The following is a 72,089-nucleotide window of genomic DNA, read 5'->3' on the forward strand; positions in this document are numbered from 1 at the left end:
ATAGATTCTTTCTAGTATTAAATAATGACAATACAATTATTCTTAGATCACTCTGGTCATTTTCATATAGATATACTTACTATAGCATGATTTCTGGAAAAAAAAAGTCTTGAAACATTTCCACAAGTAGTAGCTATCATGTATTGAGTGTCATTATGACATAGCCCAAGGAATTAATTACTTTCAATGCCTCTACTTGAGAAAAATATGACACAGATAGATTGAATAATTTAACTAACAATTCAACTAAAATTCCATAGCTCATAATATTTTATTGTAATTTTTATATAATTAAGTAGTCCTGATTCAGACAGTGAATAAATTAATGTAAACAGAGTAAAACCAGTTTGTTTAGTTAGTGGGAAGAATAAGGAACAGTGGAGCAATCTGCATATATCCACTTCTTGGTATTTAGTTGAATCCTTAGCTAGTTTCCTGAAATGTTGCTTCTAAAGGAAAACTATACATCTAGAAAGCTATCTTTGTATTAGACCTATGCAAACTAAGTTAAAACTACTGTGATATTTTGCGTTTCTTTAGTATGTCCTTATCTCTGCAATATATTTATCTTTAGAGCAGCTCAATTCTGCATTTCGCTGTATCCTGGTGTCTCCACAGGTGATAAGTAACATTCTTAAACTTAGACACTGAAAAATGCCTTCTCTTTGCAAGCAACAAGCATTGTTGGACATTAGGTTTGTTTAAAGAGGAAAGATTATGGCAACCCATATAATAGTGAAGATACCTTCAGTTTTTAGAAACACAATTTCAAACTAGAGATAAATAAAGAAAAGCCATACTGACAATGTGCCAGTTACTGTTCTGTCTACAGACTTAGTCAGAAAAATAAGCTAAAAAATAAAACCAAGTCATTTAAAACTAATAAAACAACGTGACCACATGATTATTATGTGTGGGAAGCAAATCTTCCTATACTCAGCTTGACAAACCCACCAACAAAAAAAGACATAACAAAATACCAAACTATGAGATAAGAAATGAAACATCCTACATACATTTATATTATCACAATTATAAAGTTAATATCTATAAAGTTAATACTAACAGTATTATGGCATTATACAGTTATTTAAATATTTATATCATATGACATATAAACAGAATATTTTAAATGTTACATATATATGTATATATGACATTAGTTAAGGATAAATTTTCTAAAATTGATTTCTATTTAGTTCAGGGCTAGACAAATTATGAAAGAAAATCTGTTGTTTTATATGATGTGATATCAGAGATACTAGAAAAACTCAATGTTTCCACAAATCCTTACACATTCGCTAAATGATGCAAGCAAATTCAGCAGAGGTGCTATATATTTTCTTTCTTAAGAATTTGAAAGCCCTTAAATGTAGAAAACTGATGTCAACAAAATATGTCACTAGTAGTGATTGGCTGTCATTAATATGAGTGATTGTGACTTGGAAGACATGCTGTATCCCTCCTTGGAATTTAAAGTTTAGTATGCTGGGGAACTGGAGAAGTGCTGGAAATCTGATTTTACTAAAAGTGCCCAAATCAAAGCCTTGTCTCCATCACAGTTTTGGCAAAGGTTGTTCCTGATAAAATGGAATAAATTGATAATTTAGTTGTTATGTCAGTTGATAGACTCAAATAATTTCAAATGCAGAATGTAGACCAAAACTTGTGACATCCTTTAATAATCATATGGTAAATAGTGAATTTTTATTTAACTTACGGATTAATGGCTGGCCATGAGCCAAGCAAAAGACAAGTGAGTCATAGGCAATCACAGGATGACTTAAATCATGATTATTAAGAAAATCAGAATGCATTACTAATTGTAAAAATACATTAACTGTGTGACATGTAAAATCAAACCATGATGGTTTGGGCAATATTTTAGTGCAAAATATTTGATTAGAATTATCTTAGTCATATATTTGCCTTGTTTCCTAGGCAACCATCAGGTTTCATATGGATATAATAGCATTTCCCAAAGTGAGTTCTGTGCAGCCTCGGTGGAAAGTGCTAGGAAAGAACAGACTGGCAGGAATTGTGGTATGCCCCTGAAAACCTGTGGCTCCCTGCCAGGAAATAGGCTCCTTAGGTCATACATGCTTAGCAAACAATATTTTTCCTCCCTGGTTTTAAGAGTCTCTGAAGGCTTGCGCCACTAAAATCTATTTAAATTTGTTGAACCTAGTGCTTTCCAAACTTAATTTGACTTTGATAATTCTTTTTAAAGTAACACATTTTAATTTCCGTGAAATATACTTTGGGAAATGCTGTAATCGAGTTAACCCTACAATAGATAAACCAAATTAGTGCATAATACTAATATTTTTTTAAGAGCTTCATTTTTTAACTGTATCTTTATGTGAAGAGGCAGTCAATAGCTGACTTTCCTAGATCTTCAACAAAATGAATTATGCTTGGTTTACAGCCATCACCAATACCTACAACAAGTGGTTTCTATAGCACATCCTAGAGCTTGCGCTCAAACACCATCTAAATCCTTCTACATTAGCTGACACTTTCTGTACTCACTATGTTTGGAGATTGTTCTTCTCCCTTGGGTGTCACTTACTGCCTAGCTACTGTGTGCCTATATCGCAAAATTTTCCCTGACAGGGTCGCACAGACCCTGCAAGGCAGGGTATTATTTTACTTTTGCAAAAATAAGGAAGCTAGCTTACAGTAACTTAACTTGCTCATGATCACTGAGAGGCAGACTTGAATGAACTGGATCCTGTTTTGGGGGTCACAGTGATACGCTGTTCAACGGCCCTATTCACGCTGCAGTCCAGGCTCAAGGAACCCCGGAGTAGAGACTCAATTCAGTTCTGAACTCATGTTCTTCAGGCTTTACATCTAGGCTGTGAACTTCTCAAGGGCAGGGACACTATACAGTGGTACTCAGTGCGATGCCGCCACTGTCTATAATAGCGCTTTGCAGTTCTTAGGAGGTGCTTGATAAAAGTTGAATTAAATTGACTACTTTGATTCTTCTGTATTTAGTGGAAGATTACTGTGTTGTTTTATTGGAAGGTGGACTCAGATTCAACACCACCAACTTATAAATGTCTCTTAAGTTAGGAATTAACTCATCTATATCACACCAATTTATTTTCTTACACTCGACTGTCATTAACAGAAGTTGATATTTGAATAAGCCTTTTGTAGGCTGAGGTGGTAGACTAATAAATCTGGAAATATTTCAGAAAATAGAGTCTGGTGTTTATAGAATAGGCTTTGTATCTAGATGCTTAAGCAGTGAGAAGTTCACAATTTTATTTTATTTTATTTTATTTTTATTTTTTTTTTTTGAGACTGAGTCTGGCTCTGTCGCCCAGGCTGGAGTGCGGTGGCCGGATCTCGGCTCACTGCAAGCTCCGCCTCCCGGGTTCACGCCATTCTCCTGCCTCAGCCTCCCGAGTAGCTGGGACCACAGGCGCCCGCCACTTCGCCCGGCTAGTTTTTTGTATTTTTTAGTAGAGACGGGGTTTCACCGTGTCAGCCAGGATGGTCTCGATCTCCTGACCTCGTGATCCGCCCGTCTCGGCCTCCCAAAGTGCTGGGATTACAGGCTTGAGCCACCGCGCCCGGCCGAAGTTCACAATTTTAAAAAATGATTAGGATCTTATATCAGAGATAAGAGACTTAAAATTTTAGTTGCGGTGCATAGCTAGTCCCCTTTTTCTCCGGGAATGTTTGTCTAATAGGGTTAACTGTCTCTTTGTACAGAATGCCTGATGAATTTATTAAGTAATCTAAAACGATTATGCTATTAGTGAGAAACCAATATGCTCATGGAGATAGAATGAAATCCATACAGTAGTTAGTTAATAATACAAAAGTATTTAATCATTCTTTTCTTTGCCCTGAAGACTTAAAAATAAGATTATTCGAATGGTGAATTAACTTGTTGAAGAGGCTATTCTAAAGGGATAGAGTGAGACTAATTTCTGACTATGTTTTGCTAGTGATGGGATGGGAACAAACGTTACAAGAAAGAACAAAATGAATGTAGAAAATATTTCAGTTTGGAGATGTGCATGAATTTAGTTTCCTAGGTTTGCCATAACAAAGCATTCCAAACTGGTGGCTTAAAAAACAGAAATTCGTCTCATGGTTCTCGAGCCTAGAAGTTCAAAATCAAGGTGTTGGCAGGACCGTGCTCTCTCTGAAACTCGAAGGGAGAATCATTCTTTGTTTCTTCTTAACTCTGATGGCAGAGAGCAAGCCTTGTTGCTCTTGGCTTGCAGCTGTGGCGCTCCAGTTTCTGCCTCTGTGGTCACATGGGCTTTGTCTGCATCCCCATGTGATATTCACAAATTTCCTAAAAGCATTTGATGTCCCTTTTTTTGTTTTGTTTTGTTTTGTTTTTGTTTTTGTAGTATAGAATGAAACTCTTAAGCAACTTGTTTCCAAAAGATTATTCCTTGAAAGTAGAGTTAAGACATAAATGTTTTGCTATGAAACTACTAGAAGAAAACATAGGGGCAATGTTTCAATGTTTCAGGACGTTGGTCTAGGCAAATATTTCATGGTTAAAATTTCAAAAGCACGAGTCAATAAAGACAAAAATAGATAAATGGGACTGTATTCAATTAAAAAGCTTCTTCACATCAAAGGAAACAATAACTGAGTGAAGGGAAAACCTACAGAATGAGAGAAGATATCTATAAAATACTCATCTGAAAAAAGACAGATATCTAGAATATACAAGGAACTCAAACAATTCAATAGCAACAAACCCAAGTAAACCCATTAAAAAGGGAAGAAAACTATGGCTAGGTCATACTCACACCTTGTAGGATATTGTACGATGCAATTTAGATAACAATATCTTTTAAATTAGTAAGCCCATTTCTAAAACTGATTTGACACATCTCTCCAAAGATTCTTGTTAGAAAAAAATAGAGTGAAAAGGTTCAAAGAATCCAGTAAAATTATAAATGCTGGTATATGTGTGTGGTAACAAAAGGAAGTGAAGTTGGACCCACCTAAGAAAACTGTAATTGAATGAAAGGGTATTGGTGGACTTATGAGCACATTTAGGAATGGTAGGTAGAACGCAAGGATGAAACCCAGATGCCTGGGTATATAACACTTTCTGGAAAGCTGAAATATCCCAGTCATTGCCACTACTGTCTCAACAATCACCATATACCTTACAGCAAATATCCTTAGTTCATTCATGGCCTAGTTGAGGTCACACACACATGCCACAGCAAAAGAAGGCTCTAGACCCCATGCCTTCTGTAGTGGAAAGGGGTTCCAGAAACAGCTTTTATGTCAAGACTACACACAGGGCAGTGATCATCCCCCCCAAAAAAATGTAAGGTGCTATTAGGAGGAGAAATGATGTGAGACATCCACTGTATACTAACAGGAGTGATGCCAGAAAGGATTAATAATTTACCTTTGTCTTGCTGTTTGCAGTACCTCCTGGTCTCTGTCAGAAAAGATTTGTAACTTTCTAAATGAAGTGTTGCAACTTCCTATTTTTTCTGAAATCTGTTTACTAAATGTTATGCAAGACATGAAATTTTTGCCTACTTTATTCCACCATTGTTTGTTTCATGAAACAAACAAACAAAAAAATATCTAAACCTAACCCAAGTAGAGAATGCTTAACTTTAAGGAAACACCAGGCAACAGGCAGTATCATGGGATGTCACAGGATATGAACAATGGAAAGGCCTCTTGGAAACTGAATGAGGTGCTACTGGGAACTAGCAGTGCTCTCTCCATCTCTCAGGGCTCAACCCACATGGTTTTCAGTTTCTTTGATTCTCTCTATCTCCTCTTTTATTCTGGCTGCTGCTTGGTCAGTCCTGAATCAAAGAGCCCTTGGAGGTTTTCTGCTTACCATGGGTTAGTTAACAAACTTTCTCTCTTATAGAACATGAACGATGTGTTACTGGATAGCTTATTGGCAAATTACCTGTCCTTGTTTAAGGTGTCATTGTCAAGATAGGCAAGGAAGTCAGGCAAGGCTTCATCCATAGACCATGTGATATGGATCGAATATGGCAGCTGCACAGTCCTGTCTCACCTCAGATTGTTAAATGATTAATATTATCACTTATTAAAACAAATTAGAGTCAGCTACTCTATGGGGGTGTGTGTATGTACCTGTGTGGGAGTTTATATTCACAAATATCTATACATTTGATTGGAAAACCCACAGAGAGATCAAGGGCTCTCTATATCCTGCTAAGTTCTAAAGTATTCCCCCATAATGCGCCCCCACCTACTCACTACCCTATCCTCCAGTGTCATAACTGCAATAGAGACCCACTTCCATCTGCTCGAGGTTATTTATTAGTTCAATAATAAACAACATTGTTGTTTGGAGAAAAAGAACCAGTGTTCCCCTGCCATTTCTTTCAAGCTTTCCCTTTCCTTTTTCTGTCTTATTAGATCTAGTTATCCATAGAACTCTTCCTATAATAAAGCAAACAGTTACTGCTAATTATATTCCAGGACTTGTAAGGAGCACTAAAAATATAAAGACACATATGCCATTATATCTACTTGCAGATTATTTATAGTCTTTAGAGGGGAACAGAGAAGTAAATTAAAAACTAAAGTGTGGTGACATACATGCTATAAGAAAGAGAAACAAGGATGCAATGGGAAACCGTGAAATCAGATTTCTTTCTGACTTGCCGCAATTGACTAGCCCAGCACATTAGATCCACCCTCCCCTTTTCCAACTCCTGAAGCTTACTTCAATCATAACCTGTCTCACCTCCTCTCAGTCCCAAGACTCAGATCCATTTTCACATCTATGGACTATTTAGTTTTGATGAGAGTAAATAGCTTCTTCATACTATAACTATTTTACCTCATATCTTCAAATGTATTAACACTCCTTTATCCTGTAGTTATATAGTTGATGATATTTCTTACATAACATTGTATTTCTGGTACACCTTCTTGGTTTTAACAAGTATTGCTACATTCATCATATGTGCTTGAGTTTTATTCATCTCTCTGTTGATGATTCCAGAAATGCAGGCTGATGTATCACACAAGTCGCTCCTCTAACTCTAGTTCTCATAATAGACAACAGTTAAATATTGTTGTCACTCCTTAAAGCACTTTCTTAGGACAATACCAACTAATATAAGGCACACAAGTGCATCAATCATTACTCCTGTTGTTCACATATGCAATCTGTCATCACCAGCTTCTTTGCCTCTGCTTACAAAAATACTATTTCTCAACACTAAAGAAACACAAATTCAACATTTTTTTCATAAATTCTCTTGCTCCCACAAGGATATCCCTGTCTTTAAGGGCTAACTTCTCAGATTACACTCACTACCTCTACTTCTTTACACTTACACCTTATGTCTTGAAACTTCACTTCGAATAGTTACCTTTCCCCCTTCTGTATTCTTCTTCATATTGTAGCAGGGTTCCACTAACCACCAGCTCCTTCTTAAAACCTGCTTTTACATTCATCCTTGGGGCTGGGGGTGGAGGGGTGGAAGAAAAAGTCAGATGTGGGTTCACATTTTAGCTTTGCTACTTCCTGAGGGTCCTTTGTCACAGTGGCAGACCATAAAATCGAGTTAATAATGCTTACTCTTTAATATAATTTATAAAATTAAAGGAAAAATCAATTGTGCAAATCTGTCTCTCTTTTTTTGCCCTTTCAGTTTATTTTATTTTTATATTTTTACATTAAAAATATTTATTTGAAACATAATACCTTACAATCCGAGTGCTATCAATCAAACTTCAATAAGAGCAGTTTTAACATCAACTAACAGTAGCTAAACTAACAATAGATCAATCAAAAGTGTTTTAAAGGCAGCAGCAGCAGCTGATGTTCTGTAGCGTCTCTGGACATTCAGGATCTGGCTACAAGGAAAGCAGAACCAAACTGGCAGCTGCTCTGTACCCAAGCCCTCATACTCACACTGTGACCTGCCTCCCTCCTGGTGGCCCTAGTGGCCCATGGACCCCCTGCTACTTCTGGGCCCCTTGGGCTGTGGGCCGAGCCCCAGAATCCAAAGGGCCACTCGAGAAAGGCTAGAACTTGGAAGTCAGTCATCTGATTTCTGCCTGTTGTGGTCATTTTCTTTCTGGAGCGCCTGGAGCACTCTCTTGGTGGATGTCGTGGCCATTCAGCCTTCCTGGGCCATTTTCTCATGGAAGATCTTCCTATGAAAATTGGAAGTGTCTTTCTTTAATTCCTGGGCCAGATCTTCTTGTAGTGGTTGTGCGCCATTTTCTTGTAGTGGTTGCGGGTCTAATACACACATTTCAGGTCTTTGTGCACCTTGCGTAGTCTCTGGTTGAAGCGCAGGCAGTGGGCCTCCTCCTCCGTGGACTCCTGCTGGGGCCCCATCGTGGGTTCTTGGCGCAGTGCAGGCAGAGTGGGAAGCCTGAGCTGCAGCTTCAGGAGCTCCTCTCCAGCTGTGTCCTTGCACCCTGCAGAGAGCCCGGCTGGTCCAGTCAGACTTAGAACTTGTGCTGTGAGTTTTTTACTCCTTTGGATTTCTTTTCACAACTGCGTGTCTGCTTCTTCAATCACCCCCTCAGGACATTCGAAGGACACATCTAAGTCACCATCGTCATCCACACTCTTTGGACGGACTTGTGGCCAGGACGCTGGGGAACCACCATGTCCTGCTTCCCTGTTCCCCTCCACTGCCAAGTTACCATCCTCACATGATCTCTCCTGTCCCCGAGCAGATGCAGGGTGCTGGGTGGGGTGCGGCCCGGGGAAGTCAGTCACCTCACTTCAACATTTGTGGTCTGTTTAATGCCTGGCTTGGCCTGCTCCTATCTTTCCTTCTTTTTTCTGGCAAAGGTTGCTTTCATCTCACAATTTCTTGGTGGGGCAGCTCTGCAGGTTGCTGACAGTCCATGCTGTCCTTCAGATCCTCCACAGTTTGCCCCTGAAGATCTCCCTCGTGCTGTGAAACATGTGGGACCTGCTTTGTTTAGTCACTCAGGAAAGTTCAGGAGATGCGTTGTCGAGCTTTTTTCAGAGGCACAGGTAGGTCCTCATGGGAAGAGCTGCTCATTTCCTTGAGAACCGTTGAGTAGAGGATTTGGAACAATCAAGGACTGGACTGTGGCATAGGCAATATGAGGCCACCACCACCCTGGGGTGCTGACCAAATCTTGGCTCTGGCCTTGGTGATCTCACCCTGGGCCGACTCCCTTTGGGCTGGCTCTTCCCGTCTTCTCACCGCGTGTCATCTCCTGAATATAAAGGCCACCACAACAGTGCAAGACCATATCAACCAGGATATCCACAGTTTGCAGGCATTAGTCCCAGGATTCTGTACATCACTAGCACTGTCACCCATGTGTGGACCAGCAGCAGCTCAGAAGGCATTTCATGGTGGGCAGCAGGCCCTGCATGGTTCCCGAGGACTCTGCAGCTCTGCCTCTGCTTTCCAGTGGCCTGTGGGCCAGAACTGACCACTGGGAACTCTGCAGTGAGTGTTCCATCTCCAACACAAGCAATGGCCCATCAACAAGGTAGACCATCCATCTGTTGAGGGTAGGGAAGGTATCCTTTGTTCTAGAAAACTGTGTCCCTGATTTCGCTGTGCAAATAGAAAGTGACATTACTTATGCAATGTTTTGGGGAAGTGCAAAGAGCTCATGGCAGCCCCTAGCTCAGGCCATTCCAGATTCCACCAGGCCCTACAGCAGAGCTAGAGAGTCAAAGCAGGGCCACGCCATGATCCTGAGTCCACATGTGATCCTCTCAGGGCAACATGGTGGCCCAGCCCAGGTGAGGCTTATTACCCTGATTTGATGTTTCCTTCTGCTTCAGGGAAGCCTGGTTCTACTTGCAAAAAGTCTGTCTACCTTACTAGGTTGAGCTTCGTGAAGAATGGACTCTGTTTTCTTCGTCTGCATATCCCATGTAGCTAGCTAATGCTCACTGTACACCAGGGACTCGGTCATTGTTTATCTTATTTTTTTGTTGACTCTACTCTGACTTAGGACATGCCATTTTCCCTCTTTTCCCTCATTTTCCCTCCATATTCAGATCTGTACATAAGAGGACGAGGGTAAAGGCCCATCTAACTTTAAAGCCCCTTCAATACAGAGAGAACTTTGAAACCAGAACCAGAAGCTGAGGAATGGTGAATGGAACGTTTTCCTTGGCATGATGGAGGGACCTGCAGGTTTGGCTATTAGGGTAGCGTCTGGCCACTTCAATGCCTCTGCAGAATTTGACTCGAGCTTTCAAATCAGACTCAAACGTGATCTTCAGTGTCGGTGGTTTTATGGTTTGTTTCCTTTTTTTTAATTGACACAATAGCTTCTGGAAATCTTTTTCATGGAGAGTATGAGGGCTTCTTTGACCAAACTGGGTGGGTGCAGATTTCATCTGCTCGTCAGCCACTGTCTGGGCCACAGCGTGTCTTCAGCGTCCTGCTCCTACACAGAGGTTTAATCACGGCAGAAGGCGAAGGGGTAGCAGACACATCTTCCATGACCAGAGCAGGAGGAAATGTGTAGATCTTTCTGCACGCATTAGATAATTAATCATTTTAGTTCCCTTTCTGCATTCTTTCTTTTAGCAAATTGTGTGCCTTATGTGATACTGGCTTAGAACAATACCAAATAAGCTATAGGAGTATGTAAGTTCTTAGAAAGAAACTAGTGGAAGGTGATGGTTTTCAAAAGAGGGTTACATTTTCAAAGGGAAAATATTGTGGACCTAAACTAAGTATTTTACCTTTAATTTAATGTATGCTACAATATATTTATACCAGTGAATAAAATCATGATTGTTTGCTTAAACGATTTTATTAAAGGTAAACGGAGAATAAGATGACTGCTATCATGCTTTAAAAACAAGATTGTGTTCTCTTCATAAACATTTTCTTCCCTTTTATTTCAGATTATTTCTTCCCTTTATTTCAGACCATAATTGGTTCTACCCTTGAACTCTCCTATCCTCCTCTAATTGCTACCGGCATATTTTCCAAGGAACTTCTTAAAAGTCTATTTTCAAGACACCTTTCTATATGCCTCCAATCAGAACGAGATTCCTTTTCCTGTGTGCCCTTATAGCATTCTGCGTATATTTATCATATGATGTTGCTTTTGTCATTGCTGTTGTTTGTAACTTGCTTGGTTGTCGTTGCTGTTTGTCTGGACCTATCTTATTGATAGAATTCTATATTTTAGCATTAGAAGGGACACTTGAGTTTGTGGTCAACTCTGAAATGAGTCCAAAGTTCATCTTTACCTCTCAATTACTGAATAGACTTAGCAAGTTATAAAACCTCCTACCCATTAGATTCTGCCACTATAAAATGGAATTAATGTCAATTTTATATAATGGTTATAAAGATTAAAAATAATACCTCTAACTAACAGAGTGCCTGCTGTATAATAGGCCATCAGTAGTTATTACTTGTAAGATTCTTTATTTTAGACAGTGTATCTGAACATCTCTTTATCCTGTGAAAGTTCTGTTACAGGGAGTGCCTTGAGTTTAATATGTAATTGAAGAAAGAAAGAGTTAGAAAGATTACTGGAGATCTAGGGCTATGGTGATCGCATGCATAGCTTGCAAAACTTAAAAAAATAAAGATAATACTTAAGAATTTACAGGAAGGTGGGGCGCAGTGGCTCACGCCTGTAATCACAGCACTTTGGGAGGCTGAGTTGGGTGGATCACCTGAGGTCAAGAGTTCGAGACCAGCCTGGCCAACATGGCAAAACCCCGTCTCTACTAAAAATACAAAAATTAGCTGGGCATGGTGGCACTTGCCTGTAATGCCAGCTACTCGGGAGGCTGAGGCAGGAGAATTGCTTGAACCTGGGAGGTGAAGGTTTCAGTGTGTCAAGATTGCGCTATTGCACTCCAGCCTGGATGACAGAGCAAGACTCCATGTCAAAGAAAAAAAAAAAAAAGAATTTATAGGAACACAGCTTAAAACACTGTAACTCAACTGTGGAAAGCTGGAAAATAATTAAAATGGATATAGTTCTTATATTGTAATAAAGAAAGGAAGTGTCCTCTTTGTGCAAAGATTTGGTCAGTGGTTTTAAATGCAAAGTTAGAAAAACTTATTTATTCACTTAATAACAGATGCTAGTTAATATATAAACTTCAGTTGCTTTGGTATAAGACTAATGATACTGCTTTCTTCTTTAAAATCATAATTATAAAGAATGAAATTACCTAATTTTAAGCAAAACTAAAAACAACTTTTTCTGCATACTAAGTAATAGAATGATCTACTGATCAAAAGCTCAATAGTTTTTTTCTTTTGCACTACCGAGAAAGAATCGTTAGTTCATAGAAATCCCCAGGAAAAGGTATTTGCAATAATAAGGTCTAAAAATTCTGTGTGCTTCAAAGTAGTTCCCCTGCATGCAAGGGGTAGACATTGTAAAAGTTGCTCAGAAAATCATTTAAGTCTTTTAAATCATGTTAACATTTTATGTTTAAATAAGTTAAACAGTCATGAATATGAAATTAGAAATTTAGAAAAAGAATGTCTAAGATGATCAGTTTTCTCCTCTTAAGATGACTATGTGTCATCTCTTTGTGAGGACAAGGCCACAGAAATGGCATTGTCCTATATAACAAGGTGCTACATCTGAAAATTCTTTTTTAAATCACATTAAACCTGCATTTATTTATATTTCTAAATATTTTTATTTCCATAGGTAATTGGGGAACAGGTGGTATTTGGTTACATAAGTTCTTTCCTGGTGATCTTTGAGATTTTGGTGCACCCATGATCCGAGCAGCATACACTGCACCCTATTTGTAACCTTTTATCCCTTGCACCCCCACCCTTTCCTCCTGAGTCCTCAATGTCCATTGTGTCATTCTTATTCCTTTGCATCCTCATAGCTTAGCTCCCACTTATGAGTGAGAACACACGATGTTTGGTTTTCCTTTCCTGAGTTACTTCACTTAGAATAATAATCTCCCAATCTCATCCAAGTCGCTGTGAATGCCATTAATTCATCCCTTTTTATGGCTGAGTAGTATTCCATCATATATATGTCTCAGTTTCTTTACCAACTCATTGATTGTTGGGCATTTGGATTTGTTCCATGGTTCTGCAATTGTGCATTGTGCTGCTATAAACATGTGGTGCAAGTATCTTTTTTATATAATGATTTCTTTTCCTATGAGTAGATACCCAGTAGTGGGATTGCTGGATCAAAAGGTAGTTCTACTTTTAGTTCGTTAAGGAGTCTCCACACTGTTTTCCATAGTGGTTGCAATAGTTTACATCCCCACCAGCAGTGTAGAAGTGTTCCCTGTTTGCTGCATCCATGCCAACATCTACTATTTTTTTTTATTTTTTGATTATGACCATTCTTGCAGGAGTAAAGTGATATTGCATTGTGGTTTCGATTTGCATTTCCCTGATCATTAGTGAATGTCAAGCATTTTTTCATATGTGTGTTGACCATTTGTATATCTTCTTTTGAGAATTGTCTATTCATGTCCTTAGCCCAGTTTTTGATGGGATCATTTGTTTCTTTCTTGCTGATTTGTTTGAGTTCATCTGGATATTGGTCCTTCGTCAGATGTATAGATTGTGAAGATTTTTGCTCACTCTGTGGGTTGTCTGTTTACTCTGACTACTGTTCCCTTTTACATACAAAAGTTCTTTAGTTTAAGTCCTAGCTATTTACCTTTGTTTTTATTGCATTTGCTTTTGGATTCTTGGTCATGAAATCCTTGCCTAAGCCAATGTCTAGAAAGGTTTTTCCAATGTTATTTTCTAGAATTTTCATAGTTTCAGGTCTTAGATTTAAGTCCTTAATCCATCTTGAGATGATTTTTGAATAAGGTTAGATGAGGATCCAGTTTCATTCTCCTACATATGACTAGCCAATTATCCCTGCACCATTTGTTGAAAAGGGTGTCCTTTCCCCACTTTATGTTTTTGTTTGCTTTGTCGAAGATCAGTTGGGTGTAAGCATTTGGGTTTATTACTAGGTTCTCTATTCTGTTCCATTGGTCTATGTGTCTATTTTTATACCAGTACCTTGCTGTTTTGCTGACTATGGCCTTATAGTATAGTTTGAAGTCGGGTAATGCAATACCTCCAGATTTGTTCTTTTTGCTTAGTCTTGCTTTGACTATGTGGGCTCTTTTTTGGTTCCATATGAATTTTAGAATTGTTTTTTCTAATTCTATGAAGAATGCTGGTGATATTTTGATGGGAATTGCTTGGAATTTGTAGATTGCTTTTGACAGTGTGGTCATTTTCACAATATTCATTCTACCCATCCATGAGCATGGAATGTGTTTCCATTTGTGTTGTCTGTGAAATATTTCAGCAGTGTTTTGTAGTTTTCCTTGTAGAGGTCTTTCACCTCCATGGTTAGGTATATTCCTAAGTATTTGATTTTAATTTTTTTGCAGCTATTGTAAAGGGTTGAGTTCTTGATTTGATTCTCAGCTTGGTCGCTGTTGGTACATAGAAAAACTACTGATTTGTGTACACTAATTTTGTATCCAGAAACTTTGCTGAATTCTTTTATCATTTCTAGGAGCTTTCTGGAGGAGTCTTTAGGGTTTTCTAGGTAAACAATCATATCATCAGCAAACAGTGACTGTTTGACTTCCTCTTTACTGATTTGCATGCCCTTTATTTCTTTCTCTTGTCCGATTGCTCTGGCTAGGACTTCCAGTACTATGTTGAAGAGGAGTGGTGAGATTAGGCATCCTCGTCTTGTTCCGTTCTCAGAGGGAATGCTTTCAACTTTTCTTCATTAAGTATTATGTTGGCTGTGGGTTTGTCATAGATGGCTTTTATTACATTGAGTTATGTCCCTTGTATGCCAATTTTGCTGAGAGCTTTAATCATAAAAAGATACTATATTTTGTTGAATGCTTTTACTGCATCTATTGAGATGATCATGTGATTTTTATTCTTGATTCTGTTTATGTGGTGTATCACATTTGTTGACTTGCATATGTTAAACCATCCCTGCATTCCTGGTATGAAACCCACTTGATCATGGTGGATTATCTTTTTCATATGTTGTTGGATTCAGTTAGCTAATATTTTGTTAAGGATTTTAGCATCTATGTTTATCAGTGATATTGGTCTGTAGCTTTCTGTTTTGGTTATGTCCTTTCTTGGTTTTGGTATTAGGGTGACAGTGGCTTCACAGAATGATTTTGGGGGATTCCCCCTTTATCTTGTGGAGTAGTGTCAAGAGGATTGGTGACAATTCTTTCAATGTCTGATAGAATTCTGCTGTGAATCCATCTGGTCCTGGAATTTTTTTTATTGGTAATTTTTAAATTACTTCAATCTCACTGCTTGTTATTGGTCTGCTTAGGGTATCTAATTCTTCCTGACTTAAGCTAGGAGGGTTATATCTTTTTTGGAATTTATTCATCTCTTCTAGGTTTTTTAATTTATGTGCACAAAGGTGTTCATAGTCGCCTTGAATGATATTTTGTATTTTTGTGGTGTCAGTTGTAATATCTCCCATTTTCTTTCTTATTGAGTTCATCTGGATTTTTCTTTCTCTCTCTTTTTTTTTGGTTAATCTTACTCATGGTCTATCAATTTATTTATCTTTTCAAAGAACCAGCTTTTTTTTCATTTACCTTTTGTATTTTTTTCGTTGTTGTCATTTCAATTTTATTTAGTTCTGCTTTGATATTGGTTGTTTCCTTTCTTCTGCTGGTTTTGGGTTTGGTTTGTTCTTGTTTCTCTAGTTCCTTGAGGTATATGACCTTAGGTTGTCTGTCTGTGCCCTTTCAGACTTTTTGATATAGGCATTTAGGACTATGAACTTTCCTGTTAGCACTGCCTTTGCTATATCCTGGTTTTGATAGGTTTTGTCACTACTGTCATTCAGTTCAAATAATTTTTTAATTTTCATCTTGATTTTATTTTTGACATAATGATCATTAAGGAGAAGGTTATTTAATTTCCATGTATTTGCATGGTTTGAAGGTTCTTTTTGGAATTTATTTTCAGTTTTATTCTGCTGTGGTCTGAGCGAGTGCTTGATATAATTTCAGTTTTCTTAAATTTATTGAGGCTTGTTTTGTGGTCTATTATATGGTCTGTCTTGGAAAAACTTCCATGTGCTGTTGAATAGAATGTATATTCTGCCGTTGTTGGATGGAATGTTCTGTATATATTTGTTAAGTCCATTTGTTCCAGGGTATAGTTTAAATCCATTATTGCTTTGTTGACTTTCTGTCTTAATGGCCTGTCTACAGCTATCAGTGGAGTATTGAAGTCCCCAACTATTACTGTGTTGTAGTCTATCACATTTCTTAGGTCTATTAGTAATGGTTTTATAAATTTGGGAGCTCCAGTATTAGGTGCATATATATTTAGGATTGTGATATTTTCCTGTTGGGCACAGCCTTTTATCATTATATAATATCCCTCTTTGTCTTTCTTAACTTCTGTGGCTTTAAAGTTTCTTTTGTCTGATATAGGAATAACGACTCCTGCTCGCTTTTGGTGCCCATTTGCATGAAATGTTTTTCTCCATCCCTTTACCTTAAGTTTATGTGAGTCCTTATGTGTAAGGTGAGTCTCTTGAAGGCAGCAGATAGTTGGTTGGTGAATTCTTATCCATTCTGCCATTCTGTAGTTTTAAGTGGAGCATTTAGGCCATTTACATTCGATGTTAGTATTGAGATGAGAGGTACCCTTGCATTCATCATGCTATTTGTGGCCTGTATACCTTGGTTTTTTTGTTTTTGTTTTTGTTTTTCAAATTGTGTTTTTGATATATAGGTCCTGTGAGATTTACGCTTAAAGAGGTTCTGTTTTGATGTGTTTCCAGGATTTATTTCAAGATTTAGAGCTCTTTTTAGCAGTTCTTGTAGTGGTGGCTTGGGAGAGACAAATTCTCTCAGCACTGTTTTTTCTGAAAAAGACTGTATCTTTCCTTCATATATGAAGTTTAGTTTCACTGGATACAAAATTCTTGGCTGATAATCGTTTTGTTTGAGGAGGCTGAAGATAGTGCTCCAATCCCTTCTAGCTTGTTGGGTCTCTGCAGAGAAATCTTCTGTTAATCTGATAGGTTTTCCTTTATAGATTACCTGGTGCTTTTGTCTCACAGGTCTTAGGATTCTTTCATCTTAACTTTAGATAACCTGATGACAATGTGCCAGGGTGATGATCTTTTGGGAATGAATTTCCCAGGTGTCCTTTGTGTTTCTTGTATTTGGATATCTAGGTCTCTAGCAAGGCCAGGGAATTTTTCCTCAATTATTCCCCCAAATACTTTTACTAAACTTAGATTTCTCTTCTTCCTCAAGAATGCTGACTATTCTTAGGTTTGGTCATTTAATGTAATCCCATACTTCTTGGAGGCTTTGTTCATATTTTCTTATTCTTTTCTTTGTCTTTGTTGGATCAGGTTAATTCAAAGACCTTGTCTTTGAGCTCTGAATTTCTTTTTTCTACTTGTTCATTTCTATTGCTGAGACTCTCCAGAGCATTTTACATTTCTGTAAGTATATCTATTGTTTCCTGAAGTTTGGATTGTTTTTTATATATGCTATCTATTTCATTGAATATTTCTCCCTTCACTTCTTGTAGTATTATTATTATTATTTTTCTTTACTTTGGGCTTCAACTTTCTCTGGTGCCTCCCTGATTAGCTTAATAACTAATCTCCTGAATTCTTTTTCAGGTAAATCAGGCATTTCTTCTTGGTTTGGATCCATTGCTGGTGACCTGGTGTGATTTTTTGGTGATGTTGAAGAGCCTTGTTTTTTCCTATTACCAGGGTTGGTTTTCTGGTTCCTCCTCATTTGGGTAGGCTTTGTCAGAGGGAAGGTCTAGGGCTGAAGGCTGTTGTTCTGATTCTTTTGTCCCACGGGGTGTCCCCTTGATGTAATACTTTCCCCCTTTTCTACAGATGTGGCTTCCTGAGAGCTGAGCTGTAGTGATTGTTATCTCTCTTCTGGATCTAGCCACCCAGCGAGTCTACTAGGCTCCAGGCTGATACTGGGGATTGTCTGCACAGAGTCCTGTGATGTGAAACCTCTGTGTGTCTCTGAGTCAGATACCAGCACCTGTTCCAATGGAGGTGGCAGCGGATTGAAATAGACTCTGTGATAATTCTTAGCTTTGGTGGTTTAATGCACTATTTTTGTGCTGATTGGCCTCTTGCCAGAAGATGACGCTTTTCAGAAAAAATCAGCTATGGTAGTATGGGGAGGAACGGGCAGCGGGCAGGGCCCGAGAACTCCCAAGAGTATATGCCCTTTGTCTTCAGTTACCAGGGTGGGGAGGGAAGGACTATTGGGTGGAGGCAGGGGTAGGTATATCTGAGCTCAGACTCTCCTTGGGCAGGTCTTGCTGTGGCTGCTGTAGGGAATGGGGGTGACATTCCCAGGTCAACGGAGTTATGTTCCTAGGAGGATTATGGCTGCCTCTACTGTGTCATGCAGGTTGTCAGGGAAGTGGAGGGAAACCCAGCAGTCACAGGCCTTACCCAGCTCCCATGCAATCTGAAGGGCTGGTCTCACTCCCACCGTGCCACCCTGTATAGCACCGAGTCTGCTTCAAGCAGTGGGCGAGCTGTGCTGAAAACTTGCCCCAGGCTACCCACCTCCCAACTGCACGAGCAAGTATGGCTTTCCTTCTTCTCCTGCCTGTGGAGTCTGCACACTGGATTCACCCCTCCCCTGAGTTGTGGCAAGGTGACTTCTTCATCAGTTCAAATTGTTACAAAGTTCAGCTGGAGATTTCCATCTCCCTCTGGCCTTTCCCCAGTGCCTCTGGCCGCCCTCCCAAAGGATCCCTGTGAAACCAGGCAGAAATGGTTTGCCAGGGGACCCAGCGAGCTCACAGGGCTTTTCCCGCTGCTTGCTCCACCCCTGTATTTTGCTCAGCTCTCTAAACTGACTTAGCTCTAGGTGAGATCAGAATATTCTCTTGTAATGTAGACCTCAGTTTCCCCAGTGGGGGTGTGTGTATGGGGGCAGATGATCTCCTTTTCCCACATCCACATTTTGGGCACTCACAGTATTTGTGTTGTCTCCCGGGTCCTGCAGGAGCAATTTGCTTCCTTCAGAGGGTCTGTGGGTCTCCTTGGGTGTCCTGATTTATTCCTGAGGTCATGCTGGAACAAAAATTCACTATGCAGGCCTCCACATACTGCTCCGTTCACCCGAGTCAGAGCTGCAATCTGGTCCTCTCTCCTGTCTGCCATGATCTGCCTACATCTGAAAATTCTAATAGCAATTATTACAATAGAATAGTAATCTTCACATTTCTAATAATTAATAGTAATGAATACAAAAAGCAAGAATAGGATTACTTGTGACAGAAAAGTACTTCATTGGTCATGCTAAGTTATACATTGGCAGAAACACTTCTGATTGTAGAAGTCATATGGGACCGTATGACTCATGTAGATGACTTACATGTTCTACTGGGTTTCCATCTTTTTATTTCTGCAGTGAAAATGAAAGGTGGTGAAACTGGAGGCAAAAAAAAAAAAAAGTGAAGCAAAGATGCTTTTATTTTCTTTACTCTGAAGTTATTTTGCCGGTAGAAAAACTAGGGAACATGGAGATAATAAAAGAGCCTGCAGCTGTGAAGAAAAGCTCTCGGAATTCTAAAAGACAAGAGCACATAGTCTGAGAGGTTTTGCCACTGACACTCCTAAATCTGAGAATTCCAAAGTTCTTTCTGCAATGTGTGAAGAGGACTAAGATGAAATATTACAATTGTTAATAAACAGTGAAAAGAAAATAAATTGTATTACCTACACTTACAAATATATACACGCGATCTCTGACTCAGCATGGTTCAACTTACCATTTTTTGACTTTACTGTATTGCAAAACACTACACACTTTCAGCACACTCCTTGACTGACAACAGGGTTACGTCTGGAGAAACCCATGGTAAGTTAAAAATATCGTTAGTTAAAATACACTTTTGACCCAGGATATTTTCAGTGTGTGATGGGCAAAACTCCATCATCAGTTGAGGACATCTGTATAGCAGTCCCCCTATCCACAAAAGATATGTTCCAGGTCTCCCAGTGGATGACTGAAACCACAAATAGGACAGAAGGCTCTATATTATGACTTTTCCTATGCATATATTCCTATAATACAGTTCAATTTATATATCAGGCACAGTGAAAGGTGAACATCAGTGGCTAATATTAATAATAAAAAAATTATAATACGCTATAACAAAAGTTATGTAAACATGATCTCCTCTGTCTTTGTCTCTCAAAATGTCTTGTGGTATACTTACCATTTTTTTCTTATGATGACTTGAGATGATAAAATGCTCAAGTGCTGAGATGAAGAGAGGCGAATGATGAAGGCACTGTGATGCAGTGTTAGGCTATTGACTTTCTCACAATAGGATAGGAGGGGGATCATGTGCCTCAGGAGATCCTGGATCATGGGGCCATCATGTGGATGACTGGATGTCAGAAGCAGACCATGTTGATGACTAATGGGTACAAACAGTGTGGATACCCTAGACAAAGGGATGATTCATGTCCCAGGCAGGACAGAGCAGGATGCTACTCAGAACTTACCAATGTAAAACTTATAAATGGTTTATTCTAGAATTTTCCACTTAATATTTTCAGACTGTGCCTAATTGAGGATAACTGAAACCATGGACAGGTAAACCATAGATAAGGGGAGATGACTGTATCTACATGTGTGTCAGAACATTCATTTGAACACATGAGCAGAAAACGGCCTTTCCTGGCCATATGCAGTAGCTCATGCCTATAATCCCTGAAGGTCAAGGTGGGAAGACTGCTTGAGCCCAGGAGTTTGAGACCAGCTTAAGCAACATAGGAAGACTTTGTCTCTACCAAAAGATAAAAATATTAGCCAGGTGTGGTGGCACGTGTCTGTAGTCCAGGCTACTTGGAAGGCTGAGACGAGAGGATCACTAAAGCTAGGAAGTTGAGGCTGCAGTGAGCTGTGATAGCCCCACACACTCCAGCCTGGGCAACAGAGTGAAATCCTGTCCCTTCCCCTTCCAAAGAAAGGCCTTTCCCATGAGACAATAGCAGTTAGTTATTCCCAGTAATGATCAGGATGAAAAGCCACACTTACTGAACTGTTAACTTTAGACATAGAACTTCCTTGAGTTGCAAATAGTGTGCTTCACTAAAGCAGTGCAGGCTGTCCTGGTATTTTCCTTTCCTCTCACAATGGCCCTGTATACACATTAATCTGTGATCTTCATTTCACAGCGTCATTCTGAAGCACTAAGCCATGTTCCAATAGGATAGTGATGACTCAGTTCTGTATCCCAATTTATTAGCAGGTCAATGGTCACTGCGTATCCTCCTGGGCTTGAAGGGAAGGAAGCCATCTAGGAGATGTCCTCCCTCATCATCCCTTTCTCATGTTTCCCCGGCCCTCCCTCATGATACCGGCCCTTCCTTCCCACTGCAATAATATTCCCCCAGGAAGCCCTAGAAGGCTTTTGGGTTCTGTTGACAATTACAGGAATAATTTATTTTCAAATGGATGTTAATCTGATAGAAGTAGTCAAATTTTCCCTGAGCTCAGGGAGAAACAAACTTCTTCATGGCAAGTATACTGATTCCATCCGCTATTATTGTGATGGGGAAGACAAATTATCCAATTACTAAACACACTGCTCTAGGCAATACAAAATAACATCCTGATTAATCTAACGACATTGGAGAGATGCTTCTGTTTATCACACTTCCCCTAAAACAAACAATATTGGATTACAAATAAAGATGAATCATATTTGTTTGGCAATACTTATGGATATTTCAGTCCTGAAAATAAAGAGCTTACTTAAGGTGAGAAATATTTATATAAATGGCCTTAATGTAGTGTGCACTTAAAATTACATTCAAGAGTAAAAGTATAAGTATATTCATAAGATCATTTCTGAGCTAAAATACTGAAGATTTCATTCTAGCTCATTTGTACTAATTAGAAACAAATTTTACTTCTTCCATCTCTGTGCTATATATTTCAAAACGAAATGTTATAGATATGTAAGTAGATACTGAGATTACCAAGTGGTCAATTTAGACATACATCGTATTGTTTGCCATGAAAGCCAAATGATTCAAGTTTTTGTTTTCTCCACAAGGAAAACAAAAAGCAATAAACATTTTGGTGATGACATAAACATTTTAATGTCGTCATCTAAATTATTAAGGGAATATTTGACCTTTAATAATTTATCTGGGAAATTTTTGACCCTGTGAAAAATGGAGTGAATAGAGCTAAGAGTAATGCCAGTGATGTAACTCTAGTCTATGTAAACCATGTCATATTCTATAGCTTTTGCCTCCTCAGTTTGCCTGCCCCTCATGCATCCTGTCCTTGACTTAAGATGACAATCTAGACTGTGATGCTTTGCAATTCTGCACTTGAATTGGAACATAGTTCCTATTTCCTATATTTCGACTTTACTTCCTGTTTCATTTTACTTCCTTAGCTGACACCTTCATCTTATTGTGTTTCCAACAATATTCTGTACATCTACCTACTCCCAATTCCTGACCTGCTTTATTGCTTGATAGCAGCAGAATGGGCCTTGATCTCCTTCCTCTGATAATGACTGGAGTCAGTAACCAAAATCACAGTCTTAATTTTTGCACAGATAACAAAGAACATGGCAAGTCTCTGAATTACATTTAAAACAGACTTAAAAGATAAATGAAAGCATGCCAGTGGCTCCTGAAAAGGGGGAATAACAAATTCTTTTCTCCAGGAAGTCAGCATTCTTAGACAGCTTTTGGAGGACATTCCTGGAGCTCTCAGAGAGAAAGGGCATACCCGTGCAGCCAGCCAGATGACCTCGGTCAACACAGGCTGTCAATGGAACTGCAGATGTCAAATAAAGCAAGACCACCTCAGATCCAGGGGCCATCTGTCTTTTTATTTTATTTTATTTTTTGTAGCGGGTGGGGCGGAGAGGTTTCAGTAGTAGATGAATCTTAGTCAGAAATGTCTGTCACATTCCCCTTTTTTATGTAATTCCATTTTAGAAAAATATTTTTCCAATTCTCCTTAAATATTAGCTCTTCTACATTGTACTGTGTGACACTGATGAGTTATTAAACTTGCCAAGTCCCAGTTTCCTTAAATGTAAAAGGAAAAAATTTTTATCTATGTCACAAGGTTGATGATAAAATTTGATGATTTAGCTCATGGGAAATCACCTGAAGTGCTTGGTATAGAGGATGCTTAATATTAAGTTTTTAAACAGCAAGACTAGCAAGGCATTCTGATTCATGTAATTCCAAATCCCAAATAATACGTTCACTGCCACTCTTAAAAAGGATTTTAATTTGTTTTGTTGCAACTAAATATTTGGTTGCAACTAACAGAAATGTACTTAAACCAGATAGATCAAATGGGGGTCTGATGAAATGGTTTTTTAGCTCTTTTCCTTTACCTATACCCCTTCTGAGTCATGAAAATTATTGACTATTTTTTGTGGCTCAATAATTCAAAGATCTTAATGATGCACCCAAAGTCAATAAGGTGACTGGCTTTGGAATCTTTGGGTGATGTTAGCAGGGAATTAATACTGACAGTGTAAAAGGCCTCATTATCTACAATAGACTATTACAATGGTCACCCCCAGTGAGCCACATATATAGGCTGTCAGACTGTTGCGTAGTTTCTAACACATTGACTCTGGGTGTAGCCAAATACATTGCTTTGGCCAGTAGGTCTAAGCCAGCCCAGTGCTTGCTTAGCATCACTTGATAAGCGTGCACTTGATAAGAATTGTACTTTGGGGCTTGCCCTCTTAGAATATTCCCTCATTGGACCAGTTATATACTACAGGAAATCTAGGCTCTCCTTCTGGAGAGAAAAACTCCTTGCAGAAGTCGTGGAGGATAACTCCACCTGGAAAGGGTGGTCATGTGAAGAAGAACTGAGCTGTTCTCCCAACTAAATGCAGCTGTAAGAGTAGCCCAGCCAGCCGGCACCATGAAGTGGAACAGAAACAACACCCTGTGAACACACAACATTATGAGAGATAATAAATGCTGGAGCTGGTTGAAGCCACTAATGTTTGAAGTGTTTGTTTCACAGTAACAGATAAACTCAAGCTGAAACCTTATCTTTTAGGTAATATGATGGGATATTAGGGTGTGCACCTCTTTGACCCTTTTTCCATCCTCAGGATGTACAGCTTTATTCCTCATCACCATGACAACTTGCATAGGAAGCTGAGTTTATAAATAATTGGAATTCAGAAGGCAAAGGAGAAGGGCTAGGGCTAAATTAAACTAGAAGACACAGGTGAGAAAAGGAAGAGAGAATGCCCCAGGGAGATATTTTCTATAAAACTAGAATGCAGGGCACACTGTATTACTCAGCATGCTTTGGGTGGTAACACAAAAAACCATCTGAAAGTGTCATAGACAGCAAAGGGGATTAATTGGCTCTTGCAAACATAACTGTCTTAGGTGGGGATATAAATGAAGCCGCCTCCTTTGTTTCTTTCTAGTATTTTGGGTTCTGTGCTTCTCCAAGTGTGGCTTCCTCTTCAGGTGTCTTCCTGTAAGGAAAAAATGACTACCAGCAACAGAGTTCTTCCTTGACACGCAGGAGAGCGAGAGACAGCCACTTTCATAATGTCAAACTGAATGCCTTATCTCCCTTGAATTTCTCTATTCTTGCATCAGTCATTTCATTAAGGCAAGAGGAAATCCATGCACTCAGTGACATATATCTATTACAGATGCATTGCCAACATAATCTCTAGGCAAAAAGAATGTCATTCTCCTAATTGGATGAAAGTCACTAATTATTAATGTCTAACAAGGGATTACCGTATGTACACCTAGAAGTAAAGGCCCTCAGAGCTCTTCATTCTTTCTTCCCTCCTCAAGCAAATAAACATTAAAGTCTGCTCTTTGTAACCGTATCTTCCTGGCACTAATTGTTGTGTTGGTTAGGAGGCTTTCAGCTGCAAGTAACAGAAATATTTAACTCAAACTGACTTAAAATAGAGAAAGTTTATTGACTTTTGAAATTGAGACATTCGGAGCTGGGGTGGTCTTTCCATCTGTTCAATTTGGGCTCAGATTCCATTTACCTTTGATTATCTCAGCTTGCCTCTTGTCTGAGTAAGATTACTACCTTCATGGTTGAAAAACAACTAACATCAAAAAAAAATGGTGACAGTACATTGGTCATGAGCATAATCCTAGCCGCAGACTGCCTGGGCTGACAATCCAGCTCAACTATTGATTAGACATGTGACCTTGAGCATTTACTTAACCTCTGTATTTCAGTTCACTCATATGGATTATCTGAATAAGCACAAACTCCATCTCATGAAACTATTGTGAAAATTCAATAACCTAAATCAATAGAATATGCTTAGAAAACTGACGTTTGACACATAGTAAGCACTTCATAATTTTAGCTGTTATTATCATTATCACCTGTTCAGATCCAGAGGGAGAGAGACGGTTCTCACAACCATCAAATACACATCTTAAACTTGGCTTGCCTCGGGTCGTCTCCAAATCAACCACCATGGCAAGGAGAATGGAACGATTCCTAAGAGTTTAGACCACTTAAAGCTCATCCCTTCCAACTACATTCACAATATGGAGGGCTGAAATGGTTCTTGAGAAAACAAATACAGTGGCACTCTATACCCTATGTAACGAGAGTGAGAGTGCCACTCCACACCAGTTGTAAATGTGGGGGAGATGAGTGATTTAAAGAGAGTTGAAAACAGCTCCTGAAACCATCACCCTATGTGCGCTATTTGGCGTGGGATATATGCTTAAGACCAAAAATAGAAGATTCCCTGTACACTCTGTAGGGTTTTTGTAGGCACTTAAAAATAAGTCTTTTTTTTTGTTGTTATGGATTATATAACTGTTTCCTCTCCATGACAGTGGAACTGGTGCTATGGTTACATGTCAGAAGTATATGTTGCAGGGTTATTGAACTCTAACTACAGGTGGAAGAATGCACCAGTTAAACCGAGCAAAGAGCATTTTATCAATATACTTAACCGTTACTTTAAGAGTTCAAAGGAGTTAAATTGACTCAATGAGAGTGGTGGTGGTGCTCAGTATACTCCCTGAAGGAATGAGGGATGTAGGACCCTGTAATCTCAACGCCATAGCTGATGGATGAATGAAATTCTTGAGAATAAATATTTCAAGCAAAGCAAAGAAGATGCCAGACGGTGAATTTCTTGTCAGATTCAGTCAGTGCTCACAAGGCTTCTGAGATTAGATGAGAGGAAAGTGGAATAGGAAGTATGCTGTCTGTTGAAAAATACAATAGGCAATCTCAGAATCTTAAGGAAACAGAAAAGCTAAAATCAGGACACAATGCATTGGAGCTCTAAAGACAGATGATGAGTCTTTGCCACAGACTCTTAAAATCAAAGTCCCTGACAAGTACTGCATCAATGTTAGTAAAAGGATATGGTAGTGCTAATATCATGCATTTTCCAGTGACATCTTTGACGGACAGTATCTTTCTCTCATAATAAAGAGAAATAGTGCTGTTTTCGTATCTCAGCAGCCAGTGTTGGAAGCCATACTAAAATCTAGGAAGTGACTCCTGTGTTTATACTACTACAAACTTAATCCACTTTTTATTGATTTATGGACTTAGAAACACATTTTCCCTCTTTTTAGATTTTTTTTTAATTTTTAAGGAAACTAAAATAATTATATCTTCTATGACATGCTCTGAAGATTGTTTTTATAACACTTTGAAACTGGACTAAGGTAAACACAGCTAAATGAATATCAAACCCTAATTAACATTGAAGTCAAACAATTTATATTAGTTTGTCTCCACAATAGCAAGAGAAAGACACTTTAAAACTTCCCAACACATCTCCGTTCATTAGAAATAAAAAGCTGTATACTGGAAATTATGAATATATTAGTAATAATAAGTGTACACTAAATTCTGTTTTTACCTCTTTGAAATTCATAGCCAAATTACCCTATCAAAGTCTCTGAGAAGTCTAGTCATACTTTAGTAAATCCAGTTGATCCTGAACTTAAAAGATCATAAGAAATACCCTTTTGCAGAACATGAATTAGCATCGTCTGGGTCTAAAATTCCATGGAAAAAAAGTGTTTTGGTTAATTCTTATCAAGATGTAAATGACAACAGTGAAGACATTTAAAATAACAACATAAAATTGCTGCTTAAAACATTAAAATGTTTCTGAGATTATGTATAAAAGTTAAAATTTGAGGGATTTCTAGAAAAAGTCTAGACATTAATTTTAGGGATGTTCTAGAGAAAGTCTACACATTAACAAGTTGTGTATATTTTTATTTGCTGGTATTTTGAAATTATAAATGTGTGTGTATTTATTTTTACTCTTTCCTTAGAAGATTTAAAACATACTTATCCTCCCTACAGTATGTGCTCCATACAGAAGCAGGATGATACATACGAGTAACAAAACCAAACTACCATTCTCAAAATGTAGGATTAGTGTACATGTTTGTCTCTTGCTGCTGAATTCTGATATTTCCATCTTTTTAGATCTAATATCCCATCTGCAATGTCCTTCTTGCTAGGATATAGAGATATACATTCTCCAGACAAACATTCTGTATTACTGTGCAGTTTGTTAATTCCTGACAGACTTAGAAAATATGTTTTAGATCGTTTGCCTTTTCTCCGGGTCTCACAACAATGCATTAATCTTCTTTTCTGTGGGAAATGTGTAATTACATTTCCTGGGATCCTGCTGCATGTGAGTATAAAAATTGTAAAACAGAAATTCTAGTATACTAATGTAATATTCTTTTTTGTGTGACACATTGAGTATGTGACTTTTATTGGTAGTCTTTTGTGACTTAAGAGAAATTATATGTGAAAAGAGGAAGATTCCATTTTTCATGTGTTTGGCCACTGACGATTTTCAGTCCCCACTCCTCCCCTTCCTCCTTGTCCCACAGCTGGGTTGCTGTCCATTTCTTGGTTCTGAAAAAATTTCAAACCATGCATATCCTAGCTCATGGGCTTGAACCTGTGCTCCAGCCTTACCTCCCAAGCACGATAAAAGCCTAAGCCCACCCACCTTGCTTCCCTCTTGCCCTTTGGACAGGCTTATGTCTCTCCTGCTCCTCCTGGAAATTCTCATCATGTCTGAGTAATAAACTTTCTTTCATTCCTCATTGGTGCGTGCATGGTGTCATTAGTCTCCATATCTGAATGAATTCTAAATTTTAGGCAGAAGGTTGGTCCTACCCTCCACATGACAATCATAAGACAGTATAGAACTTGACATTTCTAAATACACACGTATGTGTATGTCATATTTAACATTTTAGTGTGGTGAGTGTGTGTGTGTACACTTTAGATGGGGCATAAATGATCTATTTTGCCTCAGTGCCCACTGTCCCCTATAATAGCCAACGTGACAAGCATTGTTTCTTTACACCATCTGTTTGATCCCCACAATAAGCCTCTATTTTGGCAGCTGTTACTATAATTGCTAAAAATCACGCATGTAATCTGATGAGTGGAGAAATATTTCTCACAGAGAATTAATTGTTTAACTGTGCTTAACTCGGTGGTCTCATAACTATATTCTATAACAAATAACACAAGTTTTGTAGGAAAAAGGTACAGTGTCTGTTAATTTAAAGAAAGCGAATTCTTCAAAAGCAGGAAATTACCAAAATTAATTTGGATGAATAATATCACTGCCTTTTAGTATATAGTAGTTATGTATTACATGGAGTTTTTTAAAATAAAATATTTAACAGTGAAATCATTATAAAAATAAGTCCACTATAATGATTGTATTTTTATTTTTAAAAAATCACTAACATATGATAAAAGAATGGATGATTAGTATTACTATACGTATTTAAAGGATTATGTTTTAAATATTCAAATATGAAATTTTCACCAGAGGTTATTTCTCTTTTTAATTTTTTTTTTTTTAGTAAAAATTCAGCTTGAGAACTGTCACCAAAGATGTCTAGTAACTTTGAAGAAACATGAAGGTTTGTCCTCATTCTGTCCTAAGTTGAAATGAGATTTAAAAAAGAGTCTAAGTGAACATTTCCCATCCCAATTCCTGTACCCGATGAAATACACGGCTATCCTATTTCTCTCTACTGAAATTACATATACCCTAAAACAGTTTGAGAATTTATCATGCACCAGGCTTATCAAGTACTTTATACAAAGCATATATGCTCTTTTATTCCTTACAAGAGCCCCATGAGAAAGATTCTGTTATATCATTCTTTGTAATACCTGTGAGGACATGAGAAACAAAGAAGTTAAATGATATGAAGTTCACACAACCAGCAAGTAGTAGACCTGGAATTTGAATTATCAGGAATTCTTGCTCTAAAGAATATAGTCTTAATCATTATATATGTATGTTTATATTTTATTATATTATATTATTATTATGTATTATGTATGTTATATTATATTATTATGCATAAACATCTACATATACTTGCACATATGGTTAAAAACTGGGGTGTTTGTTAATGCCAGGCCAAATCAATGACAAATATTTGATTCTCTTGCACCTCACTTCTCATAGTGCTAGAAGAACAGATGCCGTGCAAAACAGGGACCATTTCTACCTTTACAGATTTGTACCATTTTGGAATTCCAGTGTCACCAGGTGAATCCCAAAACTGGATTTAGCCTGGGAGGCCACATGGGTACTTGACTTCTTACAGGAAGGGATTTAAGAGTCAGGGGACAGAGAGAAGTTCAAAAGGAAGTTTACTAAGAAAGTGAAGGAATAAATGGTGGCCACACCATTGGCAGAGCAGCCCTGGTTGGCTACATTTATGGTTATTTCTTGATCATATGCTAAACAAGGGGTGGATTATTCATGAGTTTTTCTGGAAAAAGGCAAGGAATTCCTGGAACTGAGGGATCCTCCCTCTTTCGAACAATATAGGGTAACTTCCTGACATCGCCATGGCGTTTGTAAACTGTCCTGGTGGTGGTGGGAGTTTCCTTTAGTGACTGCAGAAGAAAGAAGAAAGACCTATATTTTAGTACCTTCGATTATACCCTTTTATTTCCTTTTAAACAAGGGCCATTCATTTGCATTTTGCTCTGAGCTCCACAGATTATGTAGTTGTCTTTGCCCTGAGACTGTGAAATTTGAGGTCAGGCCTTCATGCCAAAAATTGCAACTATGAAAAGATGGGATGAAACCTATTTCAGGCATAAAGAAACATAAATGCAAATGATGGAAGGTGGGAATAAGCTAATTGTGTTCAAAGAACAGAATGAAGGCCAGGGTCTCTCTAATAGTAACAAAAGTGGTGCAAAATAAGGTCAGAGTGGTAGGTGTAGGCCTACCACTAATTGTATTATAATTAGCTTATAGCGAGCAGTGAGGACAACTGGAAGTGGCTTTTGTCACCATCCTGGTTGTGACTGGTTTGGGCTGTGTTCTTTACTGCATCCTGTTTTATCATTGGGATCTTTGTGACCTGTACCTTGAGACACAGCAGAGCCAGTGCCACCGAACTATCTCATCAGTGGTAGTTGGAAAAACCATTCTAGATGTTTACCAGGCCTGTTACTACTAGTTCATGAAGAAAAGCAACTGATATTTACAATGAGGACACAATGTCTCTGGGTAATGAAAAGCAAGAAGTAGGAAGGAGCTTAGCCTTCAACTGGGAACTCAACTTGGAACTCGGAATACAAACCTGAGTACTCAGTGGGTACTGATCCCTATACTTCCCTCCCCAGCTGGGTCTATAGTTCGGCTGCTAGAAAATGAACCAGCCACCTTTCCCGTGTACATTTCTTCCCATTTACCCCAGCTACTCAGTAAGGAATAGGCACCCCTTTCTGAAATTCATCTGTATGCCTTCTTGTAAGATCCATGATACTCAGAAAAGGAGTGATAAGGACTTATGTTCAAATGGAGCATTGTTCAGAATTGAAATAAGAATCTAAAGTAGCCCAGTTTTAAAGATTTCTGGTCCCATGGGTTGCAAGTGCCTCTCTGTGTATGCATAGAAATAAATACCTGTGGCTACACTTAGCCTTCATCAACTTGTAAATTTTAGGAGACAGGAGGCTTCAATACAAATATTTTTTAGATCTTCTAAAAGTGATCTTGATGATTTTGGGATTGACTGAGCCAATTTAATTTTCTAACTTGTTAAAAACCAGTTTGTAGCTAGAATTCAAAAGCATAAGTACTCATGCTTTCCTATTTCACTCACCTTTCTGGTTTGATAAAATACTGATATAAATACAAATACGAACACGAATGAATGTGATGGATTAAACACATTTAACATTATGCTGTTACTATGCTTCCTTGGCCTTTGGACTGTGTGTCTGCATTTCCACACTATCAACACCAGATGATGCACTGTTACATTAATTTTGCTGGGAAAATATCCTGCACTCTTCAAATCATGGAAGGGTGATTTTACAGAATTAACAAACAACACATACAGAGCTTATGTATACACTGCATGATGAAAAAATTAACAGTTTCCACTCAGCTATGAGATGAAAAGTTTCTCTCTTTTGGAAGTAAAAACAGGAATGCGTAAAAATATGTAGTTAAATTTTAGTGTATAATTAAAACAGGGTTTTCTCTAATATTAAGTTATAGACTTAAAAAATCTCATTTGTATATATTAAGCACTAATAATAACTAATAGAATATTTTCCATACTCATAATAAGTTTCATAGTCTGCTTTTTCCCTTTGGTGTTAATTTTCAACATAACACTTTTTATTTAATAGATTTAACATAGATTATCTCTCGTAACCTGAATATCTTTTGATTAATTAAGGATGTAGGAAGTCAGAAATTGATTGTAATTCAGTTTTTCATTCTTTCCTCTACATTTCTTCTACATTGATACTAAGATGTTTAACCTAATTTACATGTAATACAGAACATATTTTTAAAGAATATTTAATGCAGGCATATGTTTTAGAAGTCTCAAATTGTTATTCTCTTTGATTCATAAAAACATCTATCATAATTAAGAAGCAAAAGAAAAACAAAACAAAATAAACCTTAGACAATAATGTGTGTAAAGAAATATTAATCACAATATGACTTATAATTAGCTAATGCCTATGAAGTCTTAAATGTTCACTAATAAGAAGTGAGGTGTTATACTTTCTTCCACAGCACAGAAATCTATACAGCCTTGCAAATCGTACTTTCAAAAAATATCTAAGACTATTACAGACAATTTTAAAACGATCACAATACAATGTAATTGTTTTCAAATAAAGCAATATACCAACTTGCATACAGTAAAATGTCAATTTTATGAAACAGACGTAAAGGTGTTTATTTGAATGAGTCGCCATTTAATGGCCCCAGTTACTCACTGAAGTTTTGTTTACTAGTTTCTAGAGATTAAGGCACTTGAAAATACAAGACCACATTTTACAGATAAAAATTACACATACCCCTCAATAAAAGAAGAAAAGGTATAGAGAAGTTGTTACATTGAAACAAAGCCTAATTTAGTTATCTGAAATCCTGCAAAATACTTTGCAAAATATAATTGTTACTTAGAGAATTGAGTTTTTATGAAGCAAATATGAGTTTTTCTAGCTTAAGGCTAGGATTTGAAGAATCAAAACACAGGAAAGTGTCCTACACCAACAGGTCAAAACACAGGAACTTCCTGTGGTTGAAGATTCAAAGAGTGTGTAAATAAGTTGGAGCAATAGGAGTGTAAGAAAACTGAAAATTGATAGCAGAAACCAATATAAGTAATTGTGTCTAATGCAGGTGAAATGATTGTATTTATTTCATTTTTTGATGTGAGATTGATTAAAAATTGCATTTACTCATGTGTATTGTAATAATATTGTTGAGTATTAGTAGATGTGCTATGATTTCTCAACCTCACTCAGTTCCTAGGTTTTCTGTATACTGTGTTACTAATCTTCTCCAAATTGTACCACTAGACAACAGAAATTTGTTACCCAAGGGAGAAATCTTTAGTGTGGAAGCAGAGGAGAAAGGTGACACATTCTTGATTTTAAATCTGAAAGCTGCTGTCCCAGAATAAGCAAAAGTGGAACAGATGTTGATTGGGGTCTTTGCGAAGGAGTCCTGTGTCCTTGGTTCTTGGGAAGAGTCCATTTGAGGGGAATGGACTTGTGCTCATTTGTCTGATAGTAATAAGCAGTAGATTAAAAATCATGTTACAGTGTCCAGGCAGAAGGGACTTGGAGCAACCTCTCATTATCCCAGATTTCCATGGAAGAGCATAAGCTTTCTGTGCTTTTAAAGGATCCATCAAGTGACCTGGCAGGTAAAAATGTGTTTTAAGGTTAAGTCAGAGAGAGGGCATGTGGACACATGGACATATGGACAGTTCATTGAATTCTCACATAGAGGTATAATCAGACAAGATAGTGTACGTATCAGTGGATGCTATTTTAAATTGGTAGTATTGACCAGGGACCAAATGGACACCACTCGCCATCTCAAGGCTGTAGGCCCCTAAATCTACATAAATCCTTACAACTAGTGGTCACTTTAGGGTGAAAGAGGAAGAACAGAAACCCCTTAATTGATTAAACTTAATTTGAATTTATTCAGACTACCTGGAAATGATTGTAACTGTCTCCCTCAGGAAGAATGAAGATCAAAATAAAGATTATGCAAAATTATTGAAACAACTGTATTTTCCATATTTATGTATTCACCCCTTACATTCATTCAACAACTAAAAGCTATTGAGTCCTTACCATGTCTTATGAGTTATGAGTATTGATAATACCAAGGCAAATAAGACACAGTTTTGTTCCTATTATATTGGAGCAGACAGATAATCAAACGGATAGACAAAAATATACAAAAAATGTACAGAAGAGTTAAGGGCAGGGCACAGCGGCTCATGCCTGTAATCCCAGCACTTTGGGAGGCCAAGGCGGGCGGATCACGAGGTCGGGAGATGGAAACCATCCTGGCTAACACGGTGAAACCCCATCTCTACTAAAAAAATACAAAAAACTAGCCGGGCGTGGTGGCGGCACGGGTAGTCCCAGCTACTCGGGAGGCTGAGGCAGGAGAATGGCGGGAACCCGGGAGGCGGAGCTTGCAGTGAGCTGAGATCGCGCCACCACACTCCAGTCTGGGCTACGGAGCCAGATTGCGTCTCAAAAGGAAAAAAAAAAGGAGTAATGTAATCTCAGATATGGCTTAAAAACGATCGTATACAGTTAATAAATCAAATTAAAAGGAGACAAAGTAGCTGCCTACGTGGAGAGGAGATGCATGAATGGAGCAGAGTAAGAGCATGAGCAGAGACAGGTTAGGAATGGCCCGTGTGTTCGGCAAAGTGAATGCAATTGCTGATTGCAGGAGTGGAAAAATCATTGCAAAAGGTGAAGCTGGATATGGGTGAGAGCCAGATGATGGAAAGCTTTGTGGGACGTGTTAAAAGATTGGAGTGAATAAACATGTCATGAAATAACAAAGCAACACACAGGAAATAGAAGAAATAAGTCACTCGTTTAGAAGATAACACTGGTAGATCTTGTCAATTAAATGGGCTTGAGGAGTTAGGAGAATAAAGGAGATTTGATAGGCAAGACAATGAACTAAGGATTGAATATATGTTGGGTTTTAGATGTTTATGTGCTTCCCAACTGAAATATCCAGTAAGCAGTTAGGAAAGAATACAAAGGTTGGAGGGGGAAATTATGCTGAATATTTTATTTGTAAATTCTCAACATATCAGTACAATTAAATCCATGACGGAGGGTTTAAAGTGATAGAAACAGAGGCCTGAGTATGGAGCTCTGGGGAGGTTGATGTGCAGAGGGAAGATTAAAGAAGAGGAAATCACAAAAGAGAAGATTAAAAATTTGTCAAAAGAGTGTAAGTTCAGTGTTCTGTAAGCCAAAATAATTGTTTCAGCCTCCCGAGTAGCTGGGACCACAGGCGCCTGCCTCCACGCCCAGCTAATTTTTTTTGTATTTTTAGTAGAGACGGGGTTTCACCATGTTAGCCAGGATGGTCTCGACCTCCTGACCTCGTGATCCACCTCCCAAAGTGCTGGGATTACAGGCATGAGCCACGTTCTTTTTGAGACGAAGTTTTGCTCTTGTTGTCCAGGCTGGAGTGCAATGGCACGATCTTGGCTCAATGCAACCTCCGTCTCCCGGGTTCAAGTGATTCTCCTGCGTCAGCCTCCTGAGTAGCTGGGATTACAGGCATGCACCTCTAGGCCCGGCTAATTTTGTATTTTTAGTAGAGACAGGGTTTCTCCATGTTGGTCAGGCTGGTCTCTAAATCCCGACCTCAGGTGATCCCCCTGCCTCGGCCTCCCAAAGTGCTGGGATTACAGACTTGAGCCACCGCACCTGACCTCAATCTATATATTTTACCTGTCATTTGTAGGTCTCAGGTTTCCTCCTCTTTCTCTCTCTCTCTCTCTCCCCGCACAGCCACCCCCCACCCAACCCGCAGCCCCAGCAACCACCCCCAGACACATTTTACACATGAAAAGCTGGAAAGTCAAAGAAGTCATAGACCTTTCCATGATAAATCTTAGAAACCTATAATAATGTAGATTATTTAGTCCTAAAATTATCTCTGCATTTCTATCATATACAAAAAAAGTACTTACTTAAGAACAGTCATTTTGGGAAGTTGTGTGTTTCTAAATTTGTAGTTTTATTAACCTGATTTAAGGTTTTATCCCATTGCGATTTACCACCCACTCTATTCTATTGGTTTGGCTCAGTGCATTCTTAACGCTTCACGTTATATTAGTAATTTTGTATATTTAGAAACGTGGCCATTTAAATCCTTTTTTTTTTTTTCCACATTCTGACTTCCTTAGCAATATGCATGCAAAGTAAAGTAAAATTGCCTGAGCAAAGGACATCAGAATCAGTTTCATGAAGATGAACCTGGGGCCAGAAAGTGAAGATCTTTCCTGAATTCAGATAGGAAAGAAGTTACTGGAGGCTCAGGGTTAAGCATGTACAGAAATACCATTTGAACCAGAAATCTCATTGCTGGGTATATACCCAAAGAAATATAAAATCATTCTATTATAAAGACACATGCACCTGTATGTTCATTGCCTCACTACTCACAATAGCAAAGACATGGAATCAACCCAAATGTCCATTTTTGATAGACTAGATAAAGAAAATGTGGTACATATATACCATGGAATATTATGAAGTCATTAAAAAGAATGAGATCATGTCTTTTGCAGGAACATGGGCGGAGTTGCAGGCCATTATCCTTGGCAAACTAATGCAAGAAGAGAAAACCAAATACCAAATGTTCTCACTTAAAAGTAGGAGCTTAATTATGAGAACATGTGGACATATAGAGGTGAATAACATACACTGGGGCCTATCTGAGGGTGGAGGCTAAGAGGAGAAAGAGGATCAGGAAAAATAACTAATAAGTACTAGGCTTAATATCTGGGTGATGAAATAATCATCCAACAAGTCCCCATGACACAAGTTTACCTATATAACAAACCTGCATATGTACCCATGAATTTAATAGCTTAATAAAAAAAAGTACACCAAAGTTCTACCCCAACTAGGAGGACAGAAATCCCTGGCCAGTGTATCATACAGGGATTCAGACAATGGAGAGGGCCAGAGGTCGATTTTCATTGACTAAGAAACCAGAAGAGCTATTTAGAAGCTGAGCAAAATGAACCATTAATTCATTGCTTAATTTAGTTAAATGCTTGATTTGATTGATTGATTTGTTTGATTTGTGCATTCATTCAACAAAATTGTACCTGCCCTTAAATTATGCCAAGCAATGTGCTAGGCACTAGAGATATAAAGACTAGTATGAAATAGCCTTTTTATAGTAGTGAAATAAGAGTTAAAACAACTGTATGTTATATTATTAAACAAAAACAAAACAACACACCAAAAATGACAATAAAAATGCAAATGGGTATCCAAGTTATGATTTCCATCATAACAGTTATGTATGGTATAGACACAGTGTCAAAGGAAAAAGATTCAGGTCTTTTACTTATTGAAGTCATACATTTTGCCAACATGAGACATTAGTTTGTTTAGTGTGCTTTCATTTCCAGATTATCGTTACTAACTCAGTCAAGAGTGAACTACTCCTGAAACTTTCTGTTTTTTGTTTTTCCAGAGAACCAACTTCACACCACAAGAGAGAAAAAAGCAAATAAATAATATTATATTTTGGAAGACTCTTACAAAATGATTAATAATTAATTTGCAGTATACTATTCTAAAATTCTTTCGTAAGAGATTAAAGAAATATATACACATTAGAAAACTATAATTAGTACTCCCAATGGAAATCAATTTTCACTTACTAAGTATCTTTAGAAATTTGCACATACGATGTTAATCAACTCCTACTTGCCCAACAAGGGGAGTTCTTGATGGAGTGAAAAAGATCCTAATACTTGAGCACTTACTGTGTACAGGATACTGCCCTGTGTGTTTCACATGTATTACCGAATGTGATATTTACAAAAACCCTATCAGGTGGGTGCAGTCATTATCATGATGCCCATTTTGCAGATGAAGAAGCTGAGTCACTGAAATGTTCAACAAATGTGTCTCCACAGGTTGATTTTCCGTTTCAGGATTTGGACTCATATACTGGCCCCAATGTCTGCTATGTTCTCTTTCAGTAAACATGCAGGAAGTGGAATGAAATATGTTGTCTTTAGCATAACAGAATCTTTAATTTGTAGCTCTATTTGAACTTTCTTAGCTGAAGTATCCTAAACAAAGTCATATATGTGGTCACTAATCACGGTGAAAATGACAATATAGGAAGTAAAATTATATGTATACCATTCAAAGAGATCCGAAAATTGAATTAACTGAGCATTTTTATAGCACGAATCCTTGATTAGAAAATATTGGAGCCTGTTTGCGACATTTTAGGTTGCTACATATAATGTGTTTTATATGAAATAATAGAATCAACTTATTTATAGAAGTGTAGATGATTTTAGTTCTTTTCCTATCATTATTCAAATAGAGTTTGATAGCTTAGCAGACTCATGTTGTATGTGTATGTCTTTGAGAGGACAGGTTTGCAATCGAAGCTGATTGTTTGCCCAAACACCATCTGGCCTACCCATTTAAAATATGTCAAATGAGACTGCCCAAGGTATGAGAAAAATCTGAATTTCACATTTATTCAGGTCATATTGGTTGAAGATTCTCTGGCCACAGCTCAAACTGCACTATTACACTATTATAATGCTTGCATTTTCATCACGACCCACAGTTTTGTTTTTTTTAAAATTTTTCTGAATTTTCTTGAATTCTTTACTGATTTTCACTACCTTCCTTTTAATTATTTCAGATACCTGCTATCTGCTTTCACCCACTGTCGATCATAAAGTTAATCATCTTGTTACAATATAGACTATTATAAGCTCTAGTAAAATAACTTAAATATTTTAAAACCCAAATATCTTTGAATGGACTTTGCGCATATAAAATTCTTGTTTATTATAACAACGTTTTAATATGCATAAACATATACATATAAGTAAATATTTTATAATGTATCACTGGCTTTTGTAAAGATAGGTATTCATGCTCAATATCAACATTTTGAAAAATGTAGCTATTAATAGATATTTATGCGCAAAGTTGAGATTTTAACTGAAAGTTAATGACTTGGGATTTTTAAGTGACTGTCCAAATAAATAGAAGGAATAAAATAAACATTTCACTTTGCATTAGACACTTCTGCTAGAACATGTTTTATAAGAATTAAATGTTGGGGTTTATTTTTTATTTATTTATTTTTTTTTTGAGATGGAGTCTCGCTCTGTCGCCCAGGCTGGAGTGCAAAGGTGCGATCTCGGCTCACTGCAAGCTCCGCCTCCCGGGTTCCCGCCATTCTCCTGCCTCAGCCTCCCGAGTAGCTGGGACTACAGGCGCCCGCCACCACGCCTGGCTAAATTTTCGTATTTTTTTTTAGTAGAGAAGGGGTTTCACTGTGATCTCGATCTCCTGACCTCGTGATCCACCCTCCTTGGCCTCCCAAAGTGAGGCTGGGCTTACAGACGTGAGCCACCGTGCCCGGTGAGGATTTTTTAAGACTGCATTAGATTTTAAATCACCTTAATAGTCCACAATGATTTCTACTGTTTTAGTTGAAAGAATGATCAGAAATAGTATCCAGAGGAAATGTGTTTTGTAAAAGTACTGTACTTTAATAATATGATAAAAAGGCAACTTATGAGTATATCCTCTGATTAATTCAATGTCAAAATATATGGGGAAGATAGTTTTTGATGTAAATGCTGATTCCTGTTTAGAAAATAAAAACAGCATATTATTAATTTAGATTAATATAACACTTATTTCCCAAAATGTTATATTTCTTTGGGTAGCCCCTTAATTATTAGTCAAACAAGAAACCTCCAACACAAGTATTTCAGAAAATATCATGGCATTTAAAAATATAAATGCTCATAATTTCCTTAATAGTTTACATCTTAACCCATTTAAAATGCTAATTTCATGATCATTATTGCTGATTTATGAAAATATAACTGTTCATTAGTAAAATATATATTTTTAAATTAAAATTTGAATCTGAAAGAGCAAGTAAGACTTAATTGGAAGGTGCATAGAATTTGTGAGGTCTTCTCAGAATATCTTACTGTACGTATGTTACGGAACGTAAGCACTGAGACAAAGCTCAACTGAAGAAGTTCACGTTAAAATAGTGTGCTCTAGGCCGGGCGCGGTGGCTCACACCTGTAATCCCAACACTTTGGGAGGCTGAGGCGGGAGGACAGCCTGAGGTTAGGAATTCAAGACCAGTCTGACCAACATGGTGAAAACCTGTCTCTACTAAAAATACAAAGATATTAGCTGGGCGTGGTGGTGGGCGCCTGTAATCCCAGCTTCTCGGGAGGTTGAGGTAGGAGAATTGCTTGAACCTGGGAGGCAGAGGTTGCAGTGAGCTGAGATCATGCTGCTGCACTCCAGCCTGGACAACAGAGTGAGACTCCATCTCAAAAAAACAAAAAAAACAAACAAAAAAACCCAAAAAACAACAACAATGTGTTCTCCAGGCTGAGGGCCTTCAGTGTTGCAGGTTATTACTTTAATGGTGAGTAGAAAGCAAGGTATGGGGCCAGGCACAGTGGCTTACTCCTATAATCCCAGAACTTTGGGAGGCCGAGGTGGGTGGATCACCCGAGATCAGGAGTTTGAGACCAGCCTGACCCACGTGGTGAAACCTCATCTCTACTAAAAATACAAAACCAAACACCTGATGTTCTCACTCATAAGTGGGAGATGAACAATGAGAACACATGGACACAGGGAGGGGAACATCACACACCATGGCCTGTTGGGGAGTGGGGGGCTAGGGGAGGGATAGCATTAGGAGAAATACCTAATGTAGATGACGAGTTGATGAGTGCAGCAAACCACCATGGCAAGTGTGTATCTATGTAACAAACCTGCAGATTCTGCACACGTATCCTGAAACTTAAAGTATAATAAAAATAAATGAATAAAAAATAAATATCCTAAGCAAAAGAAAAAAAAATACAAAAATTAGCTGGGTGTGGTGGTGCATACCTGTAATCCCAGGTATTGGGAGGCTGAGGCAGGAGAATTGCTTGAACCTGGAAGGCAGAGGTTGCAGTGAGCCAAGATCACGCCATTGCACTCCAGCCTGGGCAACAAGAGCAAAACTCCGTCTCAAAAAAAGAGAAAAAGAAAGCGAGGTATGGGAGGAAGGCAAGTTATTTACATCTGTGGTGCATAAAATATACCAGAACAGGACCATACCCTGGATTCATCTCCTGTACGAAGTGTTAAAACTACATAATTCATAAACGAGTTTAAATTGTGTATTTATATGACAAGTATTGCACATTTCAGACAACCTAAGCAACATCAGTTTAACAGAGAGTATTTCTCAGCTAATTATTTTGAGTATATGGAAACTGCTGATTATATTACTACTATATGTACAAAAACTATGTATGCTTTGAAATCCTAAAATGAAGCAATCCATTTTTTTCTAAATTAGTTCAAGAAGAGTAGTGAAACGGGGTGCATAATTTATTTCAGTTCTTAAAAGAAAATCATTTAATTGCTCATTTTGTTTTTAAGCACTTTTTCCCATAACTGCGTAGACATGATTCTTCAAGTCATGTTAGATAAGTAGATCTATCCTATTTTAAGGGAACTCTAATAACATGGTAAATGTAAGTGATAGTTGATTTTTTTAAATCTTCACATAATATGTAAAATCCTAGATATTAGATGTTGTTGAAACTTTTTAAATTGCATCATGAAGATGTTTATGAGGAGTTTACAGAGTTGTTATTTATCAAGTTTCCAATTACATAATCAGAGATCCTATTTCTGTTACGCTAGAATTAATTTCATTGTCATGTCTCAAGTCATCAGTTTACACACAGGTAACTATTAGATGCTTATGAAAGATCTATTGACTTAAACATCGTAAAAAGAAAAGGAAGAAAAAAGAAAACCTTATCTTTTACTTCTTCCCTAAATTTCAGTCATTAGTTTTGAATGAGGTTTTGATGTACAAACCTGTGCTCTTATGAAACTAAGCAAAACATAATTTTTAGTACAGTGCACTATGCATAAATGAACTTATTATAGCAAAATGCAGTTAACTATTTAATTATCTATGTAGTCATTTTCATTTTGGTAGATTTAACTTTTAGGCGTATTTGTCATGTTCAAGTAGTTATTTGATTTTTAAATTATATACCTTTTGTAGTAATCGAGTATTATTCTTTACCTGTGAAACTAACTGTTCTTTTGAAAAGCAACAAAAATATAAACTGCTTATAATAATAATGAACCTGATGTGGTTAAAAATGAAGCTTTCATGAATGCTAATCAAAAACTTTAAAAAGAATCAATCCACAATGAAAATCTAATTCTCTTTTGTTGATTTTGAAGATGTGTTTTGAACAAATTGCTTTTTCAATGGAATCCAAGTTTCCTTTTTATCTTCAACCTATGGTTATGACAATTTGGTCTGCTATTACTGACATGATTGTGAGGTTTGAAATAGTGTTAAAATTTCGCTGCAGGATCAATTTTTACAGGGATTGCATGCTATAAGGTGGACATTTTCTTAAACATATTTAATGTTGGTGTTCTTTGAACAGTAGAATAAAAATTACTAAAAATTTATAGAATAATTGGACATAATATTTGTAGCTTTTGTTTATTGACTTAAAAGACTTTTTCTTAAAATCTGCTCATAGAATATACCACTCTCACTTGACTTGCTTATACAGAATATTTTTAAATGGAATGCTTTTTTTTAGTTTAATCTGGAATTTCAGCTTACTTTCTTCCTTCACACAATAAAGCTGGAGTTGAGTGACAGTATAATAGTAAAGAAATCAGAGGAAAATTAATGTATAACAATTGAGAAAATATTGCAGTATGGTATATGATGACTGGTTTCTCGTGTTTGAAGTACCTATAATTTATATGTAATAAGTTTTTACATAATTTTGTGTATTTATTGGTAGTGCAAGGTTTGGGAAAATTGACAGATTGAAAATTCCTTGCTAAATTGCATTATGATTTCCCTCAGCTGCTTTCACTAACTGCTTGAGTTGCTCTTTAGTGGTTCATATCACAACAGCAGAAACTCTTAAGTAGAACACTTCCATATAGCCAGGCAAGGTCATTTGTAAGTGTAAGTGCTGGAGGTATCTATGGGTAATGGATGCTTAAAATGTGCATGAATAAACTTAATGTGATTACGCTAATAATGGAGAAAAGCGTATTGGTAAACTATTATTTCTGAAAATCAATTTCTACTTCCATAGTTTAAAATCTTTTTATTATTCTCACTACATTCATCATTTTCAATACTACTAAACTTGTATTTTTCTCTAGGGATTTTATCTCAATTTACTCTTGCTGACATTTTAAAAGTCATTAATTGTGAGATCAATCAAACTTTACTCTTCAAACCTATGCATTTTACATACCTTTTATTTTTATATTCTATTTTATATTAAAATTTTAATGCAATTTATGTAACATAAAAAGTAGATTATGCAATTTAAACATATATCACATTTTCTTATCCTTCTAAAATTATAAGTGACATCTTATAACATACACCAGGTTAAAAATTTTGTGATGAACCAAAGAAAGTACACCGGTTAGAAACATCTGGGAAAATATTTTGCATATTTTTTTCGGCTAAAATGGAGTCGTTTAATTATAGATATTTAAAAGTGCAATAAAATATTAGCTTCCATATTTATATAAATTCCAGAAAAAAATATTTCCTGGAATAAACATTTAGTTAAGGTATTTTACAAATTTTGAACTTTGTCATTTAGAATCTCCTTAAGAAAATAATTTGTCTAAAAATAATAAGGTCATTTCATATACTTGCTTATTTCACATACAGGTAACATATTTCCTAATAGTCATGTTTAAAAAAATACTTGGCCATGTATAATTCCAGCACTTTCGGAGGCCGAGGTCGGCAGATGGCTTGAGCTCAGTAGTTAAAGACCACCCTGGGCAACATAATGAGACCCTGTCTATAAAAAAAAAAAGAAAAAAATACAAAAATTAGCCACGCACAGTGGTACACTCCTGGAATTCCAACTACTTGGGAGGCTGAGGTGAGAGGATTCCACCCAGGAGGTGGAGGAGGAGGTAGAGTAGGAGGCAGAGGAGGAGCTGGAGGAGGAGGTGAAAGTTGCAGTCAGCCAGTCAGCCATAATCGCACCACTGCACTCCAGCCTGGGTTACAGAGCAAGACCTTGTCTCGAAAAAAAAAAAAAAAGATAATAATAATTGTTGATTACCAATGTATATCTGTTGTAAAATGAAAATGACAGGTACTACTACCCTCTACTAACAATAGGGGATCCATGCTCTGCTTATGGTAACATGTTAACACCAAGAGTGAAGGAGGGGCATTATACTGAAAATTGCTGAGTAAGGAAGTAGAGGTCATAGAAACATTGGACATTAATTGTTACATGTTATGACAGAGATAAAGAAAGATATACTTATAAAAAAGACTACCATTTTTATAAAGAAGTTTGTGTTAGACGTTTATTCATCATATCTAAATTGAGTGTTCATATAGCATTGAGCTTATTTTTCTCCCTGACAATGTATTTTTAGTTATGATCATGTTGCCATTGTTTCAAATCTTGCACGACTCTTCTTTCCTAGCAAGTTAAATGCACAGTCCGTACTCTGCCATACCCAACCTTCTGCACGGTATGACTCTAGCCTCCATTCTCTGCCGGTTCACTCTCTTGCTCTTAGTCATATTCTTGTAACTCTTGCAAACCTGATTGCTTACTGTTCTCCAAACATGTATAAGCAGGGTCGGCTTCATTGAATCAGGCAGTCTTGTGTCTTTATTAGATGTGCAACACTGGGAAAACTACTCAACTTTTCTGAATGTCATTTATTCATTGATAAAATGTTGGAAGTATTGAATATGTCTAGTGCATTCTCTGGCCATGAGATTATACTCTATCTCCATCCCATGTCTTCGTCCTTTTCTTTAACAGAAAAATTACTAGGAAGTTATCATTAATTAGATTGAATTATCATATTAAAATTCTGTGCATAGGAAGAATACTATTTAAAAAAAAATAAGTTGTGTGAACATATATAGATTCACTGAAAGAAAAAAATTCTTCACCTTCTTGTATTTTCTAAAATGGGGCACGTGGTACACATGGAGATTAAAAACGATTATAAGGAAGCATCAGTCCCTGTACATTTTTCTACAGTTTTTTTGTATCTTATGTAGGTTTGTGAATTTCACTTAAAATTGCTTAAATTTTAAAAATGCAAAAAGATTGTATTAGTTTTGTGTTATTCCTTCTAAAAAGTTTTTATCTTTTTTATCAGGTGTTTTTGCTTTTGAAAGCTTCTTCTAATGTAAGATTTCAAATAATATTTGAATATAATTCTAAATTTTATTATTTTATATTATTTAAAATCTTAATATCTTATGATTAAGATATTTAAGTAATACTAAGATTATATTTGGAGGACCTATAATTTATATGTAATAATTTTTTACATAAACTTACAGGATATAGAATATAAGTTTATATATATAAATGATGCAGCTAAAGAAGATATAGAATATAGATGCATCCAAGGCAAGTTGTATGGATTAATATATAAGAACGAACCCCCAATATGCCCTGTGCAGTAGTTCAATCTGTCCTGTGTCTCCTGCCTTCCTGCACCTGGTTCCTCATCTCTGTCTGTCATTGTTCTTGTTGTCCGGCAGCAGTATTGAAAACTACAATGTAAGATAAAAAAAGATGGGAGAAGAAAAAGAGGTGATTTTGGATTGTATAAATTGATAGAGATAAGCATAGAAGTAATTAAATCATTTTGCCTTCAGGAGCACCAAAGTTGAAAAATTCCCTTTAGTATCTAAACTAAGTGACTACATATTTGGCATCTCAGAGCAATGATGGGTGACGTATTTGTCCCCTGTGATTTGGCTCATATTTGCTGAGAGCCTTATATGTGAGAACAGATACTAGAATACTCCCAAGAGGCAAATGTCTTTAAGACCCAGTTCATTCTCAAAGAGATGGAGGACATTACCATGCAGAGTGTGGGCACCTGCAGCCAGGCTTGATTCTCTTATTTAAGAAGCTTAAAAATTCATTGTGAAAAAAATGCTAATGCTTCAAAAATAGTGAATAAAAAGGGGGATAGGTAAGTAAATGCTGAATGTGTACTAAGGAGTTTTCATTTTGAAACAAATGAAACTTTTTTTTTTTTTGAGACAGAGTCTTGCTCTGTCACTCAGGCTGGAGTGCAGTGGCACGATTTGGGCTCACTGCAACCTCCGCCTCCCAGGTTCAAGCGATTCTCCTGCCTCAGCCTCCTAAGTGGCTGGGATTACAGGCATGTGTCACCATGCCTGGCTAATCTTTTCTATTTTTAGTAGAGACGGAGTTTTGCCATGTTGGCTAGGCTAGTCTTGAACCCCCGGCCTCGAGTGATCCACCCACCTCGGCCTACCAAAATGTTGGGAGTACAGGCGTGAGCCACCACACTAGGCCTTGAAACAAATGACACTTTGATATTAATATAAGAAGGAGGTCTTTGGTGCTGAAATGGACACCCCGGTATTTTCTAATATTTGGGGAAAGACAAACAGCAAACAAAAGGCACAAGAATGGCAGCAGTCAGTCCCTTCGTGACTCTTATGTTTGGTGTCTTCTTCACTTCTACCTTGGTATATTCTATTACCTTAATCTCTACAACTACAGGACTTTGAAGTGTGACGGCAACACCCGGTCTGCAGGTGTCTCTGTCCCTTTATAGCATTGTGACTTTTGACTAAGAACTTGAGCTGCCTAAATCTTACCTTTAAAATTAACACTTAAACACCTCTCTCTTAAGGATGCAATCTCAGAAAATTGATGATGTGAAGTGCTTTGGAGAGTGCTGGATGCCTTGAGCCTCTCAGGAAATTTAGCCTTTGGTATAATTATACAGTTTTAAAAAATCCATTTTTCTTCTTCACAAAGGAGAAACAACTGAGTTAACTACTGACATTAAGATTAAATGTATAAAAATAATTCATTTTAATTTGCATCTCAAGAGAAGTCACTTCTCTATATTTTGGTTGCCCTTACCAGATTCTATGAATTCTTAGTGTTTTTTGTTTGTTTGTTTTGTTTTTCTTTGAGACAGGATCTTGCTGTGTTGCCCAGGCTGGAGTGCAGTGGCACAATCTTGGCTCACTACAACTTCCACCTGCCAGGCTCAAGTGATCCTCCCACCTCCGCCTTCCAAGTAGTCGAGTAGCTGGGACCACAGGTGCATGCCACCACACCTGGCTAATTTTTGTACTTTTTGTAAGGGCAGGCTCTCACCAAGTTGTCCAGGTTGGTCTCAAACTCTTGGACTCAAGCAATTCACCCACGTCAGCCTCTTAAAGTGCTGGGATTACAGGCATGAGCCACAGCACTTGTCCTCTTAGTGTTTTTGATATACACATACAGTCAAATGTTTGTTTTAGAAGGCAACTGAACCATACCGTACTGTTAATCCAGTATCACTTTCCAAAAGATGTATTCTGCATTTGACTTTCTGCAAATTTTATTTTTAATTTTATTCGTGAATACCTATTGTCCTTCTATCATCCTTAAAGTTCACCGTAAACCTCCTTTTTACTTGTGAAGAGTTCCATAACTAAATATTTTAGAGGTATGATGATCTTTTAAATCTGCCTCTAACAATATTAACCAACACAGAGGTACTCAAACTTTTGCTGGTAGCATCTGCATTGCCTAGAAGCTTGCTGCAAATGGAAATTTTTGAGCGATACATCAGGCCTACTGAGCCAGCATCTCTGGGGATAAGGCCCAGGAATTTGTGTTGTTACAAGCTCTCCAAGAGATTTTCATGCACAGAAAGTTTGAAAAGGACTAATTTAACAAAAGCAACTAATAAAATGTGAGGAATTCATTCTTGTTTAAATGAGCATCAAAACTCCTTTAGGGTAAGTATGTAATTCATTTCTGCTTACTGAGCAAATGTTCCTGATGTGTAACCTTTTGAGAACGTAAAACTAGACTTACTGAGCCAATTAATTCATTGTATCTCAAAGTATGGTCGGAGGATCACATATGTGTCTTAGCCAACTGGAAAGACTGCTAAACGCGTGATCCCTGGGCCAATCTCAGACTACTATAGCAGAATCTTTGTGGATAAAAACTAGGGCTCATCAGTTTTAACAATGATTTTCAGGAACATTAAAAAATAATGTTTTACTATGCCTATAGCTAAGTGATTTAGTTAGCTCCCTTAAATTGATATGGAAGAGTATTTCAACTCTAGGAGGTCATTTTTCAGTTAATATGAATTGATTCATTCACACACCAAGAAACAATAAGAAAATCCAATAGATAATCCATTAACAGAGGGATACATTTTTGCTTTTCTCCTCTAATTTTCTTGCATACACACTTCTTATCAGCATAACATGGCATATCTTCTAGAGTTGGGGAGAACTAGTATGGAGGTCAGTCATGCCAGTATTAGCTGTCGGTCTTATGAAAAGCTAAAATGTCCACTCCGTAGTATTTTCATCTTTAGAATGTGGTTAAAAGAGTAATTGTCAGCCGGGCACTGTGGCTCACGCCTGTAATCCCAGCACTGTGGGAGGCCGAGGTGGGCGGATCACGAGGTCAGAAGTTCAAGACCAGCCTGGCCAAGATGGTGAAACCGCGTCTTTACTAAAAATACAAAAAAATTAGCCAGGTGCAGTGGCGGGCACCTGTATTCCCAGCTACTCGGGAGGCTGAGGCAGGAGAATAGCTTGAACTCGGAGGGCGGATGTTGCGGTGAGCCGAGGTTGTACCCCTGCACTCCAGCCTGGGCGACAAAGGGAGACGCCATCTCAGAGAAAAAAAAAAAAAAAGGTAATTGTCCAATAGGATGATTGGGATGACATATTTAGATTACTATATAAAACATTTAATAAAATATTCTACCTTCTTTACCTCTGAGTTGTAAACAGTGTAATTAATAAATTTAGATGGTGACTAAAATGCAGAATCAGATTTGCTGACCCAAAATACAGGTTATCTTCCAAAAAATTATAAGTTTTGCGCCAAAATTACACTAAGAACAAAGCACATGAGACTATTCGATGTCAAAATTTTGTTGCCTAAAATTTTATCTTGTATATGCTTCAAATTTTCCACAAGAAGTTTAAAACACAGAGATACACAATAACTGCTTCTGAAGCCTAGGCCAATTCTGGCACCACCTATACCAAAGTAGGATTTTTACATTTTGCTCTTTTATAAGGATCTGCACTAAAATACATTGACAGAAAATATGCTGATGTATTCTCTTAAATTAATGCTGATTGCACTTATTTCATAGTTTAAGAAATATAACTTCAATATAGTGGTTTCAGAGTGAACACTTACCATGTGTCTTTCGAAACTAGACTGCTAAACCATTACTGACATGTATGCGTCAAATTGCTTATCAGGTTATTTTCTCTTGGTATATAAACATAGCAAGCTTGGACAAAGTGGATATATTTTTAAAGGATAATAAAAGCTGGGAATTGAGTGGGTCAATATCTAATGAGAAATAAGGCAATAGCCTAAAACATAGAGGAGAGAGAGATTAGAATAGAAGGAGAGAGAGAGAAAAAACATTTTGTTTGTTTGTTTGTTTGTTTGTTTTGAGACAGAGTTTCACTCTTGTTGTCCAGGCTGCAGTGCAGTGGAGTGATCTCGGCTCGCTGCAACCTCCGTGTCCCAGGTTCAAGCAATTCTCCTGCCTCAGCCTCCCGAGTAGCTGGGATTACAGGACCCCACTACCATGCCCGGCTAATTTTTTGTATTTTTTAGTAGAGACGGGGTTTCCTCATGTTGGACTGTCTCGTCTCGAACTCCTGACCTCAGGTGATCCACCCTCCTTGGACTCCCAAAGTGCTGGGATTATAGGCGTGAGCCCCCCTGCCTGGCCAATAACATGTATTTTAGAAAATAATGGGAAATGGATGGAGATTTTTCTATCCTGGAAAATCAAAGCTCTGAGGAGCCAAATGCTAAACTGAGATCCTGCACAGTACAACGTTCTTTAATCATCAGCCACAGTAGAGACTACACTACCCACTGGCCCATCTTTCTCTTCCCCACTCCCAGTCATCTCAATAAGGAGGAGGGATGATTCTCTGTACAGACTCTGCATTCTCCAGTAATAGCTCTGAATTAGTTTTCTGATCTAACAGACACACATTGATACACATTGTGTATCTCTGTGTTGTAAACTTTTTGTGGAAAATTGGAAGCATATAAAAGATAAACCTTTAGACAACAAAGTTTTGACATCAAAGAGTCTCACAGAATATTACTTAGGTGCCCTCTTCGTTTTCACTACTCCAAATCTACATTCTGAAGGCTGCCTAGGATAGGGCTGTCAGGTTTAATAAGTAAAAATACTAAACACAAATTTACATTTGAATGTTAGATAAGCAAGCATACCTTCTTAGTATATTACATGCAAGATTTGAGGCATATTTATATTAACATTTGTCACTGTTTATCTAAAATTTGAATTTAACTGGGTATTCACTATTTTATTTAGCAGGATTAGACTGGAGAGAAGGCTGTTTCCACCATAAAGACATTTACCCAGCCAGCCCTGTGAAAACAGGAGCATATCTCACTATTTGGTTGCTGACTGAACAGAAAAGCCAAGAGGTGGGCCTTTCAGCCTTTAGGGCCTGCTGGACAGCATTGAAACTAGGCCTTCTGAGAAGCAGCTCCCTGTGCTTGGGAGTATTCAGGTTTAATGTTTTGAAAGAGTGAGGGAGGGAAGAAGGGAGATAACCCTCCCAGAAAACAGAAAGCCAGACCGTGCTTTAGAAAAGATCTTCCTCACAATCCTATCAGATGGAATGAGTTACCTACCTCCCTTGTGAAGGAAGGAGTAAGGTCCCCAGGATAACGCTTGTGAGGGCAGCCTTGGCTTACTCCCCTGAGAAAGCCACAGCTCAGCAGAAGCTGCCTCTTTGGAACCAGTGGTGGAATAGTTACTGAGTTACTCATACAAGGCACACAGCAGACTTTGTTTGTTTGTTTGTTTTGAGACAGGGTCTAGTTCTATCACCCAGGCTGCAGTGCAGTGGTAGAATCTTGGGCCACTCCAGACTCAATCTCCTGGGCTGAAGCCATCCTCCCATCTCAGCCTCCCAAGTAGATGGGATTATGCCCAGCTAATTTTTTAAATTTTTTAAAAAATTAAAATAATTTTACCCAGGCTGGTCTTGATCTCCTGGGTTCAAGCGATACCCCTGCCTTCACCTCCCAAAATGCAAGGCTTCACAGCAGATGTTTTCAGTAGAAATCGTCTTATATTTGTTTTGTGTTGTTCCTGAAATGACTATAATGGTAGATATTTCTTGGTATCTTGGAAGTTTATATCTTATAGGATAGATTTTATGATAACTTTTACATCTTGAAAATTATGTTAAAATTATTTTAGATTAACTTTGTTGATTATCTGCTTGTATGAATTGGCTTTAATGACAAGAAAATACCTTAAAACTCCAGGGTTACCTCCAGCTGACTTGTCCTTTACCCCTGAAAATTTTGGTTTCCTAATGTAGACAATGACAAAAAGAATATTTACATTCCACATCATCCAAAATTGCAAAGTAAAAATAAATAAAATATTCATAAACATATCTGAAATGGGTTCAAAATCGAAGATTCAGTTAAATATTAAAATACATGTCCTTTTTCCCTGTTGTACATAAATAGAAAAAAATCACTGAGTAGAGAGATAAATTATATTGTAAATAAAACATATGATGAAATAAAACTTTTCCAGCAAATAAATTTTTAAAAAGCCACATCATACACTATATTAATTAAAAATGTGTATATATATAATTTAAATAAAAATATTTTCCTTTTTGTTATCTTCTTCATCCTCCAAATTTTGGCATTAAAAATATTAGGAAGGCATTTTTATGGCTTTTATAAAAGCTTTCCAAGCAGCTCTCAATTCATTGTTTCACATAATGCTACTCTTTTCTCTAAGTCTGCCCTGTCAGCTAACATGTTTTGGGAAGAAAAAAGAAAACAAACAAAACCAAGACTCTGTTCTTCTCATGTCTTTGACTGAATTATTCTTTGCTAGGTGAAGTGCTGTGAGCTTTTGTACCCTTCCCTGGGCTTCCAGCAGCTCTCCTCACAGAGTGCTGCTACAGCACTGCCAGGAGCCCCAGATCCCTGCAAGGAGATCAAACCTCCACAGCAGGGATTCCTCAAGACGGGTCAAGTTCCAGTGCATGGAAAACTCAGTCTACATCACACAAAAACGTTATCATTGATTTGGAATTCTTTTCCAATGGATTGTCTCCACTTCTAAAACATTTCTAAGTCTAGTTCAAGTCCAGCTGCAGACTCCTGGCACTTTCCCAGTCTTTTTCATATAACTTCTTTTATGTCGCATATACTTACTTCAGATTAAGTATGTAAGTTCAACTTTCAATCTGTTCTGCCATTAGAAGAGTTTATTTCCATCCACAATAAAAAAGGATCATTTGTATTATTCTCAAGATTAGTGTATGTTATGAATGCAATGTCTTTGCATTCAAGTGAATTTAAATATTACAGGAAGGAGTAGAGAAGGAAATGCAAGTTATCGCTGACTGACTTGCTAAAGATAAGCAATTTTTAAGCATTTTGGCATGCATGATGGATTGTGTACTTTTAAATTTAATATGGTGTGGTAATTATTTTCTCATGTCATTAAAAAGTGTTTTTTTCAATGGCCAGATAACAATTTTTCATGCCATGTACTGTACTTAACTTCAAATTGATAGTCTTGAACACATACATTAATTTCAATCCCACAGATATAAATAATAATTGACATTAAACTTCTTTGAGAATAAAACCTTGTCCAAATTTGATATATCATTAGGATGTATTCCTAGACATGGTTTATTTCACATCTTATGAACTCTTTATTTGAAAGTATTTGGTATGAGTTGAAAAATTACATTAAAGAAAAAAATTTTGAGTGTCTATTTCATTCAATCTTTGCATTGTTTGTAAGTGCCTATATTAAGAACTTTTTGTTAAAGTTTGACTATGAAATCTGATGAGTGAAAATTTAATCTTTTTATTATTTTAATTTCTTCAGTTAATAGTTGAACACTTTCCATGTGTTTATTAGCCACTTGTCAATTTTTATATATTCATTTAGATAATATTATGCTTACCAACTCCAGTCTCAATACTCTCTGTTAAGGTCTATGGTGTATTCATCTGTTGAGGTTTTTGTGCTTAGAGTATCAATTTTCGTAATTGTGATATTTATTATAACTAACAATTCTAGGTTTTATTTATTAAAAATTGAACAATCTGTTATCTATAAAATCCATAATATTTCCTTTGCAATATTCTTCCAAACAATTGTAAGTTTTACACCAAAATTATTCCAAGAACAAAGCACGTGAGACTATTTTAATGTCAAAACTTGGTTAGCTAAAAGTTTATCTTCTATATACTTCCATTTTTTTCCCCTAGGAATTTTAAAGAGCAAACACACACACACACATACACACACACACACACACACACACACACACACAGTGTTTCTGAAGCCCAGGCCAACTGTGGCACCAACTATATCAAGTTAGAATTTTTACATGTGTCTCTTCTGTAAGAATCTATGGTAAAATGCATTGACAGAAAATATAGTGATACATCATTTTAAATGAATGCTGATTGCACTTTACAGTTTAAGAAACAAGGCTTCAATGTAGGGATTTCAGAGTGAACACTTACCATATATCTTTGGAAACTAGACTGCTAACCTGTTATTGAAATGTTTGCATCAAATTGTTTATCAGGTTATTTTCTCTCAGTATATAAATATAACAAACTTGGACAAAGTGGATATATTTTCAAAGGATAATAAAAACTAAGAATGGAGTGGGTCAGTATACATGGAGAAATAAGGCAATAGACTGAAATGTAGAGAAGAGAGAGAGACTGGCATCGAGGGACAGTGGGGATGATAGGTATTTTAAAAAATAATGGGAAATGAAAAGATTTTCTCTAACACAGAAAACCAAGGTTCTGGGGAGACAGGACCCTAAACTAGAATCCTGCAGAGTCTAATGCTCTTTCATCATAAGGCATGCTAGACACTGCAAGACCCATTGGCCCATCTTTTTGATCCTCACTCCCAATCATCTAAACAAGGCTGTGAGATGACTCTCTGGACAACCTCTGCATTGTGTAATAATAACTCTGAAATCGTTTCTGATCTTTTCTCTTACGGGTTGCATACAGTTTTGCTTCTAGCAAGAGAAATAAACAACACATAACTAAATCTAGAAACTTAGCAGGCAAAGCTCTGTAGTCAGAATGGCTATTTTAATTTGAGCAATTCTGAATACTCTTTGAACCTTTCCACACTATGAAAATAGGTAATAATGGCTAATACACCAATAAGAACTATGGTATATATGATGTGCTTGCAAAACAAAATAGAATGATGGATAATATGACGTATTCATTAAGCAAACAGAACATGGCATACATTTATCTTATATAAAGTTATGCTTTATAATATATATTTAATTGAACATGGATTCTTACTACAGAAACTAAAAATATTTTAGATTTATAATAATTATAAAATTCATGAGAGATAAAAAATGTAAGTAAAATATCTGTGGATTTTCCAATACCACATACTCTTCCTATCTAAGTGATAATAATAGCCTTTAAGTAATTTTCTAAGGATTTTTAATTTAAAAAGTTTAATTTACCAATGTAAAAACATAAATGTTTGATATTAAATCAAACATCTGATAACACAGATATTTCTAATAAAAACAACTCAAAAAATGGAGGAACTAAGCTCATATATTTCTTTAGAGATATTTGATATAGCGAATTAGCATTTATTTTAAAATGAGCTATCTCAATCTAATTTAAAAAATAAATATAAGCAGACTTTTACTTACAGAAAAATGGAGGAAATATATATTTTTTCTCTATGTTTCCTTCTAACAAGGAAAGCCCTAGACATTATATAAAAAACAAGAAGAAGAAGATTTTGAAAGATAGAGAGAAATCGAACCCGCCTGTGGCTTTGGAACCCTAGGAAGAACTCAGTGGTGAGTTTCCTGGATCTTCCTTTAATCTCACATATCTGAGCCTTATTGCTGAAGAATTCAACAACCCGGAGATACCAAGGGCACAGAGAAAACCATACCCCAACAAAAGCATGCTCTTTCTAGCCAAAGGATGAGGAACGGGCCTGCCTAGAAAGACATAATACTTCTAGACAATAACCCATCAACTCCAGGCAAATGCCACAGACAAGAACTGTGGCCCCACTCTCTCCCACAATACATATCAATTGGGGAGCAAAAGTTTCTTCCTCTTGAGGCCATAATGATGTGCTCCCCATATCCTGCTGGGTTGGCTGGTGTGAGAGAAAGCCAAATAAGAAACCTTGATTTTTATCTTCTCTAGCTGTAAGAAGTCCCCATGCCCCTTCCCCTCACTCCCTGCCATAGTGTCAGTTTATGTGATGTGAGGATCCTGGTCCTGCATCCTCACCACACAAGAACAAGCCCCCCTCCACCACCCTGCGCATTATGATGGAGTCAGTGGAGGCCGGTGGAGAGTCCCATAGACTGGTCCCATAGACTGGCCACATAGACTGGCCACAGGAGATCTGGAGTTCTCACTCCACCAGGCAGCAATGACGTGGCACCCTCCCATTCTGCCAGAGTGGAGTCAGATCATACCAGTTAAAATGTGCATGGTTTAAATATAGGCTTCATCACATGATTGGAAATGTCCACTTTTCAGTTGAAAATCACTTGTTATACCAAGATCCAGGAAGACCTAAAACCAAATAAGCCAGGCATGGTAGGTCACACCTATAACCCCCAGCACTTTGGGAGGCCAAGGCAGGAGGATCACTTGAGCTCAGGAGTTCAAGACCAACCTGGGCAACATAGCAAGACCTCATCTGTACTGAAAATTTTTAAAAAGCTAGCCAGGTGTGGTGGTGCATGCCTGTAGTTCCAGCTGCTCTGGAGGCTGAGGCAGGAGAATCACTTGAGTCTGGGAGGTCAAGGCTGCAGTGAGCCGTGATTGTGCCACCACACTCCAGCCTGGGTGACAGAGTGAGACTGTCTCAAAACAAATAAACAAACAAACACATAAGCTGAATGAAAAGGACAGTCAGCAGTTATAAATATGTGATGACAGATATAGAATTATCTACAAATGTTGTGAGGCAGCCATTATAAAATGTTTCAAGGAGCACTTACAAATAGAAAGTGCCAGCAAAGAGATGTAAAGAACGAAGAGGAAATTTGAATATTTAAAAATTAATAATCAATGCAAAAGTTTAGTTGGACTCAACAGCATAATGCAGGAGATAGAGTAAAAGATCAGGAAACTGGAAGATAGAATAAGAAAAGTTACCCAGTCTGAACAACAGAGAAAAGATAGCTGGAAAACAATAACAAAAATGACAGAGCATCAAAGATCTAAGGGACTATAACAAAAGATATTAGAAAAAGGCCAGGCGTGGTGGCTCACACCTGTAATCCCAGCACTTTGGGAGGCCCAGGAGGGCAAATCACTAGGTCAGGAGTTCGAGACCAGCCTGGCCAACATGGTGAAACCCCATCTCTACTAAAAATACAACAACAACAACAACAAAATTAGCTGGACATAGTGTCAGGCACCTGTAATCCCAGCTACTCGGGAGACTGAGGCAGGAGAATGGCTGGAACCTGGGAGGCAGAAGTTGCAGATGAGCCAAAATTAGCCACTGCACCCCAACCCCGGGCAACAGAGTGTGACTCAGTCTCAAAGAAAAAAATATATATATTAGATAAAAAACATGCAACCAGAGTCCCTAAAGGAGAGGAGGAAGGGTGCAAAGGTTAAAAAGTCACTTGAAAAATAATGACTTGAAAAATAGTGACTTAAAAAATAATGCTAAGTTTGGCCAGATACAGGAAACTACAGAATCAAGAAGCTGAGCAAACCTTCAACAAAATTAATCCAAAGAAATCCACATCAAACAATTAACTTCTGAAAACTAAAGTCAAAGAAAAATCTTGAAAGTAGCCAAAGACAAATGACATCTTACTTACAGGAGAAATTCATAATCAAAATAGATTTCTGATCTGAAACAATGGAAGCCAAATTAATAGGACATAATATTTTTCAAGTGCTGGAGGAAAGGAACTGTCAACACCAAATCCTATAGCCTTGAAAATGTCATTCAGAAATTAAGGGGAGATCAAGACATTCTCAGATGATATATAATTAAGAATATTTATTACCAGCAGACATACCCTAAAATGATGACTAAAGGAAGTTCTCTAAACAGAATGGAAAAAATAGAAAAAGGAATCTTGGAACATCAGGAAGGAAGAAATCCTATGATTAAAACAAATATGGGTAAATATTATAGACTTTCCATTTCCTCTTGACTTTAAGAAAGTAGGTTTGATGTTTGAAGCAAAAATTATAACACTACCTCATGTGGTTCTATATGAACGCAGATGAAATATTTACGACAAATATAAATGGGGAAGAAGAGAAGAGCATAAAAGAAGTAAGTTGTCTCTACTTCATTTGAACCGATGAAATAATGACACAGAGTGTTATGAGTTATGTATAAATAATGTAATTCTGAGAACCACAGGAAAATCTCCTAACACATTGAAACTAAGCAACAATCTTTTAAATAATCTCACTATCAAAGGGGAAGAATCAAGGAAAATAAAATAAATAGAAAATAATGCATATGAAAAGTTATGAGACACAGATAAATCAGTGCTAAAGGAATTTTTGCACTAAATGCGTAATTAGAAAAGAAAAAATCTCAAATCAGCTATCAAAGTTTGCATCCCAAGAATCTAGAAAAGTAATTTTAAAACATCAGAAAGAAAGAAATGATAAAGTTATAAGACAGTTAAGAGCAGAAACAAATGGAAGTGAAACCAGCAAAACAATATAAAAAAATCAATGAACAAAAGAGCTGGTTCTTTGAAAGATCAACACAATTAACAAGAATGATGAAAAGTGACATGAATTACCAGCATATAGAAAGATACGGAAGATGCTTCTCTATATCCTGAAATCATCAAAAGGATGATGAGAGATTACAATAAACAACTCTAGACACATAAATTTGATACCTTACATGAAATGTACCACTTTCTCTTTTTTTTTTTTAAAAAAAAAAAAAAGCTACCACAGTTGACTCAACATAAATTGCTAATTGTGATAGCCTTTTAAGTAATAAGGAAACTGAATTCATAATCAGACATTGCCAAAATGAAATCTCTGGGCCCAGATGGTTTCACCGGAGAAATTATTTAAAGAAGAATTAACATCAATTCTAAAGAATCCAACTGAGGAGGAGGGAACACTTTTTGATAGATTTTAGAAAGCTAGTATTACTCTGGTTTTGATTCATATCAAAATCAAAATAAAACAGTAAAAAATAAAATATAAGGAAACAAAGAGAAAGAAAGCAACATATCAATAGCCCTCATAAATATAGACAGAAAATATTTAAGAAAATATTAGTAAATTGAAATAAAATTCAGCAGTATATCGAAAGAATTATATATTATAACCAAGTATCTTCTATTCTAAGGAAACAAGGCAAGTTCAGTTCAGTATTCGAAAATCAAACAGTGTAGACCTCCATATTAACAGAATTAACAAAACTCTTCCAATTTTCCAATTAGAAGAAAAATCACATGATCATATAATTGATGCAGAAAAGGTGTTGTAAATATTCAAAACCCATTGATAATAAAACGCTCAGAAAACTAGAAATAGAGAGGGATGTTTCTCAACCTGATAAAGAACATCTACAAAACCTATGGGTATTTTCATAATGATGAAAGACAGAATGCTTTTCTCTAACGTCAGGAACAAGGCAAAAATGTCTGCTCTCAACACACTTATCTAACAGTGCTTTAAATTCTAACCAGTGCAGTAGGGCAAATAATAAGAATCACAACAAATACAAAGCAGAAAGGAAGAAATAAATGTCCCTGCCTACAGATGACTTGACTGTTTGCATGAAAAATCTCAACGAATCCACAAAAATATTCCTAAAAACAGTAAGTACATTCAGCAAGTTTACAGAATACAAGATGTACATTAAAAAATTATATTTCCTGGCCGGGCGCGGTGGCTCAAGCCTGTAATCCCAGCACTTTGGGAGGCCGAGACGGGCGGATCACGAGGTCAAGAGATCGAGACCATCCTGGCTAACACGGTGAAACCCCGTCTCTACTAAAAAATACAAAAAACTAGCCGGGCGCGGTGGCGGGCGCCTGTAGTCCCAACTACTCGGGAGGCTGAGGCAGGAGAATGGCGTGAACCCGGGAGGCGGAGCTTGCAGTGAGCTGAGATCCGGCCACTGCACTCCAGCCTGGGCGGCAGAGCGAGACTCCGTCTCAAAAAAAAAAAAAAACAAAAAAACAAACAAAAAAAAAACAAAATTATATTCCCATATATTCACAATGAATACATGGGAAATGAACCAAAGAATGTGATATCATTTATAATCACTAAAAATGAAATGAGATATTTAGGTATAAATTGAAACTACACACCACTGCTAAAAGAAATCAAATAAGATCCAATGAACAGAGACTAAACTTAGTTCTGAGCTCATTGAATTGAAAGAGTAAACTTAGTAAGTTGTCAGTTCTTTCTAAATTTATACTGGAGGTTTAATGCAATTCTGATCAAAATCTCAGCAAAATGTTCTGTGGGTATAGAAAAGATTATTATAAAATTTATCTGGAAAGGCATAGGTCCTAGGATAGCTAGAGAATCTTTACAAAGAATAATAAAGTAGGTGGAATCTGAATACCCAGGATCAAAACTTACTTTACCTCTGTCTTCATTAAGAATGTTTGGTGTTGGTGGAGAGACAGAAACGTAGGTCAATGGACAGAACAGAGAATCCAGAAATAGACACACACAAATACGCTCACCTAATCACTGAAGAAGGTGCAAAAGCAATTCAACAAAGGGTAGTGGAGCAATCGAACTCTATAGACCAAAAAAACCAAGATCTTAATGTAAGGCTTACATCTTATGAAAAAATTAACTCAAGAAAGGCCACACAAGAGACATAAATGTAAAACAACTGTAAAACTTTTAGAATAAATGTAGGAGGAAATTTCCAGTGTCTAGAGCTAAACGAAGAGTTCCTGTCTTGCTATCAAAATCATGGTCTCTCAACAAAAAAATTAGTTAATTGGATTTGATCAAAATATTTACTTTGCAAAAAAAAAAAAAACTGTAAAGAGGGTAAAAGATCAGTTACTGGGCAGCTAAAATATTTGAAATCTACGTATATGTACAAGGACTATCATCTAGGTCTATTTTTTCAACTCTCAAAACTCAGTAGTAGCTGGTTGTGGTGGCTCATGCCTGTAATCCCAGAACTTTGGGAGGCTGAAGCAGGCAGATCACGTGAGGTCAGGAGTTCAAGACCAGCCTGGCCAACATGGTGAAACCCTGTCTCTACTAAAAATACAAAAATTAGTGGGACATGTTTAATTAATTAATTGATTATTTAAATTAATACTTGGGAGGCTGATGCAGTACAATCGCTTGAACCCAGGAGGCGAATGTTGCAGTGAGCTGAGATAGCGCCATTGTACTCCAGCCTGGGCGACAGAGACAGTCTGTCTCAAAAAACAAAACTCAACAGTAACAAAAACATAGAACAGGCAAAAGATATGAAGAAATTTCACAGAAAATGAAATACATATGGCAAAAAAACACATGAAAAGATACTCAAAATTATTTACCATTTGGATAATATTAAATCCATAATAAGATATCACTACATATTTTTCATAAAAACTAAAATCAAAGAGAGTAAAAACACTAAATCCTGGTGAGGCTGCAGAGGAATTGGATCACACACAAAATGCTGGTGGAAGGATAAAACAGTAGATACATTCTGGAAAATAGTTTAGGAGTTTCTTTAAAAAAAAAAAAGTAAACTTGCATTAAAACCCAGAAATTGAACTCCTGGCCTTTTATTTCAGAGAAATATAGACTTACGTTGACACAAAAACGAGTAAACAAATGTTTCTGATAGGTTGATTCATAATATCCACAAACTGAAAACTATCAAGACATACTTTAACAGGTGAAGGGTTAAACACACTGCAGTACCTCTATACAATGGAATACTATTCAGTGATAAAAGGGAATGAATTATTGACATGTGCAACAACCTGGGTGATTCTCCAGAGAATTATGCCTGGTGACAGAAATCAATACTAAAAAGCTACATGATTCCACTTACGTCACATTCTTGAAATTACAAAATTACCAAATTGAAAAGATATTAGTGATTTCCAGGAATGAAGGAGGGGGTGAGGACCTGAAGAAAGTGGGTGTGGCTATAAAAGGGTAAAATGAGTGGGTTGAACTGTATTCCCCACCCACACTAATAAAGCATAGTAACTCCTAATGCCTGAAGCCTATGAATGTGACCATAGGTGGAAAAAGGGGGTTTGCAGATGTCATTAAAGATCTCAAAATGACATTATCCTGGATTATGTGGGTGAACCCTAAATCCAATATAAGTGTCCATGTAATAAGCAGAAGAGATGAGAGAAGGCTATGTGAAGATAGAGGCAGAGATTGAAGTTTACAACCACAGGTCTAGGAACACCTGAAGCCACCAAAATAGGCAAGGCAATAGCTGGACTAGGCCAGGAAGGATTCTCTTCTAAACCTTGGAAGGGAATGCACACTGCTGCCACCTTGATTTTAGGCTTCTGGGCTCCAGAACAGTGAGAGAATAAATATCAATTGTTTTAAGCCATCCAGCTTGTGGTAATTGGTTAGAGGGTTAGGACAGCTCTAGAAAACGAATATGGGGGATCCTCGTGATGATGAAAATGTTCTGTATCTCTGGTTTAACAATGTCAATGTCCCGGTTATGATATTCTACCAGAGTTTTGCAAGATGTTATCACTGGGGAAAACTAGGTAAAGCATGGGGATGTTTTTGTTTTATTTTGCATAACTGCATGTGAATCTATCATTATCTCAAAATAAAATGTTGATTAAAAAAAAATAAATAAGATGGCATTATAATTTGATCTCTGGGTTACACAATCTAAATGAGGTGATGGCACCTGAAGGCCAACTATTTTGTAGTACAACTTCATTCAAATATTTACTTTTAATGATTAACAAGCTGACTAACATGTTTCCATTAATATCTTAAGTCAGTTTCTGGAATTAGTCATCTTTTAGCAAAATACTGTGAGAGCCTCACACACAGGCTAAGCAGAGAATATTAATGACTAACTATAATTTATCATTTTGTGTTTGCTTCAAGAAACTGGTACATAAATATGTACTTCTTATAAAAAAATTGTAGCATCTTATAAAATATACATGTAATATAAGGTGAAAAATAAAATAAAATAGAAGTAGAGAAATAAGGATAGAAAAAGTAAAGGAAAGCACAGTTAAAATTGGCATAGGAGGCCGGGCGCGGTGGCTCAAGCCTGTAATCCCAGCACTTTGGGAGGCCGAGGCGGGTGGATCACGAGGTCAGGAGATCGAGACCATCCTGGCTAACATGGTGAAACCCCGTCTCTACTAAAAATACAAAAAACTAGCCGGGCGTGGTGGCGGGCGCCTGTAGTCCCAGCTACTCGGAGGCTGAGGCAGGAGAATGGCCTGAACCTGGGAGGCGGAGCTTGCAGTGAGCCGAGATCGCGCCACTGCACTCCAGCCTGGGTGACACAGCGCGAGACTCCGTCTCAAAAAAAAAATAAATAAATAAAATAAAATAAAATTGGCATAGGAAACATCAGAGAGTGATCTATACTTCATAAGTCTGGGCTCCTAATTTTTCCAGAGAAGAAATATATAATTCCATAAAGATATTTCAGCAAGTGTAAATTAGTCAATATTCTCATGTCAAAAAACTAAAACATAAAACTAAGTATCTCAATTAGAGATGTCAAATTTAGTCAGAGTTTAGAATATTCTATTTAAAATATATCCAGTACAATTTCAGAAATAATTATTTCAGTTCAAGAAGGGAAAACCTGCTAAATATTTAAATGTCAAATATATCAGTGATAGTTTCTGTTCATATTTTTAGACTTTTGTCCTGGTGTAACTGAAAAATTTGCACGACTTAAAATGTCATATTTTATTTCAGCCTTAATATTGGGTAGTTGAAAGGCATAATCATGACCAGAAAATGTACTTTAAAATTACCCAATGGGAAAAGCTATGCTAATTTCAACAGAAAATGCTTTATTTAAACCCCCCAAATTGAAATAAAGATAGTCTATTAAGATATTTAAAATAAAATTATGAAAATGATGTCATACCCTTTGCAAAAGTTGGCACCCAAAGTTTGAGTTCTGTCTTTCAAAATATAAAGTGTTTTTTCTGTAGCAGTAGAATTGTCACCTGTAATGGTTTTCAGTAAATTACTCTGAAGCATCTTGTGAAGAACATTCATAAACTTAAACATAAAATGTAAAGATTTTCATGTCTATCAAGACTAAAATAACAAAAAGATATTCCCACCATTTAATATCATATAAAGACAAAAATAGTTATATAATAATAAATTTTAAATATATGTATTTAAAGATACATACTTTTTTCAATAATAAGGATTACATTTGCATGTGTATGAAATACAACATAAAAATCAGCATAAAAAACCATCCACCATCTCATTTTTACAATAAAATGATATCTAACACGAGGACTGCTTGGAAAACAACATCTTAATGTTCGCTTAACTTCTTAGATTATTTTGCAACTCTCTTGATCTCAGTTTCTTCTTCTATAAAATTGAGATAATCCTTTCTCCAAGAGAATATGTTCAGGCTTTATAAAATGATAGATATAAAAGTAATATAACAGATATGATTATTAATAATATTATTATTTGAAATGGACAAGCAGTAATGGGAGAATAGAATGATAAGGATGCGTATCACTGCCAAATCCTTGAGGTAAGAGGTGCTGGTGTTTGAACAAAACAAAACAAACTTAAACATGATTAAATTTGAGGAAACTCTACTGAAACGCTTCCCTATCTGTTCATGAAATGGATGCCCTTTTCTTCTCTGTTATTTCATAAGTAAGGCATATGTCGTAGTCCCTTTCCTTTCCAGTCTGACCATATGCCTGAGCTCTACCTAGCCAATAGAATGCCAGCGGAAATGATATGCATCACTTCCAGGTCTTCCCTTTTAAAAGCCTAACACCCATCCTCTTTCATGCTCATTCTTCACCAACTGACTGATTGCACACACCTGTCAAGGAACGTGGCGCTGTCAGATGGCAGAAGCTTGCTGCCCTGAATGACAGAATGGAAATAAATGAACACCAGCATTACCTGCAATTAACCATTGCAACTAAATGATAAATCAACTTTAATGATGTTAAGCCACTGAGATTGTAGGTTTTGAATGTAGACTCAATATACTACGCTGACCAATTTACAAGCCTAGAATAGTATGAAGAACTATCATATTAATAACTAATGCCAATATCAAAATTATGGTAATGTTTCTTAATACAAAAACATAATCCAGAAGAGGAAACAGTCACTACCAACAAAATTCATTATAAGATGTGTCTAGGCCGGGCGCGGTGGCTCAAGCCTGTAATCCCAGCACTTTGGGAGGCCGAGACGGGCGGATCACAAGGTCAGGAGATCAAGACCATCCTGGCGAACACGGTGAAACCCCGTCTCTACTAAAAATTACAAAAAAACTAGCCGGGCGAGGTGGCGGGTGCCTGTAGTCCCAGCTACTCGGGAGGCTGAGGCAGGAGAATGGCGTGAACCCGGGAGGCGGAGCTTGCAGTGAGCCGAGATCTGGCCACTGCACTCCAGCCTGGGTGACAGAGCAAGACTCCGTCTCAAAAACAAACAAACAAAAAAAACAAAACAAAAAAAAACAAAAAAACAAAAAAAAAAGATGTGTCTAATATGTCAAGCAGTAACCCTAGACTATGGTCAAATGTCAATTGGAGGGTTAAGTTATATACTCTAAGACAAGCATGTTAAATAATTCCTGTGGATTCCTGTCAGTGCAGTACTTTCTCAGCTAGTGCTAGTCTAGGAGATTCTGACAAGTAGCACTTTCTTTTTCAGCCCCTTTTCCTTAACGTGTAATTTTCAGCAGAACAAAATTGCATTCTCTATATTCTAGCACACATTAACATTTTATGGCTAACGGTATTCACTGATGGTATAATATATCAGCCGTATTGCTGTCAATAATTATTATTTATATTTATATTATAATACTGCATTTCAGTTATTTTGGTTCAAGGTTTTACAGTAATCAACTTCTGCGAACATTTCTAAGAATTTTCCATCCCTTATCTTCCTACCTGCTTCATCAGGAACCCTTCATCTAAGAAACCCCATATACTTTTGCTTATGTGACCTCTCTCCTGTCAAAAACTGGAACATGGACATATTGAGATGGACTCAATCATAAAGGGATACAAATTTGTTTTGTAGATTAATATGTTAATTTTATAATAATAGATTATTTTTAATTGACACAAAATGTTACCCAGCTCAGATATTTTACTTTGTGATTTTGCAACAATTAGCCATTAGGAAAGACTGTTTCAGTGAAGGATCTGCCATAAAGAATCAAAAATAATATGCCACTTTTTTTTCCAGTGGTTTTTACATATCAGGCACAATGCTACAGATTTTATATGCCTAACTACGATGTTTTTATAAAGTATTATTGTCTACATTTACAGGTGAGATAGGCTCACCTCACTGAGATTACATGATTTGCTAAAGATCACAAGGATAGAATCAAGATTTCAACTCATGTTTCTTTCTCCAAATCTAGAGCTCTTTTTCCTTACTTCTATGGAATTGATCGTTCTGCTTCTTTTCTATAATTAACCATTAAAATCACTTAGTAACAAATTTGTGATATATATGGTAGACACCAGTATAAGTGCTGAGGCTACAAATATAAATGGGAACTCCTGGTCAGGTGTGGTAGTGCGCACCTGTGGTCCCAGCTACTCAGGAGACTGAAGCAGAAAGATCACTTGAACTCAGAAATTTGAGACGAGCCTGCTCCACAAATGTTGAAATGAGGCCCGTTAACTCTCCAATGGCTTCTAAGTGTTCAGGTGAAAGGAATAGTTACATGTCTCTTACTTTAAATCAAAAGCTAGAAATAACTAAGCTTAGTGAGGAAGGCATGTCATAAGCCAATACGGAACAAAAGTTAGAGCTCTTGCACCAAAACTAGCCAAATTATGAATGCAAAGGAAAAGTTCTGGAAGGAAATTAAAAGTGCTACTTTAATGGTAAGAAAGCAAAACCTTATTGTTGATATGGAGAACGTTTGAGTGGCCTGGGTAGAAGATCAAACCAGCCACACTATTCCCTTAAGCCAATGTCTAATCCAGGGGAAGGCCCTAACTCACTTCAATTCTATGAAGGCTGAGAGAGGTGACGCAGCTGCAGAAGAAAAGTAGGAAGCTAGTAGAGGCTGTTTCACGAAGTCAAGGAAGGACGCCATCTGCATAACACAGAAATGTAAGGTGAAGCAGCAACTGCTGATGAAGAAGCTACGGCAAGTTATCCAGAAGACCTAGCTAAAATAATTGGTGAAAGGGCCTACACTAAACAGCAAATTTTCAGTGAAGACAAAGCAGCTTTGTATTGGGAGAAGATCTCTGGACTTTCGTAGCTAAGAAGGAGAAGTTGATGCCTGGCTTCAAAGCTTTAAAGAACAGGTTGACTCTTTCATTAGGGGCCTAATGCATCTGGTGACCTTAAGTTGAAGCCAATGTGAATTTACCATTCTGAAAATTTTAGAACACTTAAGAATTATGCTAAATCTATGTAGCCTGTGGTAAGTGGAACAAAACCTGCATGTCAGTACTTCTATTTACAGCATGATTTGCTGAATATTTTTAGCTTTGAGACCTAGCGCACAGAAAATAATATTCCTTTTAAAAAGTAGTACTGCGCATTGACAATGCACCTGGCCATCCAAACGCTCTGATAGAGATGTATAAGGAGATAATTTTTGTTTTCATGCCTGCTAATAGAACATCTATTCTGCCACCCATGGATCAAGGAGTAATTTGGACTTTCAAGCATTATTATTTAAGAAATACATTTCATGGGGATGCAGATTCCATAGACAGTGATTCCTCTAATGGATCTGGTGGCTCACACCTGTAATCCCAGCACTTTGGGAGGACGAGAAGGGCAGATCATCTGAGGTCAGGAGTTTGAGACCAGCCTGGCCAACATGGCGAAACCCTGTCTCTACTAAAAATACAGAAATTAGCTTGGCATGGTGGTGCATCCCTGTAATCCCAGCTACGCGGGAGGCTGAGGGGCATCCCTGTAATCCCAGCTACGCGGGAGGCTGAGGGGTATCCCTGTAATCCCAGCTACGCAGGAGGCTGAGGGAAGGCAGGAGAATTGCTGGCACCTGGGAGGCAGAGGTTGCAGTAAGCAGAGGGTGAAAGAGCGAGACTCTGTCTCAGAAAAAAAGAGAAAACCTTCTGAAAAGGTTTCATCATTCTAAATGGCATTAAGAACAAGGAGGTCAAAGTATCAACGTTAATAGTACTTTGGAAGAAGTCGATTCCAACGCTCATGAGTGACTTTGAGGGATTCAGGACTTAAGTGGAGGAAGTAACTGAAGATGGCCTGAAGTCACTGAAATAGCAACATAACTAGAATTAGAAGCAGAGCCAGAAAACGTGACTGAATTGCTGCTACCTCATGATAAATCCTGAAGGGATGAGGGGTTGCTTGTTATGGATGAGCAAAGAAAGTGGTTTCTTGAGACAACCTCTACTGAAGATGCGGTGAACTTTGCTGAAATGACAACAAAGGGTTTAGAATGTTAACTTAGTTCATAAAGCACCCGCAGGGTATGAGAGGATTGACTCCAGTTTTGAAATACTGTTATAAATGGCAACACATGCTACAAAGAAATCTTTTCTGAAGGGAAGTCAATCGATGAGGCAAACTTCATTGTCTTATTTTAAGAAATCGTCGGCCGGGTATGGTGGCTCACACCTGTAATGCCGGCACTTTGGGAGCCAAGGCGGGCAGATTGCCTGATCTCAGGAGTTCACAACCAGCCTGGGGAACCCAGGTGAAAGCCCTTCTCTACTAAAATACAAAACTTTCGCCGGGCGTGGCTGCGTGCACCTGTAGTCCCAGCTAGTCGGGAAGCTGGGGCAGTAGAATTGCTTGAACCTGGGAGGCAGAGGTTGCAGTGAGCTGAGATTGTGCCACTGCACTCCAGCCTGGGCCAGAGTGAGACTCCATCTACAAAAAAAAAAAAGAAAGAAAAAGAAAAGAAATTGTCACAGCCACCCCAGGATTCAACCACCATCACTGTGATCCTCAGCAGCCATCAATATGGAGGTAAGACCTTCTACCAGCAGAAATATTATAACTGGCTATAGGCTCAGATGACTGTTAGCATTGTTAGCATTAAAATATTTTTAATTAAGGTATTTTCATTTTTTTGATATGATACTATTATACACTTTGTAGACTACAGTGTAGTGTAAATGTTTAACTGGGACACCGAAAAAATTGTGACTTGTTTTATTGGGACAGTTGCTTAATTGCAGGGCTGTGGACGCCCACTTGCAGTATCTCTCAGGTGTGCCTGTACAACAAGAATGGAATTTATCAACAGGGAGTGAGACAAAAGAGTGGCAACTAGAGAGAAGCACAGAGTATGGAGAGGGGTTTTCTCTTGATTTCATTTGTTGACATAGGAATCATTTATAGATTGTTTTTCATTTATTTTAATGATAAGAAAGAATGATAAGATGTGGCAGAGAAAGAGAAGTTGAAAATAGAATAAAGCCAAGTTACTTCTGATTGAGGAATACCTAAATGAAAAATAGGGAAATAGGATGAAGTCTGTTAAAGAGATTGTCCATGAGGAGGGAGACCTCATCTTCTGAGACGAAAATAAAAGATACAATGGTGGAATCAGAGGTAAAGTAATTATAAGTCTTCGTGAATGTGCGTGGTGGATATGGAGGGGTGACTATTCTTTCTCAAAATAAGTGGTAATTTAACTATTGGGGAAAGGGAGATGCTTGATATTTTGAGGATATTGATAAAGTCTAAGCCAAGCCACCTTTTTTTTTTTTTTTTAACAATTAATGAACCATTCCTTTTCTTTAGCAAGTACCATTACATTACCTTGAATCTAATTGACTCTACTAAAAGGCTTCATATATTTATAATAATCATTGTTAAATCAACATCTAGATATTTCTAAAAATATCTAGACTGCCATAACCTAAATATCACAATATTTTCAAAGACAGTTATCATTTAGGTTGTTCATATAATAATAATAAATAATCCCATTGACTTTTTTATTTTCTGAGGTAATAAATCTACCGATTTTTCATTAAGATTTTATGCAAGCATAATTTATACTCCATGTAACAAGTTTTCTCAACTCACAATGACCTTTTAAAATTGCTAAAAAGAGTATATAAGAGGTTTTTAGAAAAATGTTTGGCTTGTAGCTGTGAGAGAAACTCACATTTATTATTACTGGAAGCAGTGTTCTGTTGGCATATTGCAATGTGACAGGCAATCCTTCAACAATTAATTACCAGTAAAATAATTATAGAAGAATTTCTTTTGATGTTTATACTGTTTTAATTGAAGTAAAATTGTGAGAATATGCTTCAGGGGAATATAATATTTTAATTATTTAATGGCCAAGATATCTGTGTACTTTGACTAGAATGCATTTCTCTATTCTGTGGCATTTCTGTGTTATAATAGAACATTTGTAGACTAAAAAATAGGGTGTTTTTCCCCCACAGTGTATTACAGTGAATGTAGTCTACTTTATAATCCTTAGGGTTCTTTTAACTTGACATGAATCAAACACCTTAAAGAAACAGAAACTAAGACTGAAAGTTTTGACAAATGAGTTTTGAAACCTTCATAAACTAAACCTGTTTTTGATATCATTGGTTTCAAAAAATATACATAGAAACTTGACGCGAAGTAGCTAAATTTAAGCACTCAATTGATATTTGTATGTGTGCAGGTCTATCAATGGTATTGAAAAGTTAATCCACAGCATTTATTGATTACTCTCAATTTCTCAGATACTGTCAATTCACTTTTGAAAATCATTCTCTTACTTAATATTGCACTCTTTTCAGTAAAAAGGAGAGGTTGTGGTTCTTAAATATGCATGAGGCACAATAGTTTCACAACAAATCAAATTTAATTAAATGATACATTTCCTCCACTTACTAAAGGTTTATTAAAGGTTTATTTGCTCATGCAAATTAAAGTGTTAGAGTAAAAATCCACATGAAACTTGGCACTAAGAATTAAAAAAATGTTGAAAGATTTCTCGCCTCACTGCAATACCTTGCTATGTTTAAACTGCTCAGCTTGTCATTTAGAATCTTTAATGAAACCAGGGAGGAGGCTATTTATTTGCATAATAGGACATAATTTGCTGTGGTGAGGTTTTAATTATTTATAGACTGTCTGAAATATTTAAAATGGCATCACTAAGGAGCATGAAGTGTTGGATAATGCCTTCATTTCAGGTTTCCTGCCGTTTCTTTTATGGGTCAAGCGATTTATTTCTAATTAGCATACCAGGCTAGTGGCTTTAAAAACATAAGGAAAACAAATTGGTTTCAGTCTGTTTGCAGCTTGAGTAGTTGGAGACGGCCAAGGGTCACTGACAGAGACTGAGCAGAGTTAAGAGATGGAGCCAGAAGTCACTGCAGCACATGGAAATCACTGACTCCACAAAGCCATACTTCCATTTGTGCACACTGATTACTGTATGTATTAGTTTCTCTTTGGGAGGCAGTGGGTTATAGTGAATGGATTTTATGTTAATTGTCCCTTAAATATTTTCTACCATTAACACATTCTTATTGGAAATGATGTTTAAGCAACAGAAAATATTCCGTTTCCTTGGATAAAAGATACAGTAATTACTGTGTGCATAGGGGAAAATTCAGCAGTTTCAGGGTAAGATTTAACATTTAAGTATACACAATCTTATTTATATACAAGAACAAGAGCCTGTGGTTAAAACACAATAGGGTTCATTTTTTAATAAAACATATGGAACCTCATATATCTTGTGAGAGGCTGTGAATTAGTAGAGTACACTAAAAATACATTCAAATTTCTAAAGCATTCTTGTTGTGCATTGTCTGTGTTCTAGGTCAAAGGGAAAAAAACTCAAGAATCATCTATAAGGTCTCTTATGTTATAAATGGATTTTCATGTTCTTTACTATCTATTTTAAATATGGTAATTTTCTTGAAAGTTGTTTAAAAATGGTCATGTTCTAAACATCATTGTATAGCCAGGAGAAATGTGTTTACTACAAGGTGATTCTCTAGATATCCCCATCATCATGCACATAGATTTAAAGCAGGGGTAGCACACTGTTGTCAGACATTCTCTCATCTGTCACCTTCTGACCTCAAAACGTGAATAGAGAAATTGCTGCCAGATGTTTAGAAACAGCCTTTGGGCATTACAGAGGATATTCACCATGCCCTTTTAAGTAGTAGACAGATGCTGTATTCAGAGAGAGGATTTTTATAATTGTCATTCCCACAGCCCAGGTGATTGGTCAAGGCAATAAAGGAGTCTGCAATTCTTGGAGAACTTTTGGAGTCACTTTAACCATAACATAATGTATTGCAACAAACAGTTACAATACATTATGTTATGGTTCCTGAATGTAACCATCAGTTTTCATTATTTTTAAAGTAACCACTGGACACATAGTGGGAGTTAGAAAATAATAGATGATAAGGAAATCATAGTCTCAGCATCAGAAAAGCTTACAATTTAGTGAATGAGAAAGTGAGAACTGATTAAAAAGATTGAAGTATATATATTCTTTACATTATAATTAAATATGTTTTTGTTGTCTACTGATAAAATTTCAAGTAAAATACTGGTCAGAACCAAGAGTGTCAGGAAGTGTGTTGGGGTACTAACAAATGGTTTGGGGAAAATTGGATCTGGAAAATGGTAGAAAAATTGATTTGAAAAGATGGACATATATTTAACTTTGCCAGAATAACCCTAGTTTTAAAGTACTCTGTTTATTAACTTGTTACATATTAATTTGTGCCTTTTAAAGCTCAAAAACAGTTGGCAATGAATTCATATGATTCAAACCAGTCAGTTATTCATTAAAAATACAGTCTTCAATATTGCAACTATTGGCCAAATTTGTGGTAGTTTTGATTGTTGCGTGATTTATCATATTTTTAAAAACCTTTTGAAAAAATAGTTTAAAGGTAATTATACTTTGTTGTTGCTGTTTTTAAAATAAACTTTGCTTTTAGAAGAGTTTTAGGTTCATAGCAAAATTAAACAGAAGGCATAGAGAGGTCCCATATATTCCCTGACTTGAACACACACAGGCTTCTCTAGTG

Source organism: Theropithecus gelada, chromosome 5, assembly GCF_003255815.1.
Source record: "Theropithecus gelada isolate Dixy chromosome 5, Tgel_1.0, whole genome shotgun sequence".
NCBI lineage: Eukaryota > Metazoa > Chordata > Mammalia > Primates > Cercopithecidae > Theropithecus > Theropithecus gelada.